General features: G+C 29.8%; 1 protein-coding gene across 7 annotated transcripts; it reads left to right on the plus strand.

Annotated features, from left to right (window-relative positions):
• The first annotated feature begins 12,615 nt into the window (after window positions 1-12,615).
• Window positions 12,616-58,587, plus strand: LOC107448783 (lactadherin). 7 transcript variants are annotated; one of them, XM_016064114.3, is made up of 11 exons: window positions 12,616-12,794; window positions 25,529-25,605; window positions 40,814-41,013; window positions 42,550-42,672; window positions 44,136-44,274; window positions 45,432-45,572; window positions 46,397-46,569; window positions 48,669-48,813; window positions 51,384-51,431; window positions 53,477-53,710; window positions 56,621-58,587. In XM_016064114.3, the coding sequence occupies exons 2-11, from the start codon at window positions 25,536-25,538 to the stop codon at window positions 56,881-56,883; spliced, it is 1,536 nt and encodes a 511-aa protein (XP_015919600.1). In that variant the 5' UTR covers window positions 12,616-12,794; window positions 25,529-25,535; the 3' UTR covers window positions 56,884-58,587. The 7 variants fall into 7 exon arrangements, with proteins under 7 accessions (XP_015919600.1, XP_015919598.1, XP_015919601.1 ...); XM_016064112.3 differs by having other exon boundaries at window positions 12,619-12,794; window positions 48,669-48,819; XM_016064115.3 differs by having other exon boundaries at window positions 12,619-12,794; window positions 48,669-48,819; window positions 53,477-53,704.
• The last annotated feature ends 13,502 nt before the right edge of the window (window positions 58,588-72,089 follow it).

The raw sequence follows: 72,089 nt of genomic DNA on the forward strand, positions 1-72,089 counted from the left end.
AGGCAGCCAACTTCTTCATTTTTTAAAAATATTGTTCAAAAGTTATATACATTTTTTTCTTCCTCTTCTTTTCGTTGAGCAATATTACGGAAATATATTGATACTTACACCCTAAAACCATTGAGTGATACGCGATGGGAAAATCGAGTCAACTCATTAAAAGCTCTGCGGTTTCAAATTAGTCCAATTCACGATGCTTTGTACAGCATATATGAAGATTCGGAAATCGATAATATGATCAGAGACAAGGCTAGCGGATTCTTAAATAATTTGAAGCAGTTCAAATTTATATGCTGTGTTGTGAACTGGTACAAAATTTTGAGTCATATTAACCCCATCAGCAAACTGTAAATTTTGATATGTCACAAGCTATTGATATGCTTAGCAACTTCAAACTCTTCTTTGAAAACCTGAGATCAGATGAAACTTTTGAAAGCATCATTTTAGAAGCAACCGAGCTTGCTTCAGAGATTGACGTGGAAGCTAATTTCGAAAGCACCACACCACGTCATTGTGTCAGAAGCAAAACAAGAACGTTTTTGTATGAGGGTCCGGTTGAACCCGTTCAAGACCTCAAACACAAATATAAAATAGATTTTTTTTCACACTATAGATCAAGTAATAAATGCCTTGGAAACGAGATATAATTTGCTAAATACTCACAGTAATTATTTCAGCTTTTTGTATAATATTTTTGATCTAAAAGACATGCCCAGAAATGAGCTACTGGCTCATTGCAAAGATTTGGAAATAGTTTTAACTGATGGAAATTCAAGCGCTCTTAACGCCCTGGAACTAGCCGATGAAATAAGCATTGTTTCGTCATTATTAACAAAAAAGGAAACCCCTGTTAAAGTTCTCAAGTTTATCCCTACACTTAAATTTGCACCAAACCTCAGCATAGCATTAAGAATCCTACTTACATTGCCAGTCACTGTGGCTTCAGGGAAAAGAAGCTTTTCAAAACAAAAAAATAATAAAAAATTATCTCAGAATTATGCAGACGCAAAATCGTCTCAATGGATTGGCAATGATAGCTATAGAACACCAAATTAGTGACAAATTAGACTTGAAATCACTGGTTCGTGAGTTTGCCGAAAGAAAAGTTAGAGAAAGGGAATTTTAATTACTTTGGTTAGTTAGAATTTATTTATAATATGGGATATTAGTTTAGTTCGCATTACTACACTTTAATTTTTGTTATTTTGCCTTAAGTGCTAAATTGCTTATCTTGTTATCTGATGATTGAGTTTTTAATAAAACGTTATTTTTTAATATTTTTTTTCAATGTTTTCTTGACTTTCTGATATGGTCGCATGAGATTTACTTAAAAAAAAACGGGGGGGGGGGCGCAAAATTAAGGTTTTGCGAGGAGTGCCAAAATGTCTAGGGCCGGCCCTGTCGATACTGAGAGGCTAGGCATCTTGGATTCTCAGACTATCGCTACAGTTGTTTCTCTTTGTTTTCCCACCTTTGTTTCTTCTCAATATAGTTCTTCGTATTTGTTGCTATAGTTGTCTTTTAATATTGCCATTAGAAATTAGAATAATCTTACCATTAGAATTGGAAATAAACCTAAAATCGATTCCATATTATCTGAGAAATGGAACATCAAAATTGGTCTTTTTCACATGGGTTGGAACAAGCCCTTCGTTTTAAAAATGTGTTTTCGTTTAACGACATTAGATTGCTTCATTTTTTTTTTTTTTTCAATTTAAAGAATAAAAGTGTAACGTGTTTTGCTCTGAAATTCATGAGAATATGTTCCGTGAAATTTATTTATTTGTTATGCATTAAATATTCTATATTCTAATGAAGAACAAATGTGGTATAAAAGTACATTCTTTATAAGTTCCATAAGCGCAGCTTTAAACTCAATTTCAAATATATTTTTATATAGTCGCACCATCATTCATAACAAAAAATTATTGCTCATACTACCGAGAGAAAAAAAGGTTGAAAAACCTACAGTATTATCCCTTTTTTCTTAAAATAAGTCAATTTTTTTTCTAAACCATAACTTTTCTTTTTTATTTGCTTGAAAATAAGGGGTGGAAAAACGAAAGCTAATAGCGCGAGACGTTAGATCAGGTCTCAAGAGGTTTTTCCCAGTCCCATCATTCTTCATATAAAAGATGAGCTTCCAGCGTCATCGATGGAGACATAAACACTGAATAAAAACCTAATCTCGGTTCTCAGCTTTGGAACAAGACCATAATGGGAGGGCACTTCTCAATTCAAGCAAGAAAAAAAAAACATTATCATTACACAAAAAAAAAACTATTAATTTTTCTTTTATGTACTGTTAATATTACTTAAGATTGTCTTTTTCTAATATTGAAATGTAGACAAAATTTGCATTTTCCATAAATATAAATCTGTATCGAAATTAATCTTTTTGCACTTATGAGCTATTGATGTAAAATTATTTCTGTTCCTAAAAGGGTGTTAATAGTGGTTTATGTCATGCATTTATATTATTTTAAGGAGACGAAAATAAGACAGCGGATTAAAGAAGTTATTGCCTTCATGTTTAAATTTTGCAGTCTTCAAAATTTTCAGTACTTACAAACGATTGCTGTTTGAGCAAAGTTTAGCTTAAATGTCTGCGTATGCATTATGTTATTCGATTCTGAAATTTTAAAACAGATAATTAATAAACTATTCGAATTGGCACCATTTTTGCAATCATTAGGTCAAAAAATATGTAATAAATTACATAATATATAATAAATTATTCGAAAAATGCACCACTTATACAATCATTAGATCAAAAACTGATGTTATTTTACCCATTATCAACCATAGAATTCCAACCTTTTTTGGATTGTAGGCATTAAAAATAGGTTATTTTTTAACTCCTTTTGAAAGTTCTGTTGAAAGTTCCTACTGACCTATAAGTTCATAATATGAAAGCGGCCCTTACGTAGAAGCACTGTTTGCGTATTATATAAAGCCAGCACTAAGCATTCGCGACCTCGCCAAATGCGATAAAATCGGAAATTTGGCTAATAAATTGTGTTATGGCGAAATTATTGTGGAATGATTTTTTCCACTGAAAAGAAATTAAAATTGCATCAAAAGTAACTTTTCTAAACAAATCAGTAGTTTTTATTCGATTACAGTTATTTTCGGTAAATGCGTCGCGCAACCAATTAGAATTAAGTCCAAATAATATTAGCTTGAAACAAACTACTGTAAAATAGTTTTCTATGGCAAAAAAATTAGTCATAAAAAATTGTTAAGATTTGCATTTGGCGAAGACTTTCAAAAATTGGTGAATACTTTTAATATTTGGCTAATTTACTGACTAATAATTTGAAATCCTTAGCGCGGGCCCTGTATATATATAGAGAGAAAAAGTGCAACGAATATTTGATGACGAAACTTAATTTGGATTTAATGAAAATGCGTATGCAAGGACTACATCAACTGTTTAAGTGAAATTAGATCTGAAGCCGAATATCGTACTCATAAGTCCTTTTTTGAAAATCTTTCTGGTTTTCCTCATCAGATTAAAATGATCAGGTAGTTTTCCTGATTAGATTTGACTCAGCATTTTTTTTTGTTAGTCTTTTGTTCCCTCGTTCTCCCTCTCTAGTTTGTTTTTATGTAAATGTAGTCCCATTCAGTTCTGTGGAGGGTGATGAGGATGAGGGCCCAGGCATCTAGCCATAGAAAGCATCCATTCCATTACCAAGACTATACTCAAGAGGTAGAAGAGAAGAGCCCAGTAAAATTCCCATACAAAAATATAGTGTTCAAAAAATTAGTATTTTAAAAGAAAATTGCAAATAATTTCTTTATATCTATAAAAAAAACTACAATTTCGCTTAAATGAGTCTTCAAAAATTCCACAAAATATGGAAAATAAGGCTTTTTGTACTTGGAGGAAGGAACCCACAATAAATTTTGTCCTAAGTCCCGTAAAACTTTTTTTTAGCTTTGTCGACGACTAAGGGTACAAAATCTTTATGCCTATATCACTGTAATTTTTATTACGAAATTGAAATTTTTAACATAAATTTGTAATAAATTTTGAATTTATACTTATTATATAGCATAGTTACAAGTCATTAAAATTATAAGTATCCCTTACATCCTAGAAAAAATTAATTACATTTTGTTGTAAATTATACATTCTCTATCATAGAATAGTTTCAGCTACCTATTAAATGAAAATAAATTTAAAATAAAAAAAAAAAAATTTCCCCATTAAATGATTTTACTCCACTTATCAGGAGCATCTGGCTAAAAATTTGCCCGGGCATCCGCACTCCTCTGCGTTTCGCTGATTCTGTTACCTCGTAAGCTTATTTTCAAATTTTTCACTTGTGTTTGGCGCAGTATAATCGCATTCGACTACTCTCATGCCTCCGACTTCTCTCATTCAACCTGATATGTTCGAGAAAATGTCAGTTTTATTACATTATTGTAATTCTATCAAAATCACCACAATTCTTTTAATCCAAAATGATGTAATATAAATAATAAATAAATAAACGAATAAAGAAATTTGTTTCTCAAATAATGAATTTTGAAAAAGTTATGAAGATTAGTGATGCGACAAAATATGTCGTTTAAGTATGACTTACCGTTTGACCAAAAGTTAAAACAGCAAATATGTATCTATAACTTGATTAAAAACTTCTTTCACTTCAAAAATATACAAATTGGAAATAACAGTCGACATCTTTCAAGCACTTAAAAACAGGCACCCGTTTTCAAGACTTAACGGACATGAATAAATTTTTGAAGCAAATGCCGTTTTCAATCAAGCAATGTCTTACCGCTTCAGTTTCTTCGAATTATTTATTTAAAACGTGTATTTAATTTTCATAAATACATCTAAATTTTGAAGGTACTTAGACTTCTTCGAGTTAAAAGTTTTTAATGGCTTAAAAATAATATGACCTTTTTCAAAAAAATTTTCCTCGGTTTTTCAATAAAATTTAAATTGATAGAAAATTTAAATTTCAGTCACGTTACAAAAAGAAAAGAAAAAAGCAATTAATCGCCACAAAAACATTCATAAGTAACTGCTGAATTAATGATTTTCAAACACTTAGGTTAGCAGCAAAAAGAAAGAGAAAACAAAATAAAGGAACAAAAATTGTACCGCTCCACCCTGAAATAGCGTTAAGTGCCGGAATTTCCGTTTCAGGACGTGAAACTGCAAAACAAATGAGATTATTATAAATCAGAAAATCCTATGATTGTAAGCTTTTTCTTACAAAAGTTTGTAAGAAAACGAAAGGAAGAAGAAAAAAAACTTACGCACGTTACATAAACGTGAGTTAATTTATTGCATTATTATAATTCCCTACTTCATTATAAGCATATAATTGTGAAAACAGTTGACAGAAGTTGAAATGTACGAAATTTAGGATAAGCTTTTTACGTTTGAATCACCGTTTAGGAAAATGTCGTTTGAATATCTTATTATGTTTCGAATATTTGTTTATTCAATGCTGGGAGTAAATTAAATGTGTGCTTAAAATTTTTATTAAAAAAGGGGGAATTTTTGGTTCTAGTTATTGAAAATTGTAATTATTTTTTAACTAATATTTTTAATTAATTTTAATAAGGAGATCCTAATGTTTTTCTGTCTTTCAAAGAAAAACAAAAATACTGGAAATTTTTTTTCAAAAAATACCTTTTATTTTAATATTTTTAATTTTATGTTGTTGTTTCAACTGATCAAAATAAAAAGGATCAACTTGGAAGACAAACAATTAAGATTTACTACAGCAATTTTCCTCATGAATCGTTGACTTAAATAATAATAATTAGATTTATAGAAACTTGTTTCTTAAGTGTAACCTGTGGTATAACTATAAAAAAAACAAAATCGTGATTTCATACAGCTTTCAAAATAAAAATTTGGTGTTGTAACCCAAACATACCATCCACGTTTATTTCACTTTTTTTAACCTGACATTGAGTGTTAACGATAAGGTATTATTTTCACAGAAGAGAAGAAAAAAAAATAAATAATTTAATTTCAGAGGGAAAAAAAGAGAATTAAAAGAATAAATATTTAAGTTATTTTCAAGAATATGAAAATATTTATCAATAAAAAATGGCGTTAGGAATAGAAACTCCGTATTTCTACATTGAGAGTTACAGTCACAAGAGAGTTACGATCACCAAAATGGCGGTGTGTCGCTACGTAATCTACGATCCTGATAGAAATGGTCCCGGAGTTTTTATTCAGAAACAATCTCACTGACAACTCTTCCTTTTATTGTTACAGATTTATCTAATTAAGCTAAAAGGTGATGGTTCTTTAATAAAAGTTAAAAACACCTAAAAGCTATTATGGTTTACAAAAAGATTATCTAAATGAAAGAGTGATTTTGTCTGTGAAAAATTTCTGATAATAAATCAAGCTGGTTTTGAAACCAAACGCCTAGTATAGCTAACTTATAAATATCATACCATTCAAAGTAAATAAATATTACTTCAGAATTTAGTCACTAGCAGAGGTTGTAAGCAAGCTTATCTGTACAGTCATAGAATCTATTTATGTAATAAGAATACATTCGCGTATTTATATAGGGACGCGTTTTCTAAAAAAGAGATCTTACAGCAACAACTCTTCAGTTTATAACTCAAGTTTATGTCCGCTGCAACATTTTCTTCTAACTTCCAACACAGAGAAGGCTCCTGGGGCCCACTCATAATCGAATGCAAGAGGCCTTTATGCACAGCCTAGGCCTACTTCTTTTCCGCCATAATCTACGATCCTTTTTTTCGAAGGTAAAAAAGAACATGGGTGAAAAGTAAAAGATAAAGTTCCTCAGCGACATGGAGATGTCAGGTAAATCTTCATTTTTGTCTTTGGGAATAGGGGAAGGCCGGAGAATGGAATTTTATGGATGCGCGTGTGAGACGGGGTTTTGAGGAGTGAATGGAGGGGTATAGAATAAGTTTTAAATAAAGAAGTGCACAGATTTTTTATTTTTTTGCGGGTTTTTGTTTTGACGGAAGTGGGGAAAATAGAAAAGTGCATACCCATTTTATTTTTAATTATAAGATGATGCTAATACTATAGACTGATTAATTCTAAGAAAATCAGTCATTAAGAGAATTAATCATGTAAAACCTTTTTTGAAGGTTATACTTATGATTTTGAATAGAATTTTTTTTCACATCAAACCTAATCCTAAAAAGACTGAATTTGGAATCATTTCATTCAATTGTTTCGAATGAAGAGGTTTAATGGTTCTCTAGATTGGAAACATTAAAAAAACGTATTTTCTTTACTGTTAAGCCAGAACATAGATATTTCTAACAGAATCGTTCCACTTCAAGCATTGAGAATCACCACCTAACTTTTAACAACTTTTTAATCGTAACTTCAATTTTAAAATCTTGATTGAATTTAATAGATGTTTCCAATGCCTGCCAAACTAAAATTTATAAAGTTTCAGTAATAGCGGGTAAAAGAATTATATTTGACAAAAAAATCGGAAAAACCAAATTTTAGACTTTGCAGCCTACAATAATTTTATTCTCAAATTTTATATGAATAACGTGTTGATATGTTATTGTACTGCAAAAATTTTAGTTTTTTTTTCTTTCAAGCATTATTAGAGTTATTGTTACTTGACGCTAAAATCGTAACGATAATTGTCTTGTTTTAAAGAACGCTTAAAAGAATATCTTAAAGTCGATTTCATACATTTTAAGCATCATTCAAATCGTTGAGTTAAAATTTACCATGTAAAAACTTGTTAACTCTTTTGTATTTTAATAGAATTTTTTTTTCGCATCAAGACTAAGAACACCCTTTTGAAAATGCGAGTTTTGTTTGTTAATTTACAGCTTGCTGATTTTAATGGTTGTTTAAGAGTCCCTTCCACTCCCTATCGAACTCGATTATAGAAGGGGTGGAGACGGAGAGAGAAAATTCTAAACATGCTTTTAATCCTTTGCATTTAATTTTCACAAATATCATGGATATTTGGCACTATCTTTCGATACATGTAAAATATAAAGCCGTCACCCAATCAGAATTTGAGATATAAAGCGTGCGGTATTTTAGATTCTCTATTAATTTTTCATCACTATTATTGCAATACAGTTCTGTAATCTTCAGTTTTTGAAAAATATTTAAAATACTAAACAATTATTGTTTTCAAATTTTTAATAAATATCTTTATTTTAATGCAATTAAAGCGAAAGGAAATTTTTAGTGTCATCCAAATCTATTTTCATCAATTAAAAACTGCAATAAGACTAGATTTTTAAAAAAATCTAAGAACTGCGAAAAATATAGTTTTAAATTGCCTACCCAAAGCTACAAATCGCATCATTTTATTGCTTTAAAGTTTTGATTAAAAACGCATTGAAGTTCTAAAAATTATCAAGCGCTATTTTTCATAATCTAATAAAGCTACCCCTTTATTTCTTACCTTTTTGAAAGGTATTGTGCTGTCTAATAAAACTATATCAACAAAAGTTAGTTAAGTACAAAAAATATCCAAAAAACACAAATTAAACATTCAACCTAGAATCCAAGATGGCGAAGTTAGAAGCCTCTTAAGCAATGGAACTTGATTTAGACCAAAAAAGATATGGAGCTCCAAAAATAAACAAAGGTAAGTTTCCTTTTTATTACATTGCTTTTCTTTTAAAATGCACTGATATTGAAATATACAGTCATCAAAAAAATTAAAATTTATCTGCCCAAGCATGCTATCATAAAGCTGGGCAACTTTCTCACTTTTCTAAAATATGGTTTTCAGAGCCCTGATAAGTTCCTCAATCAAACAGTTGAGAGAATATTAGTTAATTTTTCTCTATTGTTTCGTTCAGGAACTTGTAAAGATATGAAGAAAGGTTTAGGAAACTGGAACTTTTTAAAAAATAAAAAAAAAATCGAGGAGCAAAATATTTGAACTTGATTTTTAGCTTTTGAACTTGAGCAGAAAACTTTTTTTGAACTTGACTTTGTAGTTTTGAACTTGCCAATGCATCATGCAACCTTCGTAGGTAAGAACTTAAACATTCTTTTCGAAAAACCTATCGTCAACATTTGATAGAGAAATATATAAAGCAAAAGTGACATTATGAATATTCATAAAAATTTCTGCCACATGCGATTTATTACCAATTACTATTTTCCTTTTAATTTCTGAGATAGTTTTTTTTTCTTTTTATGAGAACGAGAAAAAAAATTATTTGAGCTTAATAAGGCGTAGGGCTGCCATATAATCACATATATTAATACTTCATCTTTTCTCTTCTTAATGAATTATAGGCTTTTAAGTGGCCAACAGCTAATTAAATGTAACTTCCTGAGGCTTAACTTCATTAATTCTACACTGTTTCCCAATATGTATGATAAATTACATTTTAATGTTAATCTTTGTACTTTCATAATGAGCTTTGGTACAGAAATTTGGTCGATACCGTTGTTAAAAATAAGACAGCAAAATACTTTTTTCCTATCAATATGTTTAGAACTACAAAGAATTTTTTTAAGGAAATTTATTTAATGTAGTTAAATACTCATATAAATCAAGAAATTTATATAAAAATTATGAATTGTATCATCATTTTCTTTTCCATCATCGTTTTTTGTGATACATAAATTATATTTCTAATTTCTGCTCTGACTTGCAAAAATCAAAATTTTTAAAAAAAGATAATGATTTGGGTCACCTTAATTTAGAAAAATAGTTATTAATTATTACTGATAATAATTATAAAATAAATCAATTAAATTATATATTCATTTTAGCTTATTATTTAAAAATAGTTAATATTATAGTTATTATAATTTATATAATTCTTAATTAGATTTAATGATAATTATCTCTATACTATTAATTAAAATGAATGATTTTGATTATTAATTCATTCTAATTTATATTTATTCTTTTATCCCCATAGTTATTCTATTATTTACTAAGTTAAATAATTATTATTATCAAGAAATATCTTTTAATATATCAAGCATAACAATTATTTCATTAATTTTTTATTCTAACTTTTAGTGAGATATTTTCTCTTAATATTTTTTTAATACCTTTGTAGAGTGTGTCGAGCCGGGATAGCCTGGTCGGTAGGGCGCTGGGCCCATGTCCGAGAGTTCATGTGTTCGAACCCAGCCGGCTGAAGACTCCCCGCGGAGTAAAGTGACTGACGCACGTTAAATCTGTCGAGTCGCAAAAGTCCCCCATGTTCCCATAACAAATCAATACCTCTGGGGGTACTGGATTGGAGATCGATCGTTCTCTGATTAAGATCAAAATTACGATCTTTGGATGTATGAATGGGTCCACCCTATAAACGGGTGCGACGTATGGTGTGGCAGAAGTCGAATTCTCGGACGTAGATGGCGCCACTGAAAAACGAGAAACGCACACTCTGCCTTAAATTTGCTCGGTTTCACCAAGTTGCATTAGAAACAACAGCAGAGTGTGTCGAACCAGTTTAGCTGCTGAATCGTGGTATAAACAAGCGCCACTATTCACCCACGCATGATGTTGCTTGCAGATATCAAATTGAAAATAATTCTCACTGAAATGCCATTTAGATAATATACTGACAAGGCTTTTGACTTCCAAATTTAAAATGTAGAAAAATTCTGTATTAAATTGAGTTCATGCAACTGGAGAAGAAAAATATCGTTGAAATCACCTGGTTGTGACTAATCACGTGGTTGTGCGTGGCGTGTTAACGTTACCTATGAGGCTCAGTTTATTACCATGCTGACTCAGTTTTTGTATAGGATTTAATTAGATACCTGCTAGCAACGCCATAATACAACGCGTGTGTGTCGAACCTGATTGGCTGCTGAATCGTGGCGTTGAAAAATGCCACAATTTACCGTGGCATAAAGAAATGCTTGTAATTTTACAGTTGTTCTGTAGAAATTATTTAAAATTTTTAATCAGTTTAAAATTATTTATTGCTCCAAAATAATTTGTTTATCGGAACAAAAAAAAGTCCAGAGGTTTCATGCATCATTAAAAAAAATTCATTTAAAAACAACTTCTGATCTGGAAAGTGGATAAAGGAATAATTTTAAAAAGGTAAAGCTGACAATTGGGTATAATATAGCCTACGTCACAGGTTGTGTTGTTCCTACTAAATTTAACCCATGAACGGCATTTTCTGCGAGCCTAACTTCAAGCCACAAATAAACAAACGAAGTGTTCGATCGTTTAAATAGCTGCACGCCAGATTTTATTGCATTATAAAGAAAAGTTATTGAAACTAAATAAACAACAACAACTAAAACAAATAACAACAACTACTAATAACAATAACTAAATAAACAACAACTAAATTCCATTCGTTTAGCATTGCGTCATATGTTGTTCCTACTAAATCGAAGTAGTTGTGTTTTTTTCATATTATACCCAATTCAGTGAATGGCACATTCTCATTCGTTTTCTAATTTTCAATCCCCAACATGTAGCTGATTGAATTGAATATTTGAAACTCGAGGTGAAGAATAAGAACGCTGAAACGTGCCTTATAACGTGTTTGTCCTTGGCGTGTTAATGTTACAACGATTAATCCTGGTTTATTAATATGCTGAATCCATTTTCGAATGAGATATAATTGGATATTGATATCCAGGTATCCAATTAAGCGTATGGATTTTTTTTCTCTTTCAAATGAAGTGCTAGCAAAGTATTTTCCCCGCTTTTTATTAAATATATCTTAATTTATTTCTTTTTAAAGAATATACAGTGATATTTTAAAGAGGAAACTGAAAATTATAGATTTTCCATCATTTTATAAATTATTTAAAATAAAACGCATTAAAAATTCAAAAGTGGTTTATATGGGCTAGTTAATACTAATTACATTTAAAAGTGAAAAAAAAAACTTTTTTTAACCAACAATTCGATAGAATACTTTTTTTTTTCAATCCTTCTCTGTATTTCAATTTTAATCTTTCATTGCTGAATCGAGTCTATTCTTGTATTTTTTTTTATTTCAAGTAAAATTTTAATAATTTATTTTATTATTATTTTAATTATTAATATTTTTTAATATTCTTTTTTTAAAATTATAATATAATCTTTTTTATAATAATTATAACAATATTTAAAATTGGAAAAAACACGTTTTAAAAAAAAGAAGGAAAAAAACGATTTATAATCGTTTTCTATTTTTCAATCGTTTTTTATTTTCCAATTAACTTTTTTCGCTGAAAAAATAAAACTTTTGAGGACTATTTTTTTCTAGTTATTTTATTATAATTTTACTGTATTTCACAATATAATTAATTATGATTACTATATAATTAATTATAGAGTAAAATAACAATAAAATTATTGAAAAAATAAAACATTTTTAAGCAAAAGATTCTGTAAAATATGCATTTTCTTAATCGTTTTCCATTTTAAACATTAGTTTCTGCTTAAAATGGAACACATTTTGTCCAATTTACCTTACTACAAGTTTCTCAAATGTATAAAATTTGAAATCTTATAGAAACTAGTAAGGCCAAGTTTTCCTGCACATAGCCTTAACAATTCAACCATGTGTACAAAAAATATTTTTTTGTTTCGCTAGTATATTTTGTTTATCTTGGCGCTTCAAGCATTTGATGCGCCTATTGGCGGCGAAGTTACCTACCTTTTCTTCAAAACACACCGGTAGAATGTAGGCATCGGTTGAGGATGATCGGGCTCTCAAATAATTGAATGATTTAGAAAATGTGACAATTTAGGTGATTTTTTGCGGAATATCCGCAACATAAAAATGAAACTAATTTACAGCTTTATTTAGTTTTTTCCGAAAGTTCGGATTTAAAAACGTAGGTAAGTTTACTTTTTCTGTAATTTTGTTGATAAGTTATGTTTTGTTAAAGAGTTCAATATTGAGTCAAATGCTTGTTATACATTTTTTTTTCAGTTATTTTAACGATATATGATTGCTTATTCTTTGAATTTTTTTAATGGGATTTTCTTTTCAAAGATTATAATTGAAAGATTATAACTGAATTTTCAAAGATTATGCTTTTTATTTTTTTTAAATAATAATAATACTAGAGAATAATAATAATTTAAATTTATTTCACAATTGTATATTTTATATATACAGTATTTATTTCTTTTTCTTCTTAATCGTATAATAATCAAATATTTTTTCATGCTTAATCCGTTTCATTTTTGTATACTTTAGTTTTCCAAACTTTTTAATTAAAGTTGCAGGATTTTTATTACTTTAAAATATACAATATTATAAGAAAATTTTACTTTCATATGAATGTTCTTATTTCCGAAAATGTTGTGAAAAAACTATTCTGCGATTTTTCTTATAGTTGTTTTTATAATATCTTAGATGTTAAGAATATCCCATTTGTAATAGTAAAAAAGTATGCTTTTTCAATACTACAATAGACATGACTTCTTTTAACTCCTTGATAATTTTAATTATTTTTCTCCTTCAATAACATGTGAACTAATTTGTAATACCTAATTGAATAAATTACTAATTTGGTTATTCAAATGTGTGAAGAATATAATTTGTAATTATTTAACACTAATTAATTTATGTAATTCATGTTACATAAATTAGTTTTCAAGGCATGATTTTTCCCATTAGTTTAGATTGTTTGGTGTATCCAAATTTTTACAAAGTAAATCTGTTAACAGTAAAAATAATTGTTTTAACAAATAGATAATTTTTTAATTTTAAAAAAGTTACTGCCAAAGATATTGCGATGTATAATTCAGGTAAGATACATGTGATTCGGATAAGATAAATTAATTGAAATACTTTTTTAAGTTGTAAATAATTTATGCTTAATGTTCGAAATTCGATCTTCGATTTAAAATTAAAAAGAGAGAGAAAGCGACTTTTTAAATTACATTATATTGCTCAAATAGTAGTTACCGAGTAACACTGATTTTTGTAAACTTGTTACAATATTCACTATCCAAAATTGGCGAAACAGCCATACCTAAAAAAGTGTTGAGTTAAAAAAACATGTTAAGATTTTGACACTCAAAATCACTGAAATGAAGTTAAATATGTAAAAAACTTTTGTTATTTCTGGTTTAGTTTTTTATTATTATTCAATTGCAGTATTAGAAGTTTTTATTATTGTATAGATATTGTTTTGTCATTTTTGTTTTGTTGTCATTTTGCATATATTCTTCGTGTTGTATATATTTTTTCTACTCTACACGTTATTTTATTTGTAAATTTATATAGTATATGTTTTTGTGTTCTGTATAACTTTGTTATAAAAGGGATATTATAATTTTATGTTAATGCGAAATTTATAAAAAAAAATGCATATATGTTTACGAAATTGTAAGCAAAATTGTTTTAATTGAGAAATATATAAATATTTACGTAATTTTAGACTTGTCTAATTTAACTAACAAAACAAAATTAAACGGTATCCTCTGAATAGTTCTTGAAAAACTGAAATTTAAAAATGCAACTTATTTTTTTAAATGCCATTTTCAATTATTTTTCTTAAAACTTTGACATTTAAGATTATGTAATTTACTATGAAGTCCAAATTTATGCACCTTTTAATTCAAAAATTCTTCGACCGTTTTAAGTAAAACAATAAAAAATAATAAATTATTGAGAGTTATATTTTAAAAAAATTTTTTATGTAAACAAGTTTTATAATTATCACTTAATAGAGTCACTTAAATAGTTCCAAATATGTGGCGAAGTACTAAAAAATTGCAATTAAAATTTATGGGCCCAAACTTTTCGACCTCTCTCCTACCTAAACTATTATTTTTATTAAGTGAAGAATCAAACACACTGAAAGAAATGTGCTTATATTTTTTAATCATTGATTTATTTTAGACAGAAAGTATGTTTTTGTATCTAATTTCGTAACTTAAAATATCGTCTACGAGTAATTAAGTCTTAATATGTGGGTACCGATAATTAGACCATAAAATATTTAGGCTTTCCTTGCTTTTTTACGTACTGTACACAGTAAATTTAAAAATGCAAGATTTTTAAAAGCAAAAAAATTACTTTTCTGCGCCAACTTTGGATATTCTGCCTCAAAATTGGAACGCTGAAACAATTAGGAAAAAGAGATAACCGTTATGCAATTGTTACAAGTTTTGGATTTAAAGTTTATAAAAGTTTTGAAATAGACAGAGAAACAATGACGTGAAAATAAAAATTATAAGTACTTCAATGAAAATATTTTGCAGCGATATTTCTGTGATGCACGAATTGGCTTGATTGTTGTTATTAACTTTTTTGGTCATGATGAATTCAAATTGGGCCAATAGTTTTGCCATGTAAAACCTTCCAAAATATTTTTGAACCAAAATGTAAAGACCTACCTCAAATCGAATTTGAGTATTTTTTGTTAAATTTTATCTCTCTCAGATTAAGATTTTGAAGTTGGCTACCGCTCCAAGGGCTTGATACCACTCCAGAGCTGGTACCAAAACTTGGTACCAGTAAATCCCTCTTTTGAAAACATTTCAATTTATACAGGAGATTGAAAATTAAGTTTCCCCTTTCGGACAGAGGTATGGTGTATGAAAGACAAAATATATAAAAGTATAATGAGGCATTGTTTTATTCACCTAATTTCCAAGTACTTTAACATATTTATCATACGGCTTTGTAAGCTTTAAAAAGCCCTCTGCAAGAAGATGAGGGCTTTGCATATGGAAGAAGGTTTGAATAGCCTGCCAGGTATAGCTTGCGCAACTTCAGCATTGCTACCAAAGCAACTTTTGTCAAGATTCTTATTCAATGCCGTAAACTGTCACTGGGTACAAGATTATGACTGTATTAAGAATGGTCAAGACGCTCCTAACCCGGTTGCAACCTGCAAAATGATTTTGCTTTGTCGTTGCTGAGTGTGATCTCACAATGACAGACCTGCTACATGAGAGAAAGCAATGTTTCTTTTTCCGAATAGCCTCGATCAATTTCGATGGTGTGTAACAGTGCCGCGTAACATTGACGGTTACCACTGATAGGCTTGGCTCTGCTTTGCGCAGGGGCTGCAGAAGTATGGAGTCTTGATCACAGTCTAACAATATCTAATGTTGTAAATGATTGTTATCCATCTATATTTATATATAGAAGCTCCTTCGGAGTGCATTATATTCATAGTATCAAACATATATCAAAAATAATATATAAAAATATTATTATTTTTTAAAATATAAAATTTTATTTACAGTTTAATAACCGCAAACAGTTAATACGTTATCATAAATTGTAAAATTTAAACATGCATATCATAAATGTTATAACGTAAGATTTATTTATAATGAACATCGTTCTATTGAGCCTTTAATTTAGAATTAATAATTAAATTTAATAATAGCAGAGAAAAATACTGAGGGTGGTAAATAAATATAATAGTTAAATATCTTTTAATTAGAAACAAATAAATTTTTTACGAGTTGACAATAATCTTTATAACTATCATTGATTTTTATGCTAATGATAACCAAAGAAATATATGTCTTCCTGCGAAAAAAATTTTTATATCATGCGATTTATCTGTCCAATAAGAATGCATGGACCAGTCATCATTTTCATCTGATTTTTATTTATATAAAATTTTATATAATTTATTTCATTTATTTAAAAAACAGATCATTTTAAAAATAGTTTATAATTCAAAATATTTTCTTAAATTACGGATAGACAAATTACGGTTTTATCATTTTAGGATATTTTATATTTTCGCTTGTGTTCTTTTACGAAAAAACTGCAGCGGTATATTCTTAAAATCGCGACACATTAAAAAAGGTCTTATTTCATTTGACAGCCATTCTCTGATGACGTTATGAAACTTCCAGCAATGGGCCCTGCTTGAAATTCAAAACCACTACCGATATGCAGGGGACATATTGAAGACGTATAACATTTTTGTCGAGTAATAAATAAGACATAAAAAACTTTTATGTTTCGATTTTGACGCCCGCATAGGGGACACTTTTTTCTTTTATATTTTCATTTATTTATCGAAGCGAGGACGCATAACGTAAAATGATAGGAATTTATTGCTTTTTATTGCATTATTATGTCCAATTTTGAGCCATCATCCCGATGTGGGATTTGATTTGGTTCCACCACCTTTTCCCAAGTAGGGATGGAAAATTTTTCCCTCTTCTTCTTTTTTTTTTTTTTTTTTTTTTTTTTTTTTTTTTTTTTTTTNTTTTTTTTTTTTTTTTTTTTTTTTTTTTTTTTTTTTTTTTTGGCGTTATTCCAGTCAATACATAAACATAATATGTTTTTAAGATATTTAACCCAGACGTTCAATAATTGGGTGAGTTGAGCAGTTATTGGTATAAAACAAAAAGTACGAGTAAATTTAACTCCACCTTAACTTAATCACCACCTTTGATATATATTCTTAAAATTTTGGCCAAAAATAAAATCCAGAATAGCAAGCGAGGAAAAGAAATAAAAGTTTTTTTAAAGTCTGACAAATCATCATTGAGAAATGAGTAATTAAAAAGTTTAAAACTAATTTAATTCTCGAATGAAACGTCAATGCGTTTCTGTAAAATCACCTTTGCACTATAAACCCTTCCATTGATTATTATCGTTGTCTCTAAATCAGCTCCTGGAAATATATGTCGTATTAATAATCATATGAGGACCGAGATAGCCTGGTTAAAAGGTGGTTGGGCCCTTGTCCAAGAGGTCGGAAGTTCGATCCCCGTCGGCCGAAGACAGTGTAGTAAATGGTGACAGATGCAAGTTAAATCTATCGGGTCGCAAAGTCCTCCATTTTCATATAACAAATCAAAACTTTGGGGGTACTGAATTGGAGATTAATCTTTCTCTGGTTCAGATCAAAATTACGACCTGTGGAGAAATGAATGAATTTGCTCTATAAACGGGTTGGTTGTGACGCATATGTGTGGAAATTCTTGGCCATAGATGGCGCCACTGTAAGACAAGAAGCTCATCCCTTTTGCCTTAAAGGTATACGACAACAACAACTTTTCTTAATGTATGTCTTTCAGAATACTTGTTAAAAATCAAGTAAAAAAATGTTCTAATAAAAGATTATGAATTAATATGTAAGCGAGGCTGAAGAAAAACTCAATAAAAATTTAATGTATCATTAATGAGAGAAGTGGGAATGAATTAAACAAAACCAGTTTGATTGCCGAAGGAAGCGAGAAAGACATGAAAAACGATAATTGGAAACCCATCCAAGTTTCACAAGGCAATGAAATTGATTTCCGTGTTTTTCATCCAGCCTTTCTCATTATTTTTTTTTTTTTTTNTTATCATTTTTTTTTTTTTTTTGTAGCCGATAATCAATAACTTTTATGTTTGTTACTCGCTAAAGCAATAATTTGTTACTTCAAATGTGCATGCATATACTATCTTGACTTTAGGACAAAGAATCTAAAAATATATATTAAGGGCAGAGGTTATGGAACACTCAGTATATATAATGTTTAAAGTAAAATAAAATCCCACCAAAGCTAAAAATATGATCTCTCAACTTATTAAAATGAAGTTGCAAGTTTATTTGCCATTTTACTACAAAAATCCTAAATATCACTACTGTTAAACAAGAATTAGCCCACCAAAAATTTGCACAGAGAAACTTCGATATTTTAAAGCTGTATCTTAAGTCGAATAAACCTTAAGTTACTGAAAATTAACTAATGAAAGACTGAATTATTTACGCCTTATATCGTTAAAAGTAAATAACGGTAAACAATTTTTATGAGAAGAAGCAATTTCAAAATATTTCGTGAAATACGAAGAAAAGAGATAACAAATTTAGTGCTAAGTACAGTTTTTTGATTATTGCTCGTACTTATAACATCTGAAACAAAGGTAACTTCTAGTTTAAACTTTTTGAAAAAAAGTTTAACTCTTTTAATTTCATATTTTCTAGTTCTTTCTTATTCAGTAAATTATCCAAAATGTTTAAGTACACTAAATACTTGATTTTCTACAGAAAATGGTCTTTAATACTGAAACAGATAACTTTAATTCCTTTATGACGAAAGACTTTTATTTATTAATGACTTATATTCGAATTATCTTAGTTCTAAATGGAAATATATTCAATATAGAAATTTAAACTGTAAACTATATTATAGCCGAACACACTGTATTTGTATTTTTATGCCTCATTGTCGTATTTTTTATTTTTTCAACCGCATGTTAATCATATAGCTACATTATTATCCTTGTTTTGTGTTTAGGTTGAAACCAGTTTAAATGACGAACACTGTGTATGTTTTTTTTTTTCCTTCCTAACTTTTCTAAATTTTTGTGCTTTGAAGCTCTGGGTTTTAATGACTTGGAGATTTAGAAAAAAAAGTTAATGAAGCCAAATTTACTATGAAGTTTATTGTGTATTGTTTTAGGATGCGTTAGTGAACAGGTATAAAATTAAAACTGAGAAACTGGGGACACAAAAAATGGTCGTACTGATACGAGCAATCAGAGGACAAGGTAGGCTTCCAAACGAGCAATCAGATTAACTGACAATTAAATATCGGGCTTATTGCCCGATATTTAAATACAGTTGTGCTGCGCATGTATGTAAAGTAATATGCTGTATAAAATATTTTTTGACGATGACAAAACTGTTCGCCAAAGCGGTGTGCATAAAATTAACTGAGATTATATATGCACTCGCATCTTATAAGTTACACCTAATATTGTATTTCTTCCATAGAAAATCTGTTGTTTTATTAATTGCTTTAATTTGTATTACATTATTTTTTACGTAGTTTTCTGTTATATATAATTAAGTCTTGAAAACAAAATACAAAAACTTCTTATGTATTTACTGTAAAGAGTCTTATTTAAAAGATATGAGGTAAGTTTAAAAAAGTTAACTTTTTGTACCTAAAAATATGGTCCGAGTAGAAATTTGATACAATTAAGTAACTTGGGACGACATTATGCAAAGTCACATTTTTAAAAAGTACAAAAACGTATTTTTGGTTAAAAACAAACACATGATTTATTTCAAGTTAAGGAGATGATTTTAATCTGTGTGTTGCACTGTTATATAGAAGAAATTCAGAAAACTTGTAAAATACTTCTCTGGGTGTACAAACTTAGGAAAAGTTTATTATTAAAAATTCCACCTCTTCGAAAAGTGTGGCTTATTGCCCAAGTGCAGTAAATTTGAAAGGGAGCGGGAAAAGCTTAGCAGAAAAAATGCAATTGACATTTTTTTAAAAAAAGATTAAGATTTCGCTGGGCAAGTTCTTATTTAGCTATGCAAATTTAATTTATTATCATTATTATTACACAATAACTGTGAATACTAAAGCGCGAATAGTTCAAATAAGTATGCACAGGCCGGGATAGCCTGGTTAGTAGGGCACTGAACCTATCTCCAAGAGTTCGTGGGTTCGATTTCAGCCGGCCGAAGACTCCCCGTGTAGTAAATGGTGACTGATGCACGTTAAGTCTGTCGAGTCACATAGTCCTCCATGTTCCCAGAAAAAAACGTACCTCTGGGGGTACTGATCCAGGAGTTTCCTTGTCTTCTGGATCGGTTCAAAATTACAAGGCTACGGAGTTGAACATTAGTTGTCGCGAGCTAAAAATTGGGTCGGCTGTTCAACGATGAATATAAAATAAAATAAGTATGCACGCAAAAAAAAATTAATTTTCTTAATTTCACTAAAATATCAGTTTGAACCTAAATTCTCTCAGAAAAATATTTTTTTAAACAATGTTCCTTTTGAACTATTAATATTAAAACATTACTTTCTGCCTCCATGATTTTTCATTTAATTCAACTATATCCTTATTTCAGGGTTTCTTAAGAAATCTCATGTCAATAATAATTTTTTAAAAAAAAAATCTTATTCCGATAAAGGTCAATTTGATTCTACATGAAGAAAATTAACGAATCTTTTCCTTCCTTCGGGTCTTTTATATGACAGGTATTTAATTCTTGCTGTCAGTAAGCTGTTGCCGCTTTCTTCGATTACAATCAACTATAACAGAAGAATCGATATTTTAAAGTCCTGTTTCCTGTCATTATTTAGAGATCTGTGAGTCGATGTAAGAAGGTAGTCACGGTTTAATCGTATCACATCACTTGCCCTGATGATAAAACGATTGGGAAACGCCCCTCAAGGGTACCAAATGCCAGATATGTCTGCACCCTCAAGCACCCATATGATTAATGGTTGATGTCAATTAACAACAATTTGAAGTTCACAATACAATGATTTATAAGAAAATGGATACTCCAATTCAAAATTAATAACATTTGGAACGTTTTAAAATGCAAGCAAATAAAAAGAATAAAATGCTTGATAAATATACTCGGGGGGAAAATTATGGATAGAAACCAGGAATAAAAACTAAGTTATTTTCGGTTCATTCTAATTGACTGTGATGCCTGTATTTTTTAATTGAGACTATGTGACATTTTGTTTTCGATATTTTTCTCTATTAAACAGGTATTGGATGTAAATAACAGGGGTCGAATGCAATAATGGAAACATTTCCACGCTAACACATTTTTGATCTTTCTCAAAAATGCTTGAAGAATCATTTTATAAATTTGTACGTGTTCAGGTTATGCGATTTATTATACTTATCAATGAAGTTTAAAGCTTTTAAAGACCGACAATAAATTACAAACGGAAAATAGTGTTTTTCAACACCATATGCCAAAAATGCAGCAATACATTTGTAACTTATAGCAATTAGATTGGTTATTATATGCAATAATTGCACAGAATTTCGTAAACCTAGTTTCAAAATTTATGAAGATGTGAACATTTTTATATAAAAAAAATTTCTTTTTTATAACTTTACAAATTTTTAATAATATAAAACAAAATTCTTAGAGCAATTTAAATCTAATTACAAAATTTTTGCTTGAAAGTTTGAGAAAAACTCGTTAAAAACTGCTCAAGATATGAGTAAAGTAGTTCTTTTATATTAAGTATGCAAAGGAAAAATTAAAAATTGTTTTTTCTTAATTTTTTAATGACTCGTATTTGGCAACTAATAAAAAAAATCTGATTTGAATATCTTAAAAATTTGAAATGTTTCATGAAATTTTCTTAAGTAGTTTTCGTACTTTTTAGAAGAAGTTCAAAATAATATGGGGGTTTTCCCCAAATTTTATTTTGTACTATTAAACAAGATTTATTAGAAATGACATCGGCATTATTGGGGATCATCTCCCATAAAAGTATCTTTTCTTTCGCATTTTTTCTTTTCTTACACAATCATATCTCGGTGTATGAACGTTTATTGTTACGTATTATCATTTATTATTTCATTTTGTCTTATGATGCAAAATAATATTTATAGGAAACCCCTTATCGTTATTAGTTTCTTTTAAAAAGTATAAAAACTACTTAAAATTGCTTGGAACTTCCTAAATTTTTAAGGTATTCAAATCGGACTTTTTTCATTAGTTGTCAAATATAATTCACGCTTATGCGCAGTGTAAAAGAACTAATTTAATTACTTATATATTGCACAGTTTTCAGCGAATTTTTTTTTTTTCAAATTTGAAAGCAAAAATTTTTTAATTAATTTTAAATTGCTCAAAAAATTGTTTCAATTTATTGAATACTTTTAAAGTTATAGCAAAAAACCGTGAAACAAAAAAATTTGTTTTTTATAAAAATGTCCTTAGTTTCCTTAATAATTAAGATAGGCTTCCAAAATCTTGTGCAATTATTGCATATAATTACCAAAATACTTGTTACAAGTTTTAATTTTTTTGCTATATTTTTTAGCATAGGGTGTTAAAAAACACTATTTTCCTTTTGCAATTTATTGTCGGTCCCTCAATCCTCTAAAAGCTTTAAACTTCATTGATAAGTATGAGAAATCGCATGATGTAAGGTTTTTTGAATTTATAACATTATTATTTAAGTATTTCTTGCGAAATATGAAAAAATGTTTTAGTATAGAAGTGTTTCCATTATTTTGTCCACCCCTGTACTTATTAACATCTATCAAACTGTTTGTTATATAATGGTTAATATTAGAACTATTACTTGAACTCCCTGGTACTACAGTCCATGTTGGACCATGATCTCCCTGAGAATTTGACTTTAAAGTAGTCTGTCTCGAGCCGCCTCCCCTCTCTAATTTCTTATTTTTAAGCTCTTGAAGTCTCCCTCAACCTCATCTAATATTGATAGTCCTCTTGGTTTTTTTCCTGCCAATGGTTTCTAAACAATAGTTCTTTTCCAAGTAGGGATTTTGGCCTCTCGCCCACCCCCCACCCCCAAACTAAAGAACCAGAGTGGTAATATCCATAATTAATTATTCATATCTTTTTTTAAAGAATATAATACAAGAATTAGGAAATCAAAATACAATGTGATATACTGCATACAAATATTGTAATTCTTAATTTCGCCGTCGACTGGATACACACATAATTCGAAACGTAAATTCTCATGACATACTAAGATGGGCTCAACGGTCAGGTTCTGGTTTCTTTTAAACCATAAGGGTTACTATCAGGTTCTGGTTTTTATATTTAAAACAATAAGGGTAAACCAGTACCAGACCGTTGCGTCCTAAGGTATTTTTATTTAAAATTTATTTCAAAATAAATATCCACGAATCGATTATATATGAAAAATATTGCAAACATTCATTTTTTTAATAAAAATGTGTAAATTCAAATGTTTTCATAATTTGCATTTGGGCCTCATGCGGCCCGTGGGTCACACTTCAGACACGCATGCCCTAGATCAGAGGTCGCCAAAGTGGTCTATATAGACCCCCAGGGGTCTATTTAACAAAAGCGGGGGTCGATCTAAGACAGGGGGGGCGAATGGGGGTCGATCCGAATCGGAAGGGTCGATTGTGGGAACAACAGTTCTCAATACGCAAACCACACATACGCATTTTTTTTATAATTGACTCAATATCAGCTTCTTTATAAAACATGTATTAATAAAAGTATATTTACCGGGGTGAAACAAGTATTTACGTACCACCGCGCAGTGGCACGAACTCAGCGCAGTTTATAAGTCATATGCATATGTGCGCTTGTCCAAATGTCACGTGTGACGAGCATTGACGTTACAAATGCAAATATCATACGCAGTTTCAGCTATCTTTGCAAACTGTGTTGAATATTTGCAGTGTCATTATTAAAACTTTTATAGTTTTGGATAATTAGTTATTGTTTCGATAAAACCATTCGTTTAGTTTAGATATCAATTTTAATTATCAATGCACAAAAAAGAAGGTAAGCATTAATAATATGGATTAGTACTGTCCGCGACAAAACTATAGAACACTTTGTATTTTTTACGAAGATTACAAAATTGACCAATTTTGAACCCAATATAGCGAACCTTGCAAAAAAGCATCAGGCACACCCTTCTCATTGATCAAGAAGCAGTAAATCTTCAGTTTCTTTACTTAGTATATCTACTTATGCATAATTACTTATTATTTAATAATAAGGTATTTGAATTTCAATGTTAATATATTTTTCATAATACTGTTGTTACACAATGTACTATTACTTTAATAAATGTTCAAAATCATAAAATAAATGTACAAACTCAGTATCTAATAGAGTTTTATTTTAATTAACAGAAAATTACTTTTATGGGGGTAGATGGAGATTTCGAAAAATTATGTAGGGGTCGACGATCAAAAAAGTTTGGCGACCCCTGCCCTAGATATATAACTTGAAAGAATCATTTTCTTTAAAATATAACGGTGTAAAAAATTTCTTTCTTTTGAACCGCCTTTCAAGTACCACCTTTCGAGTACAAGAGCCACCTAATTTAAATCTCACATTTCACAGGTACTGTAAAATAATATTGATAAATTTTCAAAAATGCAGAAGATAAACTAATAAGTTTTTTTTATAGCGAAAAGCGTCAATAATCATTAAGGTTAAAGATCAAAAAAAAAAAGGATCTAAGTTGCAGCAGGTCTATAAAAAAAACAAGATTGCATCAAAAGTCTGCGTTGGATGGATCTTTTCGAAAGTTCAGTCGAGTAGCAGCATTAAAATTTCCTCTTGCATCAGTAATTATCAAAAGTCGATTCAAATTCTAAAATTTGGGAACTATCACGTTATTTGAAAGCCATATGAGGATTCGAATACCGCAACAAAATCAGCCATGAATAAAACACAGGGACCATATTGACATTTGAGCATTGTTTTCAAAACAAGCCCCATTTTCTTCGGATACTAACATTCTGTGAAATTCAAACTAAAAACAATTTATTTATAAACAGTTAATGAATGAATAAAGGAAATAAAGCATTTTCTTTACACTCACTTTCTATTTTTCTTTTCTACTAATTAACGAAGACTACTTGTTTTTAAACAAATATAAAAAATTTTACTTTCAACAAAAAATATAATGAAATAAGAACTATTATGGCAATGTGAAAAATATTACAGAAATACTAAAGACTTTTTTCCTACTTTTATAGAAATAAATAATCAAATAAAACTAGCAATTTTTTTCTCCAAAATTTACGAGATTTTTGTGCCTTCTACTAAGATTTCGAATTTAATAAATTTGGTTCAATCTAATGTCTAATTTCCTGTCTCTATTTTAATTTTTAGGAGCAGAATGTTGGAAGAAGTGTTTTGGATAATACTTCAGTCTTCCCTGAGTTCCATATCCTTTGGATTAGTTACAGGTACAGAATATACATTTTATTTTACACTTCTATTGATTATTTGCGGAAATTATCAGGTGGTTATTAGATATAAATGATTGCATCTAGAAAAAAACTGATGGATTGAAATAGCTTTATTTTTGTCTACTTTCCTAAACAATTTGCCTTTATATCCAGTTGCTTCAGGCTTTTAATCCAAAAACTAACATAATATCTCACGATAAGATAATTTTTAATTATGATTTTTTAGATCACCAGGAAAGATAAAAACACTTCTGAAAGACGTGTGAGACAAAATATGTATTTCGCTCCATATATTACGGTGATTGTAGGGAAGTTGAATAAAGATAATTTTCTAAAAATATAATGAAATGAAATTAAAAAAGACCAAAGAATTAGCCCAATTCTACACATTTTACGTTTATTTCGAATGGTAAATAAATTTATTTAATTTATACTCCAAACAATCTGAGGCGTAGAGGTTTTTTTATAGGTTTACAATTTGCCCACCATTTGCCACCAAACTGGGAAGAGTAGCATGTTGTATAAAGAAGATAAGCAGGGCACCCGTGCAATTACTCATTTGAATCACAAGCAAATATTGTTTGCACTACATTGGGCTCCAACACACAATGTCTGGAACTATTACTTGGAACTTGGAACAGACTTGGTTGATTATCTCTTGAATTACTAGACAGATTTTAATAAAATTTTGAATGACTTAATACAATAAAATAACCATCCAATGTTTGTAATAAGTGCTCATGATCTTGTGTTACTCTCATCTGTGCCTTTAGATATGAAACAGTGATCATAGAATCGAACAAAAATATGGGTTGATAGGTGGTACTATCCTCTCTTACGTTACATACGGATCTTGCAATGTGATTTTATATTGGAAATAAGTTAGTTAAGAAGTTCTTGTTACAATTGTTCCTGTCGCAGCGCTATTTCTGGCTCCTGATGATTTTTGGAGAGGTAATGTGGTTTCCGGTTGCCCTCCTCAGAGCCCCTTAAGCAAACTGTGTATAGGGCTGAAGTCTGAGGACTTGACAAGTTAATCCATCTACTGAATATTCTTTTCAAAAAATCGTCAATGAGATGAACTGTATGTAGCTCCTCGTTATTATCCATTTAAATGAAATCTAGATCACTTTTAAAGAGCAAAGACTGAGTATCCATGACTTTAAACCTTCGCCTCAAACCAGGCAAAGTATTTTTCTGAAAAACATAGAAGGATGTTCCCTAGAGTTTACCGAATTTTTTTTTTTTAGTTTCAGTTTACTTTAGTGTAGAAAAGTTGCTTATTGTAATGCAAACAAAAACTGTTTATAATCTATTAATATCTTCCGTTCACGCGTGATTAAAATTAAGGAAAACTTGAAAAAAATCCAGACTTTTTTTTTAAAAAAAAAATAACAAGTTTGGTTTGCATAACCTAATACTTGTTTGATGATTTAAATAACCTAACAATAAATAAATTAAATTCTGATCAAAAAAAAATTTTTTTAAGTTCGCGCAACCAATTTTTGAAACTAATTTTACCTATTTTGCGTAATTTCCTAATTTTTGACGATTTTTCAATATTTACCAAGTGAAGGTAGTTCCATCGCTAGTTTCATATCTACCGACTGTATTCGAATCCTCTCACGAATGTGACATACGGTTCCACATCTTGGGAGTTACAGGGAAACTTGGGTACTTCTGTAATTGCCTTAGTATCAGCATTGATGAGTGATTTAATATCATGTTCAATAGAAGATGGTAAAATTGGAAGATATACCACGCAAGAATTCAAATTAACACAGCATTCCGAAACTTTGAAGTTTATTCTCTGCAGTACGAAATTAATCTTCGTTTCACAAATTCGAGCAGGCCAACAATATCTGTTAAACATTTTAAATACAAACACCTTTTTGCATTGCCCAAAGGACTTGGCAAAACAGAGCCCTGTCCTTTTGTCCAATTCAAGTTGAATAACTGGTGCCAACCGAGTCCTTAAGATGCATATAAGAATCTTAAAAGCAGAACAAACCGTCTCAAAGAAAAAAAACTGTTAGAAGTTATAAATTTTGTAATACCAAAGATAATATTTCCAACTTCGGATTTTTTTCAAATTATTAATTGGAATTCTTCAGTGGTATATATCCTCTTCCACGATCGAGAAATACCTAAGTTTCCCTATCAATTCCAGGCTGTAGCAAGGTGTGTCGAATTTGTAACACAGGCTTCGAATAAAGCTAGCATAAAGCTAGAAATGGATATATTCGAGCAAATCTTAAGCCTAGATCAGTTAGATCTAATTTTACAAAAAAATCATAATTTAAATGAGCAATAGATGTTAAAAGCAACCTTAACAATACAGTAAACCAATGCATCCTACTTGATTGAAAATCTTTGTAAATAGTTCGAAATATACTCCAAATAACACTAAAAAAAATTGGATGTTAGGTTGATAACTTGTAGGTGAAAACTCGACGTGCAACTTCTTTACAGGATGAATTCTGGGTCTCTCTGGTCAAATATATAAAAAGAAAAGGTAAAAAGTGAAAATTATGAAACCTTGGTAAACTTCTACTTTTTTTTCTGAAACGTTGCGTAAACTCAAAAAATTACATTGTGATCAGAAATTAATTTATTTAGGATATTCGAACCATAAAACAAGCGTAAAGCATGTTTGTTTTGAAAGTTTTAATCAACTTTAAGAAAAAATGGAAAATTTAAAAAGGCGTGATTTTTTTCAAGATTTCATTAATTTTAAATACAATACGCAAAAGGAAGATATTATCTGTCTTTAAAATTTCTTATAAAAATTTTTAAATTATTTTTTTTTTTTGTCTCTCTCTAACGAGAACCCATACTACGAAGACTTTTTCCAAACTATCAAACCTCCTCTGTCATAAAATGATCGCTTACTTGCATTCACCATCATCTATATTAGTCCCTGACCATCATAAATCCTTAAAAAAAATTTATAAACGTTACAGGAAGTTTGCTCCACTCCTCTATAAGACCTAAATCTTCAAATTTCTTATGTCTAATATTATTCTTATTACAATAGGCAATAGGCACGGCGTTTCGAAAGAAAAAAATAATTTTTTTTCGTCCCTCTTCAATGAGCACCCATTTGATTTCGTTTTTAAAACTGACTAATATTGATATGATGTCAAAGCTATCTGAGCTTTAAATATAAATAACTATAGCTGAATACTCCGTTCTCCTTACCCGGTGAAAAATATAAATAAGCAATCAGTACCGAACAACGCTACAATAAAACTGAATGAACAAACAAAACAATTAATAAAGCTAGAATAATTTCAATTTTTTTTAATCAACTATTATTAGTTTTTTTTAGTTATTGTTCTTACCGGTGACTTAGTGTTATTAGGTGATATAAAACGTGGTAGTAATTCAGCCCATCAAAATGAAGATAAACTGTATTCAGTCTCATTTGGCATGATGTTGTTGCTCAGAGCGTATTCCAGATAGTCAAATTTTATCGCAATCCCGAGATTTTCTCTGATACTAATCCATTAGAGATCCCGAAAAAGAAAAAAAACTCTTTCCACGGTATCTTTATTAAAACTGCACAGTTTTGATGCAGTTTTAATAGCAAGCAATAAAACACAACAGCTTGCGGCAAATAAATTTTTATCCTGAAAAATATGTTTGCAAAAGGCAGAAACTTTGGAATTTATTATAAAAAATTTCAAAGAATAATAAAGTTTTAATAATAGAGTTTTATTCTTGAAATAGAGTTTTATTCTAATTTTTTTGAATTTAATATTTTAGTTTTAACCTTTTGAAACGCTCACAGCCAACATATCGCTCTATTTCTGCGGGAAGAAAAGAAATTGCTGGCGTATTTGAGGCAAAAAATTTTAGTTTTTGAAGATTTATAACTTTGTAAATTCCTTGACATAGACAAAATTAACTTTATATATGATTTCTGAATATAAAAAATACTATCAGTTGAAAAAAAATGTGTCCGACTTCGGAGAAAGAAGCGGGTACCTTCCCGTAAGCCTTAAGAATAATTCTCTGACGTCATTACGAAAGTTACCATTTTCAAGTAAATGGTCCATCACATATTGCCATGTATTCCATGAATACATGACAATGTATGAATATTATATGATCTTTTCGTATAATCTGTAAATCAGCTTTCGTATATAATAATTTCACAGCACCGTAAACTCATTGGGATACGCTGGTATTAGAGTTATTCAGATAGTACTTCATACCATTTCTTTCTGGTTGTTCTCCCACCCAGAAGAAAGCTATTTCTTCTTCCTGAAGATCTAATCTGCTTTTCGCTATCACGTTTTTGCAGAAGGTTTTTCTCTTAGGAAATTAATCTTTCCGCCAAAGAATGCTGTCGTTATTAATCGCATAATAGCTTCTGTTATTATGTGTTATGCTTTCTACTTCATGAATGGGCCATGTCCGTGAAATAGTTTACCCTCTTGAATAAGGAAATTACTTCTTGGGTTAATTTAAAGTTTTGCCATGATACTTATTGTCAAATTAAGGAACAGGTGGCATTCATTTATTTGATTTAATTGTTGCTACAAAAAAATTGTTAAAAGTTTTTACAGTTTTAGGTTTTAATTTTACATTACATTATTTTAGAACTTTTCTTTTCTTTTTCTGCCATTTTTCGCTCGCTTTTTCACAAAAAAACCTAAAAATCAAATTGTTCTAAGTATTTTTCTTTCTATATAAATTTATGTCTGCAAAATTCAGGATACTTAGTTTTCTAAAATATTGATTTCACTTGAATTTGAAGATGTGATGAATTTAGAGAGAAAAATGTAGAGATATCGTTAAGTTTTGAAATGACATATAGGTTTTGAGAGCAGATTAAAATCTATTCGATAATTTAACCATGTGCTCAAACCAACTTCCCAGACAGTGAAGTACAACGAAGATGGCTTATAAATAGCATTAAAGATATTTTGTTAACTATTCCAGAAACTAAAATTATCTACTTTTCTATGCATGTTTCTTTGATTAACTGGTCTTCAAAACAAGATCCATAATTCACACTTATTTTTTGAGTATGTCATCTAAGTCAAAAGCCCATATACTTTATAGGCTGAATATAATATAGCATTTATGAGAAATATTTTATTTATTTATAATTTTTTTTTAAATGTTTTGTTGAAAATTTAAAAATTTTTTTAAGCATTGCAAAAAGAATTTTTTAAAAAAAAGGCTAAAATTCATTCTTTAAAGGGTTTGATCATTGAAAATATTGTTACTTGAAAGGTAAATTAATAGTTTAAAGTGGTCTACTCAAAGTTTTATGACCTAAAAATTATCTAAGAACTCGAATGTTGAATTATTGCGCAACTTTTCACTATTCCAGAAAACTTCATTTCCCGAAGCTACACTTTTCAAATTGATCGAATTTATAACTCCAACTCCAACAATCTTCCACTATTGTCTTTAAATTTAAACTCTATATTAAAAACTACATTATTTGCTATAAAAAATTGTTTAGTGATTTCACATTTTTTTACGTGCTATTTCTGCTAAGAGTGGGTAATTTGATTTGATTTTATAACCGTCGTTGAACAGCTGACCAAATTTTGGATTTACGACTACCAATGTTCAACTCCGTAGCCTTGTAGTTCTGAACCCAATCCAAAAGACAAGGGAACTCCTGGATCAACTATTGGGAGAAATTTGCCTTCATAGAGGACTTTTTGATGGAACTAACCCAGATTTGCGTTACATGGAGAGGAAAACAGCGAAACCCTCCCATGGTTATCTAGACGGCAAGGGGACTCCAAGTCATGATTCGTCTACTACCGTGGATATTTTATGTCAGCATTGTGGTCGGTGTGAGCAGGGTGCTGAATTCGTATCGACATGTCATGGCTGGGATTCGAACCCGGTTCACCTCATTGGAAGGCAAACGCTTTATCTTCTGAGCCACCACGACTCAAAATTGGGTAATTTTAACTAATCACATGGTTGTATCTAATCACGCGGCTGTGCATGGTGATTTAACGTTACAACTTTAAGGCTTGGGTTTATTAACACACTGAATCAATTTTCGGATGAGCTTTAATTGAATACCCGTAAGCGGCATCACGCGCCTGTGTCCAATCTGATTGGCTGTCTTACGCGTGACGTCGCTTGCAGACATCCAATTGATCTACTTATCTACTTGTGATCTAAAATCCACTTGGAATAGACAAAACTTTTGAAAACGAGTCTCTAACTTCCTAAAATTTGTCCACAATAGTCCAATCGGTACCTAAATTTGCAACTGAATAATAGCAATAATTTAAAAAATTAAGATAACCCTTTTTCTAAGGGTCATCATGAAAAAAACAAAAAATCTACGGTTTATTTGGTGTTATTATTATTATTCAAAAACCATAGACTTTTTATCTGCTTTCTTTAAAAATTTGATGAGAAATTTTTGAAACACATTTTAAATAAACTTAAAATAAACATAATACCTTGGAAAATTATAGCCGAGACCGTATAAACTCGATTTTTATACGTTACACGCAATATTTCATTTATTACTTTGTCATGCAGACCCACAGAAAATTTGTTTTTTTTTTCTTCTTTTAATTATTTAAATTATTTTATTTCTTACTTTTTTGTCTAATTTCACTAAGTCATTGAAAGTCTTGAACTCATTATGTCTTTGAAAAAAAGTGTACTTTATTTTTCTCTGAAACATGTTTTAAAAGCACGACTATAAATAAAATAGACGCGTAATTTTGGATAACTTTAGGAATGCTAACTCAGTGACGTAGCACCGATCCAAGTGCCATTCACGTTGATCTTGAACTTGTAAAAAATAATTAAACATTAAAGAACATATATATGATAAGTTCTTAAACAGAATCATTTAGAATTTTATTTTTAACTATGCAAAATGTTGAATTAATGCTAAAAAATGATTTTTCAAACCTTTCTCCCAAATGAAAGAATTAAAATTTTTAAACGATATTTCGGATTGGGAGTTAAAATTGGTCCTCGTAGTCGATACCCAAATTTCAGAACCCTAGGAGTTATAATGGAGTTATGGTTTTGGAGTTATAATGGATTCAAAAAAGCATTCTGCGTCAAGGACAGACAGAATATTGCCAGTAAACACAAGAGAAAAGTTGAAAAAAATAGTGAACTTAATTTAATTTCCATTTCTTCGTCTAGAAATGAAATTGAAACGAAGTTTTTTGTTTATATTTTTGCGTACTGGGAAATCTAGAACTGAATCATTTTCCAACTGAAGGCTCTAAGATTATCAAAAAAATTCGTTTTATGTTTCGTTTGATCAAAAATCCTTATTTTTTCTATAAGTTAATGCAAATTATTATTCAGTCCTAAACACATACCGACAAGTAAAAGTAATATATTTTGGAAGTCTATTTTTTTATAATAGTTTATTTATAAAAATTGTGTTATTCGTAACTTTGAAGCATTATCTATACACGGGACTCGTAAATTATATTCACCCAGTCGTTTAGTAGTGACTATATTTTCAGACTAAAATCTGAATTTTTTAAAAATATATTTTAATATGTATGTAAAAAAAAATTGGTTTGAAAATACGATATATTTCTCCAACGATTTTTTTTTCTGTTTTTCACCAGTTTTTTCTTCTTTTTTTTTTCTTTATCTTCCCACTGTCACGCATTCTTTTAATTTTCCCAGTTTTGTAATAATACAGTGTTTAAAAAAATCCGACCAGCCTGTGTAGGGAGCAGTCCTTGCATCAGAAAGGTTCTGGGTTCGAATGTTTTTTCCTTCTCTGTACTATCTGTCCTCACTGTGGGAGCGACTAATACGGTGCCCCTGAAAGAGAGGCCAACAAAATCGCCCTGTAAATGCCTGAATTGACGGATGTTAACGCAGATGGGCATTGGAGAAAGAAGAGAAAAAAGTCTTAAAAAAATAGGAATTTAAAAAAAATAATGCAGCAATTTATAATCATAACTGTGGAATAATGTTTAAAAACCACGTGGATTTACGATGAAATCGGTGGAAAATGGAACCAGCGTGGTTCCATTTTCGTGGTTTCATTTTCAAACCAATCGTAATTCGATTGATCATTTCTCATGCCTCCGATATGAGATTCCTGAGTCGTAGAAGTTTCGCATTGAAAATATCAGAATTTTAAAAAATTATGTAGAAAAACAGTGGGTACGAAGGTTGCTATTTATATTTCTGGCCTAATAATGAAAAAACAAATATGTAGGATCGAAATTGGTTTTATTGTTTTTCAAAATATTCTCCATGATGATCAATACACTTTTGCATGCGTTTGAACCAATTTTCAAAGCACTTTTTCCAGTCCGATTGAGGTAACTCCAAAACATGCGTTTTGAATGCATCAACCGCTTCTTCGGGGGTCGAAAATCGTTGTCCACGTAATTTATTTTTGATGTGTGGGAATAAGAAGAAGTCATTGGGTGCCAAATCAGGGCTGTACGGCGGATGACCCATCAGTTCGATCTTTCGCTCCGTCAGAAATGCCTTTGTTTGAGTCGATGTGTGAGAGCTCGCATTGTCATGATGAAGAATGATTCGCCTGTTCTTCTGCTTTTTTCGAATTTCTCCGATGACTTCTGGCAAACAAATGGTCGTGTACCATTCAGAATTGACCGTCCTGCGTTGCTCTAACGCCACTGTTGCCACATGACCGTTAATGCCGAAGAAACAGGCAATCATTTGTTTCGATGTGCTTCTTCCTCGAACAACTTTTGTTGGTTTTGCCTCGTCTTGGAAGACCCATACAGTTGATTGCTGTTTTGTTTCCGGCTCATATGCATAGATCCATGATTCGTCACCTGTGTAGATGTTATACACAGCCTTTGATGTACCTTGAACGTATTTTTCCAACATTTCCTTGCACCAATCGACACGAGCCTTTTTTTGAGCGTTTGTCAGATTATGCGGGATCCAACGCGAACAAATTTTTTTTACGCTCAAATGTTCATGCAATATTTTATTGATGCTAGTCATACTAATGTCCAAAGACGCCTCTATCTCACGGTATGTCACATGACGATCTTGCTTTATCAGTTCACGCACAGCATCGATCTTTTCTGGCACAACAACGAATTTTGGATGACCTGCACGGGATTCGACCTGGATCGAACATCGACCACGATTAAATTCGTTATACCAATTTTTTACAGTGCTGTAGGATGGCGCTTTATCGCTGAAGAAAGAAATAAGGTCATCGAAGCACTCTTGTCTCGACAATCCACGTCAAAAGTTATGAAAAATAATGGCACGAAAATGTTCACGATTCAATTCCATTTTTTGAAAGAGAAGAACTTTTCAATTTACTGTGAACAACACAAATGAAGCTATAATGGTAAATCGTCTGCTGAATTTATGTTTAAAAATATCAAACTTTCGATTAAAATCGTCTGCGGTCGCCTAGCAACACTTACTGTTGCCAAGGCCAGAAATATAAATAGCAACCCTCGTATAACCGCCGAAAATATGGTTTAAAAACCAAAATTAATTCACGTGCAAATCGACGCAAATCAAACGTGTGCATCAAAAAGTTATCCAAATGCACAAATGGAAATTCACTTATATTCTGTAAAAAATATAAGGACTTCAGAAAACCATGTTAAAATATATAACAATCGAAAGCTGAAAGACCCCACTGGATTTACGATGAAATCGGCGCAAAAAAAGAAGATCCATAAAATATAATAAAAGATAATCGCTTAATTACGTGATTCGAAATTCCCGTAACGTATTAATTTCGCATTAAAAAAATGGAAAAAAAGCATTCGATTCAATTTTATTACTAATATTCAATTTTATTAATAATAAGAAACATTCGTTTTTACTCACAGCGATTGCGTAACTTTTGTAGGAGGTCCGGAATTTTCTTCGAAATTTTTCGATATCTATCATTTTTATGATAGGTACTGTGGAAATAGGATTCTTAGGGCCACTCGACGATATAAATACCGAAAAGAGTTGCTTGATTGTGACAAATTTTAAATATTCTGAGTTTCCTTGAGCAACAGCATCATGCCAGATGATGCCAAAATCATTTAATCTTTATTTTGATGGGATGAACTACTAAATACCTGTTTTGCTTAATTTAATATAGTAAAACCACAGGAAAAAGTAACAAAAAAAACATAGGAACTATTTTAGTTTTATTATTTGTGTCGGTATTTGTCTTTCAGTTTTGTGCATGATTTTTTAGTGTTTTTCAGTACAGTCAGTACAAAAAGTAATTTCACACATTTTTACAAGTTACAAATAATTTTTTAAAAATAATTCGTAATTTTTACAAAATTTGAGAACCAAAAATATATGTAGATTCAAGCGCATTTAAAATATTTGTGATAGTTCTTTCTGATGATAGCTGAAAGAGATTGACGACTTCATGTTACAGTCAAAGAGCGCTAAAGACGTTGCTATCAGTGATTTACTTTTAGAATTAAAAGTTAAATTAGAGAAAAAAAAGTTTTTTTAAAAAAAAAACTAAGCATCTCAAACAAACAAACCTCCTTTTTAAGGAAAACTAATTTTTACAATATAAAATTAAATGCAAACTTACACAAAAAAAACATAATTGTTTATTCATTTTAAATAGTTCTGTCATTCATAATTGGTAATTTTTTTTTACACATCAGTAGGGTTCATTTTTACTGACGCTAAATTTATTCATTGATCCCTTTTCATGACCCCAACACAACTGGCTTTTCCGCACTAAGAAAATGACAGTGAGTAAAACTAAAATCACTCGCGAAAAATCATGTACCTTCGATAACGATTTGAAGTAAATGGAAGTAACCCCTAAAAACGACCAATCTCCTTTAACCTCCTGTGGAACAGAGTTGGACGTTCCCAAGAGGTTTCACTGTACTACATGCATCAGATGTAGCACTAAACTGCTTCCATATCAACTTGTATAAAGCTAGCAAAAATGTGAGTCGCCGCTCAAATCTCCAACATATCGACATCTTGATTGACAAATGTAGTTAATTAAGATTGTTTATACAGTGTTAATCACCTCCCTTTCTAAGAGTCTATTATTTTCATGAAAAGAATCTGCAGATTACAGGCATAAAGCGAAATAAACGAACAGGTTCTAAATTTTGAGAAACGCTTCAAAAGAAAATTAATATCAACAGTTTTTCTAATCGTTTCGAATTTTGATTTTTTTTTAAAGGACCACTTGGCGGTAATAATTTTAATTTTGTCACATAATTTACAGATCTTACATTGGAAGAGGAGAAATAAAAAGAGGCAATGTTAACAAAATTTAGCGAATCATTATCAAGGGGGTTAAAATTATGTGTCAAAAAAATCAAAATCACTTTGTTTACGAAAGGAAGCTATTAAAAGGAGGGAGAAATTTATTATTGGAAACGACTTCCAGCTTATAATGATTGGTCAGATTTTGATCACGTGGTTTTGTATTTATTTATCACTTAAACGCGGTTGGAGAGTGCGGGGCGGAGGCCTCGTAATTAATACCACTATATATTCTCTGATCTAAATTGTGGTAATTTAGTGTGCAGTTTTTTCTTTAGGTTATCAAGGAGATAGAATCCCAAACCGTCGCCGATAGCCCATTAGTATAACTATTGTGTTAAGTTGACAACGAAACCTCACACAAACATTAATTTGAGAAACTTGTCTTGATTTGCTGTTTAAGTTTATTTTCAAGGGATTTTCAAAATCTATATTAATGGTGTTGATTACAAAACACTATGTATATTTCAAATAGAAAATATTTATGCTAAGTTTCTTATAGTTTTTACATTGAAAACAGTATAATATTATAAAAACATTAAAATATTTTTAAAAAAAACATTAAGAAAACATTAAAAATTATCATTTAAAAATATAATTTAAATGCATTAAGAAATGACGTTATTAAAAAGAGTGTTGTACTCTTTTAAGGCATAAAAAACGACTGTAAGGTATTTTTAGGTATAACCAATTATAAATGTACTTTAAGAGATATAATAAAAATCTTAAATTGATTTAATTGTTGATTATGATAAGTTAGAACAAATTTATCTTATTAAATATACGTATAGTATTAATTATAGTATTAAGTAACTTTTCCCCCTATTTATCGTATTAAATTTATTAGTATCAAAATATCATTGCATCAAATCCCTTGTGTCAAAAACTGTATAAAAACACAAAGTACTTATTAAAGTTATTTTTGACAAGATAAAAAAGATTTTAAAAAATATTGAAGAACATAGTTGTTTGTTTATTAAAGAACATTTCAAAAAATCAATAAAATCGGAAAATAAATGCTGTATTATATATCATACTTTATCTCGTTTTTGAGCAAAAGGTATGTCTTATTTTTATTAACATCGCCTGAAATTAGTTCTATACAATCGTGAATATATCGCAAACCAACCTTATCAAGATTGTAAGTCTTCGAATCTAGCGCACCCTCGTGAATTTTGACATATTTATAATATATCACTGCCATGAAGGACGGCAGAAAATCGGTCACACCCTATTTTAGACGAGAAAGATTCGAATAATCTCTGCTGGGCCTCTAATCAAGTTTTCCAGCACATAACCTTCCACGGAAAATGTTCCATTCGAATCTCCCTCCAGAAAATGGCTGCAGCAGACGATTCACAAATTGGACAAGACCGTGAAATGGACTTTGCTTGTTCCTTTACTTCTAATAGCTCTCTGTAGAATAATTAAATAACTGACTGCTGTTTCGGTTTTCCCTTTTTTACGAGGCAATAAATCGAAAAGGGTAAAAAGAATTCGTAATATTCATTTTGTCGTCCTATTACAATAAAAGATTGTTTTTTCGAACTGGTACAAACATTGAAGTAATAAAAACTATTGATTTTCAACTAATTGCTACGGTTCGTAACTTTAGGTGGGAAACTATTATTTCATTCAGATTTAAAACAATACTGGAGAATTAAAATAAAACTTGGTGAAGTAAAAGAATTGAAACTGCTATAAAATATATAAGGGAGAGTCGAGTAGCCCCGCCCGCTTAAGGATTATTGTTTATATTTCCGTATAATATTGAGTAATAATCAATATTTTTATATGTTTCTATTGTTTTATCATCTAATTAAATAATGCAAAAAGAATAGTTTAACTTAAAAAAATAGGAATTTAAAAAAACATGTTTTTCAGGTCTTTTCAAAATGTGTCGGGTAGCCCCGCCCAGTTACAAAAATTATGTTTTTTGACTGTTTTTTCAGGTGTAAATGAAAATGACCAATGTATTGACAATAGATAAACCTCATTTATCATTTTTATCACAAAATTATTTTATTTATTACATATTTTGTACTTTTAGTGAATTCTATCATTAAATAGCAATCATTTAATAACAGCAATATTTGTTGTTAAAAATGCATATAACATTCAAATTTGAAACAATAAAATAATAATCTTTGCAATCGTACATTTACCGACGAAATAAAATTGGGCGGTGATACCCGACATTCATGTGAGCGGGGCTACCCGAAATCCAATTTTTTTGTAAATTCGTAATTACTCGAACAATTTTTCACACATAGACTTCTTTCTTTGTGCAAATTAAGCTTAAGACTACATACTTTAATGCTGTGTAGAAAAAATTATTTTTTTAGTATTAAAATGAAGTTTAATCGAAACAATCAACCAATTTTTCTTAATTTCATGACTACTGTATTCAACATATTTTCAAAACTATTGTTTACCATGTTAACAGCTGCATAAATGCTTGAAACTTTGAAAATAATATTTTTTTAATATAACAATTAATGTCCGATGGCCCATTGACTTGAAAAAGTATTCTATACATATGAAATTGACAGTGGGCGGGGGTACCCGACTCTCCCCTACTGCCGTTAAATATTAGAATATCATTGCACGTCTCTGTTATTGCTGTTTTAAGAACAGGAGTAATATCAAAATGTTAAAATAAAGCAACAAAAAAAAAATTTTTTTTAAATTTGCTGGTTTTTGATATAAGTATAGTCTTTGTCCCATTGCATAGAAAAATGGCCAAAGGATCTGAGAAATGATTCTTATTTCTAAGATCTCGTGCCCTGCTGTTTCAAAACATAAATGTTTAAAAAATGTAATATGGCCGTAATATGTACTATGCAAAATAAACAAGTGCACATTTTTTCTGTGTAACATTCTCATAAAAAAAATATTCACAACGAGCATATAGCATTGCAAGGTTAAGAAGACGACATTGTCTCTAAAATAAGGCTAGTTTAATTTTGAAACTAGTTTAATTAATTTATCTCAGATTGTTTACTTCAAGTAGGAAATTGCAAGTATCCTATCCCCTTCATTAATGGCTTGTTAGGTCATTCATTAATAATTTTAATTTTTAGATTTAATTATTATTATAATATTAATTGTAGGCTTAATTAATTTATTTCAGATCGTTTACTTCAAGTAGGAAATTGCAAGTATCAATAATCGCTTGTTAGGTCATTCATTAATAATTTTAATTTTTAGGTTTAATTATTATTATAATATTAATTATAGGCTTAATTAATTTATTTCAGATCGTTTACTTCAAGTAGCAAGTATCATTAATCGCTTGTTAGGTCATTCATTAATAATTTTAATTTTTAGGTTTAATTATTATTATAATTTTAATTGTCCTATCCCCTTCATTAATCGCTTGTTAGGTCATTCATTAATAATTTTACCTTTAAAATTAGTTACCATGGTTGAAATTGTGTCAATTCCGTGCAAATTTAAAGATTCTTTATCTGTAGTTCCCGTCACAATGTCTCGAGTTTAGATATGTCTTCGCTTACTAACCGTAGCAGCTTGCATTTGCAAGCCGGAGCACTAACTCCAGACCATGTTTTTGACTGCCAGGCCATTATCGGCTCCCTCTTTAAACTTGGAGCACCTCCCATCGAAATTCTCCATGGCCATCGGGCTCCAGAACTTGCAAACCTTGTTATCAAGACTTTTGGAGGACTCTAATCTTTGCACTAGCATAGACACGACAACAACAACAACAGCACTTTGTTTCAAGTTTCAAAATTATGTTTTTTCTGATCAATTTTTCATCGCTACATACTTAATAATTTTTGAGAAAAATTAACTAATAGGAGTTCAAAACGTATGCTGCATATCAATTTAACGAAACCTCCTTACTCTGGAAATAAAGGTGACTAATTTTTTTCAGGCAGTGAGCTTATATTACAAAGATAAATTTATTTAATAACCACAATTTCCATTTTTTTTTCAGGCTGTAGCACTCCCTTGGGATTGATGACAGGTGCAGTTCAGGATTGGCAAATAAGCGTCAGCTCAATGGCTGATCACCGGAAAGATCCCGGATGTCACATGCGATATGCCAGGATATATCAGCCACCCGGAAGAGCTTGGTGTGCCGGAAGAAAAGCGGCCATGGAATGGATTCAAGTGGATCTTGGAGTATCTGCCATAGTAGGATTATTATTTATTAATAGAAGTACTATTCTTTAAGGGCAAAACAACGAGGGGGGGACCTCAGATATTTGTTTTTTGTATCGAGGTTGATGCATAGGTTGTATCCTTTATCCCTCCCTGCATTTCAATCATTTACACGAGTATCAAAATTAATGTTCTGTACAACCATAAGCACTATCAAGCCTGAACTGTTTCCAATAAAATCTGAAAAAGATGCTGGCTTATTTGCTAGTGGTAGGCTGGCATTCAGGTTCTTATCCCATTGAAATCTCCTCTGGAAAGTCTGGCATTGGCATCCCATTTGGCAACTCTGGTTAATTGACATTGACCACTCATTTGGCAACTCTGGATAGTTTATATCGCTATCTCATATGGCAACTCTGGTTAATGGACAATGTTTATATGATGCATTATACATCATAGTATTAGCGTGATATAATTAATGAACGAGGTAGATTCAGTCCAAAATAATATTTTTGTGTTGCTATTTTTCGTTACTTTGCGAAGCAGTAGAATATTTTGTGGTGTTTCGAAAATGTCTTAAAAATAAAAGCATTCAAATGCTAGTATATTTTGTTCTGCAAAAGAATGAAATGGCAAAATTCTGTAGAGCCGAATACATCCTGTTCTCCAGTTGTGCCATAAAATTTCTCGAAAAAGTTCATATTACCACATTTTGGATGCTATGTGCCACATTGCCAATAATTATTAACTCAGATTTTGTTGTTACTGAATAAGAGAAAATGTATGGAAAGTAAAGAACCTGTATTTTTAAATTCTATCTCAACTTTATGTTACGTTGGTTGTGCTTATGTTACGCTCCAAAGTATATGCCAATTTACTTAATCTTGGATAAGCTTGTATGTTACATATTTGTCTGTTAAATGCTAACAAGTGGGTAGAACAATTTTTATTAAAAAAGATATTGTAGAAAAAATCAAAAAGTAACTTCATATCACCTTATTTCAGCATTTCCTGTCTTTCCTTTTTTGGGCAATTCTACGGTTTTGTCCTACCCGCAACACATGGAACTAAGTATTAAAAAAATATTTTGTAAATATGTAACTATGTCTAAAATATGTTCGAACCAAATGTAAATGCTTAAAAATAATTTTATTCACTTTCAGAAAAGAAAAAAAAAACTACGTAAAATTATGATTTCTGATTATCCCACCACCCTTGTAATTTTTCGATAATTCTTCAAATTATTCCATGTTTTATGGTCAGTTAAGAATGTAAACAAATGTACAAAAGAAAAATAATTAATTAAACTTCAGAAATGGGCATCAGTCGAAATTTAAAATATGTGAGAAGAGTCATGCTCACATGAACATTCGTTATTCAAAATAAATACTAACGCATACTGTACAATATTAATATATAAAATATAAAAATTTCAATAGTTTCTTAAAATTACTATTCTTTTAATGTTTTTGAAATTTAAAAATATTTTCACAGTTGGTAGAAGGAAAAAAAATTTATATAAGAATCATGAAATGCTAAGATCATTATTACATTATTTCTTACCCACAGATAACAGGGATGATGACACAAGGGCGTGGTGATGGTCATCAGTGGGTCACTTCGTACTTGCTATCTTACAGCTTAGATGCTTATCATTGGAAATACTGTACTGACGTCTACAGTAACAGAAAGGTACAGTAACATGGCATAAATACATTCAAAGTCTTCCTATTTCAAAGTAGCCATTTTATTTGTTTGTTTATTTTAATGCAGGGTGTTTCATTATGTCGCCTTTAATGTGCAGAACAAAGTGCTTATAAAATAACTTATGGTTAAATGGAGAGCATATTCTTTGAGAAAACGGTATTTGTTCCCCTTTTTTCATACTGAAAGAATAATTCAAACACTATGTGAAATATGTTTTACTGTGCAGATCATACTTTGATAAAAAGAATAATAATAAATAAATAAATAAAAAAGATGTTGTAATTTGAAAATTTTTAACTTTAGTTGGAGTAAATATAACCATGTAAACCGGATACTTGCTTCACTTCATTACTTTTTTTCACTTCACTTTGATTTACTTCACTTTCACTTCAATTTTACTTCACTTTCACTTCAATTTTACTTCACTTGAACATATACCTAATAACTTTTAACAAAATTTTATTCCGTTTTTTCAGATGATATACTCGCCAAGGTTTTGATTGGTGATGTTTTTAGATAATTGATTCACGGGGGGAAAAAAGGAAGAGGAAAAAAAAAACACTTATGAGAGAAAAATTTCTCTAACTCTGACAAATGACGATTGCCGAATCAAAACTTTAAAAAATCCAAATTAATAAAGTTTTGTCTGAGATAAAAGCATATCACTTAATAACAGAATTTTTATAACAAGTTATTTGAATACTGGATTATCTAAACCAGTAAAATCAAGTTCAACTTTTTCAGAAGAGTTAAATGTTTTGCTTGAATTACTTTTCCTAGCAGCCTTTACTAACATAATTCTGAAAACTGGCAATCTCTATTTTGGTATGCTGTTAAAAATCAAACACCACAGAAATGGATTATTTTCTTTTTAGCGAACTAAAGTATTGTTTCTAAAGAATAAAATTTTGGAATTGAGTGATTTCGTGAAAATCATTTTGCAATTCTTAGTTTGTTATTAACCGATTTCCGATATTCAAATCAGGAAAAAGTTATCTACAATAATAAAAATGTTGGTAATGAAATAACAAATAAATAACCAAATGTGTTTGAAATCTCCAATAATTTAATTGAAACGTTATGGGAAAAAATGTAAAAAAACTATTTAATTGTAATGAAAAATTATAAAATGTGTCATTATTTTAAATGTTTGAGAAAAAATTTCGACTGAAACCGGAAAAGTTGGCAGGTCTGTAATTGATTGTCTTATTTTACTGAAAATGATTGTATATATGCCATAGAAGAAAAACATAGAGCAAGAAAAGAAATAAAGCTATGTTTTTTACTCCAAAGCCTATTTCATTTTCTAATTTTAATTTATAAAGTTTTCTTTCCTGTTTCAATTTTGCCTAAAATCTAATCCGTATAGCAATTAACAATGCATTTAAGGAAATTTCATTATTAAAATTATAATTGAACAAAAATAAAACAATGACTTTGTTTTTTAGACATTTAAAGGTAATATCGATTCGCACTCTACTCACACTAGCTATTTGGAGCAGAATGTGACGGCCCGTTTCTTAAGATTGCATGTCCTCCAATGGCATGAACATCCAAGCATGAGAATAGAACTACTAGGATGCCAAGGTACTTTTTATTTCCAACGATCTCATTTTTTCATATTTTAGCGTAGGAAATCATCTGTGTATGCAAAAAAAAATTTAATGTGGTTAACTGTTAGTAAAGTTGCATCAATAATCAGTTCTTAAGAAAAAAAAATTATACACTCAGGTATAAGTATGAGATACCACTACTCTGAGTTGGACAAAAATGTAATCAATTACATTTTTGATTACAGTAATCAATTGCTTGTAATCATGACTACGAGATAACTTAATTTTGATTACAACTGTTATCGTGATTACAACAAACAATAACAGTAATCAATTACTTGTAATCGTGATTACAACTTTCAAAAATTTTTATTACAGCTGTAATCATGATTACAATATTGATTACAACTACTTGTAATCAGGATTACAAGTAATTGATTATAATAATTAGTTATGTAATCACGATTACAGTTGTAATCAAAATTATGAATGTTTGTAATCATGATTACAAGTAATTGATTACTGTAATTGAGTATTGTAATCATGATTACAGTTGTAATCAAAATTTCTAATCATGATTACAGTTGTAATCAAAATTTGTAATCATGATTACAAGTAATTGATTACTGTAAGTGAAAAATGTTATCGATTGCATTTTGCTCTACTCTGATGTAATCAAAAATTATGATTACTTGTAATCATGATTACATGTAATCGTGATTACAAGTAATTGATTACATAGCAGTAATTATCTGTAATCAATTACAGTTGTAATTAATACAGTTGTAATCAATTACAGTTGTTTTTAAAAGTTTAGTCATACGCGTCGCTTTTCGTTTCCGTCAGTAGTTGCACAAATTTCGAGCATGGTCTACTTTGTTGTCCTCTTTCCAGCTTTAAAAAAAGTGTCTTGAGCCATAGGTGAAGTTGCCGTTCCGATAAACAATCACAACCGTTTTTATCACGCTTGCATAAAATAGGAATAGTCGGGTAGAACTGAGCGGCCACTCATACATGAATTGGCCACACCCAACAATCTTAAACGAGAACGCTGTAACGTTTTACAGTAAAATCGCTTGTGTATAGCTTTAATATCTAGATTTAATGAACTTATTAACAATAACTTGAGTAACATCCCAAAGAGCAACTATTATTTTTATAATCGTAGTAATTTTTTGTGTATACATTTAGATTGCAACTCCATTATTAGTGTTCCACCTCAAGCTCAACTGACGGCCTCATCATCCAGACCCTGGAGCAAGCAGGGCACCTGCACGCCAGAAGATGCTCACATATTTAGCTTTGGCGGCTGGTGTGCTAAGCACAGTGACAGTAAGTTTCGTCTTATCTTAAATTAAAAGCATTAACAAACTATGAATTTAATTGTTTGAATAAATTTCTGAAAAAAATGCATCATTTAAAATTTCGTTACACTCTTTTTTAATATACATGATGATATCATCAACAAACTTTCATCAAACTTTGCCTATCGCTATGTCATATGTAGGCCTTCATAATAACCAAATAAAAGCAGAACTTTAAAAGGTTTTTGGTGTTTCATATAAATTTCGTGTCCTTCGGAAACATTTTGAAAAAAGAGAAATTCCATTTTATTTTGTAGCACATGTAAGTTTTCAGTGGCTTCTGAAATTATCTATCACCATTTATTTATTCAAAAATAAAGAAATATAATAATAGTAAATAAATAAGATATGTGACCAAGTAGGAAAAAAATAGTTCAACGTGAAACATATAATTCCCAAATCATTCTTTAATCATTTAGGGCATATATGTATATCTATTTTCAAAAGCAATCTGATATTTTAAAACAATTTTTATGTTTTTATAAATAATTTCCAATTGTTTTTTTTTAAGCAGTTTGTCACTGATTATAGAAATACTTTGCATCTGTTTTTATGAAGAAAAAAATTGCAATTGTTTTTAGAAACAGTTCGCTATGGTTTTTAGAAATAATTTGCATCTGTATTTAAGAGAAAATTAGCTACTATTTTTCATAACATTTTCGAATCTACTTTTTGACTGTTCTGATGACCAGTCAAAAGAGTATCTAAAAACAGATTTTATTTTTCAACGTCTTCTTACAAAATGGCATAATTTAGTTCAATAATGTACTTAATTTATTATTGTGCACACAGTACGACAGTGGCTTCAGATAGACTTAGGTCCACCAACAAGAGTGACTGGAGTAGTTACTAAGGGAAGAGGAGACAGCAGAAGGAAACAGTGGGTCACTTCGTTTGCCCTCTCATACTCCAATACTACGAGCCACTGGCAATACTACAAAGACGATAACCTCGTTAGTCCCAAAGTAAGTAAAATATTCAAACTCTACTCTAATGGATCAATCTAACATTAGTTTTGTCATCGAAAAACAAAATATTTGAGATAACGCTACGTAACAAAATCGATGTATTTTTGGAATTGCTAAAAAAATAACATGTTATTGAATAATTCAGTAACATTAATTATATTATAATTAATTATGATATAATTATTCATGATTAATTATATTAATGGCTAATTATATTAATGATTAATTATATTAATGATTAATTAATTATAATTATATAGTAATTATATCATAATTATGTGAGCCGGGATAGCCTGGTCGGTAGGGTGCTGGGCCCATGTCCGAGAGTTCGTGGGTTCGAACCCCAACGGCCGAAGTAGTAAAGAGACTGATGCACGTTAAATCTGTAGAGTAGCAAAAGTCCCTATGTTCCCATAACAAATCAAAACCTCTGGGGGTACTGAATTGGAGATCGATCGTTCTCTGATTCAGGTCAAAATTACGATCTGTGGATGAATGAATAGGTTCGCCCTATAAATGGGTGTGACGTATGGTGTTGCAGAAGTCAAATTCTTGGCCATAGATGGCGCAACTGAAAAACAAGAACAATCGCCCCCCCCCTCTGCCTAAACAGGCATACGTCAACAACAACATTATAATTATGTTATGTAATTATATCATGTATATGGAACTATACGATTTTATTCATTTGGAAAAAAACTTTTTTCTTTATGTTTAAAATGTGTCTTTTTCCAATTTCGTACCTGTTACATTCGTAACCTTTTTTTTCTAATTCTTTAATAATAATGACGATGGGGAAAATATGGTAAGTCGTGTATTCTAAGTACCATTGAACATAATTTTACTATAGTACGTTGAGTACGTTTAGTATTTAGTTCTTATTTTTAGTTAATATTTAGTCCTTCTCCCTCTGAACCAATATTCATTTTACCGTTTTATATTGTTATTTCTTGACTGAAACAGACTGTCCGAAATGTAATCGACAACTTAAATAACCAATTAAAGAGGAATGAAATATGATTAGAAATATACAGCTTGCTGCCCTCCTCTCGGAATTTCAAAAGAAGTTACAAAAATTATCAACTACGGACTGAAAAAATATCAATGAATGTTTTTGGCTGCATGTCAAATCATTTTAATTGAAGCTGCTGCAGATAGTGGAATGTTTTGAAAACGTTATTTTACAGTTTCTCTCAGCAACGAAATCTTTTGGCGAACTTTGTAGGCATTTCGAAACTTTAGTTAATTGAAAATATACCGAAGAGCCATTACATTATGACCACCCTCCATCTATAACAATGGGCTCTCCCAGATTTTCATGATTTCTCGCCCAGGAACAATGTTTTCATTGGGCACATTAGGACCCATAATCCTCATAGAACAATCCCTGACGTCTGTAAGTTACATGAACATAACATAGTTGCAGACCAGGTTCACCCATTCATGGCAACAGTTTTTCCTGGGGGGAATGGTGTTTACCAACAGGATAATGCACCATGTCATAAGGGTCGAATCATCGAGGAACATTCCAGTGACTTTCAAATCATGTCTTGGCCCCCAAATTCACCTAACCTTAATCCCATAAAGCATTTGTGGTCCTACTTGGAAAATCAAATTCGTGCTGCCACACTACCCCCTCGCAATGTGAGGGAATTGCAGGACCAATTGGAAAGCGCTTGGTACCAGATACCCCAGACTACCGATCAGCACCTTGTGTCATCAATGTCACGGCGAGTGCTAGCAGTTTTGAGGGCTAAAGGTGGTCCTACATGTTATTAGCAGGGTGGTCATAATGTGATGGCTCTTCGGTGTAGGTTTCCAAAGAAAGACTCTGAAAACCGTACATTTTTTTAAAAATCTTTTTACCTTTTGTTTTAAATGTTTTTTCAAATCATTGATAATTTTTGGCACACTCGGTAGTTGCTCAACAAAATGAAGATGCCCCGGTCTTTTAATTTTTACTCCACAAAATAGGGTGTTTGCATATAAATAACTTACAGTACATAATTATATTTAAAGTGTATATTTTTAACTTACATATAAGCTATCTTTATAACTTATTGTAAGCGTTACATTTTTATGGGTTTTTAAACCAGGAATTCGGTGGAAACATGGATAAGAATACGGAACGTCGGCATTACTTCAACCTACCATTTACAGCTCGCTATGTAAGAGTCCACCCAATGACATGGAGAGGTAGAGTTAGCATGAGGTTGGGTCTAATAGGATGTCAACTTCAAGGTAAATGTATGTTTTATGCTATTTTAGATAAATCTGATTCATAGTAAAAAATATTATTTGTACAGATTCGTTAGATTTCTATAGCGTTTTTGTTATCACTTTTTTAAAAAAAAAAATTTCATAATATTTGCAGCCGTTATGAATCTTTTTGCAAATTTAAACAAGCTTATTTTTTACTAAAGGCACGTCTAATTTAATTCTAACTAAATATCTTAGAATTCCTATCTGAACTTTTAGGGTCGCTTACTGTTCAAGTGAGAAACAAACAGAAACATTATTAAAATTTATTGAATCATTACAAAACAAAGCTAGATTCCAAACCAGTTTGATTGCCTGAGAAACCCAAAGGCATTTTTATTTAAGCGGCATTCTTCTTAGTCATTAAAATTAGCACCGCACATTTTAATCCCACCTTAGTTCAATAAGGATTCTTTAGATTTTGATTATAAAGTTTTTGTTTAATCCACCCTTAATATAACCCAAACGTGTACAATTTTTAACTTCCAAAAATTGACAAGGATTAATAAAAATATAATATATAAAGAGCGATTAGAGAGCAGAAAATAGTCATGCATCTTCAGAAGCTGCCGAATCTTCTTAAGTAGTCCGAAACTGTAGCCAGAAATTTTCCCTTCGAAATTTGTTAGGAAAGAAAATATGAACATGGATCTAAATGTGAATCTTCATATGAAGATCTTCATGAAAGAAGAATTATTTGGTTGTGATCAGCATAAAAATTAATTCTAACGTAAAATACCTGTAAAATATTTTTTTAATTCCGAACCAAGACTGAACTTTATTGTAACCGCCTATACAAGCACGTTCATCTGTAGTAAAATCTTATCTCTAGTGATCCAGATGGTTCTATCTAGCGCCCCTGAATTAGATTATAGTAGCCTAGTTCTAGAGTATAGAAGCCTGGTATAGGAGCCTTAGTTCTATCTAGATAACTTATCGTTACATATCATATAATCTCGACATTAAGAAGTATTCCAGGTGATGTCATTGCAAGCAAAGAATATTTCGGTAACCTTCAGATACGGGGTTTCAGCAAAACCCCATATATGGAAAATTGTCACCAAGCCAAGGATCCTCCGATTCTATACCTTAACCACAATCAATAATTATATTTAAATGAAACAATATTCGCTTCGTGTTTCATTTATTATTTTAGTATTTTCATTGATTTTATTATTATAACAGAGAAGAAAGGATGCATAGGTGTTTATTAAGAACATCTTTACTCATGAAAATTTCTAGTTTAGGTTTTCAATTCTCTTATAATTAAGTTATAATTATGTTATAACTAAATTGAAAGACGTTAATTTTTAAACATGATAAATCATGTTATTATTAAAATTTTTTAAATTGGCTTTGTTCAAATATAACAAGTAATATTGACTTATTAGCATACAGACAGCTCAACCAATGTGTCGCAACTGGATACCTGCAAGTGACGTCATCGTAGAGAAATCTAGAGTCACTGAATTGGGTATACTATAGCCTACGTCACAGATCGTGTTATTCCTACTAAATTTAACTAGTAAACAGCATTTTCTGCGAACTTGATTTCTAGCAACAAGTAAAAGCATCAAACGAAGTGTCTTGTTATAAGTCGCTACTCGCCAGGTTGGAATTGTATTAGTCTAGTTCCTTTGGAAATAATTTATATTGTTGTTTTACTGAAGTTTATGAATTTAGTAAGCATATTTAAAACTCAGTTTATTAATTAAACTAAAAGGTAAATGTTATTCCTAGTAAGTGGAAGTAGTTGTGCTTTTTTCATATTATACCCAATTGGAGTGGCCGACTTATCCGCCATCTCGGAGCAAAAGCGGAACCAATGCAGAAGAGCTGCAAGATTTGGCAACTTATAGCTGCAAACGACGCTAACCTCAACTAAGATAATCCGTTAACAAAAAAAAAAATAAAAATTTAGAAAAAAAAAAAACGTGTTTGCTTGTGATTTAATTATTTTTAGAAATGATAAATATTTTTAGAAATGATAAATGATAAATAAAAAACGTGATTTAATTATTTTTAGAAATTTTTTTTTTTATGCTTGCACAAATTCATTTCAAAATTTATCATTATTATTTAAAATGAAAATATTATTCATTACTAGATAGAAACAGTTTATCACATTTTTGGTTCTTCAATAATAATAAATTAAGAAAAGAAACAAGCAAATGGAGGAGAATCAGTAAATTTATAATTACTTTAGATATAAGCTCATCTAAAATTGATCGTAGTTTTGGACAACCACTTCCTTTTCAGTCTTTTTGGAAAAGGTCGATTTTTACTAGAAATAGTTTAGAGATGTTTTAAAAATTATTCCCAATTCGATGAAAAATAATCTGTAGTTGTTGCAATAATCTACAGCGCCCACTGACAGTTCATAGGTAAAACAATTTATTTTTAAATTTTAAAAGTCAATATTTATACTTTAAAGCAAGTGCTGCTGCCATTGAGGAAAAGTTGGACTGTACAAGTTGGCAGGTAATGTATCATTCTCAAAATAAAGATGCCTTCAAATATTATAAAGTGGAATCTTCTCTTTTATTTTACAGGGGAATGTGGCCAAGGATTTTTTAGAGTTCACACTGATTCAGAATGTGGTAAGTAGATCCTAAATCACTTTAATAATTTTTAAAAAAAAACATTCAACGAATAATATGAGTTATATTCATACAATAAGGCTGTTTTTCGACTGATAATGCAGACATCAAAATATTAGCTTGATTATTTATATGCACTAGTCTATGGTGCACCTAAATTATTTTGTTACCTAATTATATAACTAGATGGTGCACTATATAGTTATATAATCATTTAAAATTGCTCACACGTATTGGCAATAAGGGCAGATTTAGATATAGTCTTTATGTCGCTCAGGGATCCACCCCCTTGGTGAACAAAATTAAATTTTAAAAAATGGAAAAACGGACATTTTTAAAAGATTTTAAAATAAAAAACTTTTAAAAATGTTTGTTTTGTTTAGAATTTTAAGATTATTATTTTTTCCTTAAAAAAACTGTATTTTTTAACAATTACATTATACTAAAAAATGTCAGAAAACGTGTCTATTATTTGAATGGTACAACTCATGAACATTAGATTATAAAAAACAACAAAAAGTCTTCAGATTGGTCTAACCAATCTAATATTAACGAAAATATTTTGTAAACACAAAATATTCGTCAAACAATCCAAAAATAATGGAAGCTCTTTATTTTAATGATATGCCACATTTTTTAATTGTTCAGAAGTACATTTTAACTGATAAACATTGCTTATATGCGACAGAATTTAATACAGTTTATATAGGCAATGAGATGTTAACCTTAGGAAGAACAGTGAAGAAATAAATATGACACATATGCACTGCCAAAACTCAATATTTTGGAACTTATTATTTTCTATGACGCATTGATTTAAGTAGTGTCATTTACTTTTTAATTGATTGTGCACTTCGCACTGAAAATTGCAGTAAAAATTTCCTGCTTTTGATAAATAAAAAAAGTGAATTTTAACGTTATTAAAGACATTTGAGAAATGAATTTGCACTGCGAGACCTAATTTTGTTTGGACATCAATATTTTCAACGTAAGTCATTCTTCAAAATGATGTCTTCTTACTGCAACTTCCTCTAATATTGACACTAGAAAACTAATGTTTTGAGTGAAAGGGGGACAGTTGTCTTTTGAAATGTTCCGTGAAAGTCTGCAAGAATTTAAATCTATCAAAATCACCTAAAGATGTATTCTTAGTATTTATATAAAGACTAGCATTTTTTCTTTTTCTTTACCCAAATTAGATTTGGAAACTTAGCAAGAGTTTTGGAATCTCTTAAATCATATGACGTTTAATCTATCCAACCCAAGCGTCGTGTTCATCCTGAAGTCCCCTTCCTCCATTTTTTTATCACGTTTATATCAACTTGCCTTCGTGTATGTCTGTTCGGGTGGAATTTTGCAATCGATTTTAAACTAACTTCCCGACTAGCTACAGACTTCAAATTTGGCACATAGTTCAGAATTCGATGACAATGCATGAAAATGAAAAAAGACATACAAAGTAAAATAAAGTTAAAGAAAAATTAATATTTATTGCGATTGTCTTTTGTTGTGGATTCGATTATTTCAAATTAGTGTCACATGTCAGTTGAAAAGTTTTGTGTACAGTGAGTGAAATAATTGAGATTTTAGAAGTGAATGCAAAAAAAAAATAATAATATTTTCAAAAACCACGTTTTTGTAGTGGAGAATAATAATTAAAAAACAAAAATTTGAAAAACGGCAAACGTGGGGCGCGTGAAATACATAACAGTGCAGATACACATACACACGCACAACCACGTACACATCCACATACACAAACATATTCCACATTCAGATACAATTACAGGTATACATACACATATTCTCATGAGCACACATACTGTTGTGTATTTCATGTGTCCCACGTTTTTCAAATTTTTGTTTTTTAATTATTATTCTCCACTACAAAAACGTGCTTTTTAAAAACATTTTTATTTTGATTTTTTATTATTGGATATTGAAATTCCATGAAAATTCGAATTTGTCAAATCATATGACAAATATTCTAGCCTAACCCGAGTGTCGCATTCATAATAATAATATTCACTTTATTTTCCTATTAGTCGAGAACCTTGCTTACAAAAAGGACACTTGGGTGAATGACAAGCGTCACTCTTGGATGGGATGGAAAGATGGCCACTCATCATATGCTGTCGATGGCGATGAAGACACTCATCTGCGTCGATGCGCAATTCTCGACAACTATTACGTGGATTATCCAGTCTGGATGGTGGACTTGGGACAGAGGAGGACAGTCCGAGGCGTTGTCATCATTACCTGGCAAGGAAGAGGTGAAGGTAGCTGATTTATTAATGTAGCTAGTCATAAAGCAATTAAGAGTAAATAAAGAGAGCACTTCTGTTCAGTTCGTTACCCCAAAAATGTTACCGAGAAGATTTTATTGAGAAAATTAACAAAGTACAGTATTAAAAATCATTTGTTTTGACTTACCATTTTATTGATTATGAGAAGTCAGATCTTATTTGTAAATTGCTGAATATATATTGGTTTAAAAATAACTTCTTTAAATACTAAAAGTGATGTGCTCTTGCCGATTGTCCAGATAAATTAAATGACTATTTAAAAAATGAAAGAAAAACGAAAAGAGATACAAATGTACGATTTGCTGTGTTTTCACTTAAGAAACGACGTCGTTTATTCTCACCAAATTTTAAATTTAGTCAAAAAGTTCATCACAGATGGCGCTGTTCATTGATAAAACTAGTAAACAATTTTCTCTGTTGCTTGTCTAGTCTAAGCACCTTAATTGGACTATTAGCATAGGAATATGCTACATCTGTCCTTAGACTGTGCTGTGACACTTGTTGCGGTAAAAATTAGCTATCTTGAAAACATAGTTTTTCTTTGTTAGCTGCGTTATTTACGGACAAGCTTTATAACTAAATATGAAACTTGGGAAGAATAAACACTTCGTTTCCTAAGCCAAACTCAGAAAACCATGCAACATCTTCCATTTTTATTTAATTCATCTATCGAATTGTCAGTTATTTTCGGGACACCCGGTATTATATTTACTTTAAAAAAAACTCTTTGGCACAACGAACACAGCAAATAACCACACTATTCATACTTAGAAACCAGGGGAACATCCGGTTCCTCAACAAAACATAGAAAGTCACTAGTACGAGTACTAAAATGAAAACCTCTAGACATAATTGCAAAACTTTTCTCATTATTGCCTTTTTTCAAATATAAACTTTTAGTGACTTCTTCGACACGAAGCAATTAAATGGACAGTGACCCACAGTGTTAGCTTTGGAAAACAGATCGCCATCTTTGAACCATAAAACTGGTTAAATGACCTGTGTAGAATGGTACCTAAGTTTCTCCCTGTTAAATGTACTGTTGTCAGGCAGAAGAGAATGCTGCAGGCTGTTTCGTTCCCCATTTGAAACTCATACGTATTTAACATATTACTCATATCTAAATCCCTAGAATAATCCCGAATGTATATAATTCTTCATAAAAGTAATGAAAAATAATTACATTTTTCAATTACAGAAAAAGAAACTACTTCGTTTATCAATCAGCAAGTTTTATCAAACACATCACTATAATTATAATAGATGCCATAGAATAACAATGAAAATATTAAATTCAAGAGTTTTCTCCCATAAATTCCGTTACTAAACCATTTACCATATTTTTTTATAAATATTAACTATATTATTCCATGAAGCTGTTTGTCTCATGCATCATTTTAAATATTAGAACCATTAGCTAATGAGAACACTACGCCTATCCTATCGTTATGAAGATCTTAAAACAATATAGTAATGATAAGCCACATATTTAAATCGTTCATAACAGCGCCTTTAGTAAAAATAACCCTGATTTTCATACTGGTAATAAGAGTATTGTGCTGTTATTAAGTGGAAATTTGTAACGTACTGTTACGTAGAAAGGCAGATATTTTAAATTGGTTGTGGTTTCGTTAAAATATTAACTACTCGTTTTTTTTAAAAAAAAACTATTTACATTTAATTTCATTTTGATTATTATACATAAGAAATTTTCGAATAACATGCTATGGGAAACAGAAAGACCGACTCTTCCACCTATAAGTTAACGATTGAAACAAAACATAATTAGTAGTTCAACTTGCAATTTCTAATAGTTGGTTCAATTTAACATTAATTGTTAGTTCTCGTTGCCGGGGTAGTCAAACTGTTTATATTGTCAAAAGTCAACGAAGTCATTGGTAAGGGAATGTGCAGTTTCAGTTAGTCCAAGGACCGGAGCACCAGTAGGTAGAAGTCTGTCTTGGCTCCTTCGCCTACTGATATTTAGCTGGGCATAATAGAATGCCCTTCACGCCTTGGGTGGCTCTACCAGGAGTAAACTCCCGACGTACTTCACCCATTCCGCCCAGCGTCACCCTCCCGCCGCGATGAGGCAAACAGTAGGACTTAAGGAGGGTATGGCCGATATTCTTGCTAAGGAGGGTTGCAGGATTACAACTCCCTCTTCCACACTTACTTTTTAGGAGTTATACTCTCTGGAAAAATCTCGAAGGAGTGGAAAACACCCCAACCCATAATTAGTACAAGGGATCAAAACCGGGTTTGTCCCTTGACCTCCCGTGTGACAGACGTACCTGGACTGTTCTATCAAGGCTTGCTAGTGGTCACATCAAGTGCCTCACTTTCAACGAGGGCAGGAAAACCTTCGTCACCTGCACCAAGTGCCAAATTCATCAGGCTTCTTCTGAGCACCTCTTGGATTGCATGGGACTCTCAAAGGAGGATCTCTTTAGCAATCCTCTCCTAGTCTTCGACTTCCTTTCAGTCAACGAACTCGTGGATCTTGTCTGACGCCATCAGACAGAGAAGATAAGCAACAACAACAGTAGTTCAACTTACACAGGTTTCACTGTATATATACAAAATATCATATCTTAAATGTACCTATCTGGAAACAATAAACTCTTTGATGCCAAAATGTCACCTTTAGAAACGTGTGGCTCACTACCCTTCTAATGGCCGCCAGACCATTACACGGATATAGATTGTTACAATTTTAAGAGAGCATCATGAATTTTAATTTTTCAACGCATTTCGGATTATAAAAAGCGTAGTCTTAGTAATTTTTCAAGGCAAACTTGAAATAATAGGTGATGCACACAGTCATTTTTTTCCAAATGTATTAATTTTGATGTACTTAACATAGTTTTATTCCCATTCCAGATCGAACTAACGTGTACAGAGAATACATATACAACCTAGAAAAACTGACAGTTTTCGTAGAAGACAAAGCAAGACTTGAAATAAGTTCAAGCGGAGCTAAATGTGCTTCAATATCTCGCCTCAACAACGCCCTCTTCAGAAGAACTTTGCATTTCGAATGCCCTAATGATCTAATCGGACGATACGTGTATGTCAAAGCATATGGTGTGCCAAGATGGAATAGGCTTTATTCGGCCATTCTTTGTGAAGTCAGGGTTTACTGAGAATGCTTTACTTAAAAGAATCATCAACAGTATTAACTACAGCTTCTTGAGTAATGTTCAACTTATCGACATTGCTGACTAAAAGATTTGTTATGAGAAGCCATATTCTGCCATAAAACACACTAATCAACTCTTTACTCAAATAGGGTATTTTACAAAGAGACTCCTAATTTTTAAATGAAACTACGTGACAACAACGAGCAATATTAATATTAAAGAAGCGGTATTTTAATGAGGTAAGCCATAAAAATGTAATATAGACATTTCAAAAACTAATTACAAATTGCCAAAAATGTTTAGTTGCACTACAGTGCATAAAAAAAATAAACGAACCACCAAGAATAACTTTTGATCTAATAATGGGATCTTTAAGTTCTAGGTCCGAAGGGGTGATCTCAAATATGATAATTAATTAGTGCAGACATTTTAAGTTACGAAATCAGACACAAAAATGTATTTCTATGTATAAACATGTATTTTTTTGCAACGGATTCTGACAGTAGCCGCAATCTGGAAAATATAGTCTCAATAGTTAGGTCAGGAGAGCGGTATATTAAGTTTAGACCCCTTAATGTTAATTTTACTTTTTGCGTATTTCCCCATATTTCGAGAACTATTTAAGCAAATTAAAAAAAAATTCACACAATTATAAAATTCGTTTTTCAAAATATAATTTCATGCAAAAAATAACTTTCAGCATTTATTTATTTTATTTAAGGACAGTTCAAATTTTGTATTTTTGACATGTAAAATTAAATTCTTTAAAATGATGTAAAAAATTGTGTAAAAAATGTTTCAAAATCACATCAATCCTTATTCAAATTTTTTTCGACTAATATTAAATAAAATAATAAATAATTCCTAAAAGTAATTTTTTGCATGGAATTATCTTAGGATAAACGAATTTTATAATTGTGTGCAAAATTTTTGTTAATTCGCTTAAGCAATTCTGGAGATATAGAAAAATACGCAGAAAGTAAAATTAACAGTAAGGGGTCCAAACTATGGGGACACTATTTCCCAGATTACGGCTACAGCCTATATTTTGGGTGTCAGAAATCCAAATCCGTTGATAAAAAATGTATCTTTATTCAGATTAAGTACGTTTTTGTGTCTGATTACGTAACTTGCAATATCGTCTGCACTAATTAATTATCATATTTGAAGTCACCCCCTCGAATCATTAAGATTGAGTTTTAGAACGGGAAAATCAGATTATTAGGATCAAAAGTTATTCAAGGTGGTCCGTTTTGTGCACTGTATATATTTGAAAGGTGCGAGTGCATGCAATCTGATTTACATACCAGAACTTAATCACATCATAACCTTTCTCAATTATAGACAATCTGTTCCGTTATTTTATGAACAGCAACTTAAATTGTTTAATTTTAAAATTAGTTGAGAGATCTTTGTGAAACATCCTTTACCTTGAACGTAGTGGAAGAGTTATATTTAAAGGAAAAGCTACATTGAAAAACAGCTGCTGGAAGCAATCCCTAATACATCCAAAACTTTATGGGACAGCAAATGTGACTTTTAAAAAAGAAGTTGCTGACACAATGAATCGTTTTATTCTTGCTGCATATGTATTTAAAAAGCAGTCTTTAAAAAAAGACTAGTAACTGAGAAGTAGATGATTTGCTGCTCAAAAATATAATAAATTATACGAGCAAATAAAATATATTATTAGAACGTATTAAAAAATTGATTTACATACTATGAATAATTATAATATCTTTTTTTCCTATTACGAAATTTGTTGACATATTGAGATGAAAGTACAGAAACAACAGTTCATAAATATTATTAAACGATACAAATTAATTTATTTAATAATAAATATCATTAAACTCAATCAATTAACTTGTTAAGAGCAAAAAAGTTGATAATTATTGATTCATTATAAAAGTGTTAGCTTTATATAATAATCTTCTTAGGCGCTATAACCTAGAATAGAAGGTGGCAGTTCCCGTTCAGCATCCGCCATTGCTGCTTGTCCACCCCACAGAATATAATATAGCTCAATCAAATATTTCTTTATAACGTAATTACATAGATTTGGTGTATTTTTTCTTATTTAAATACATTATAATGTACAGGGTTATTCATAATTCCCTCTGTTTAATACAACTGGCTTCAGTGATACATGTTACTGCCATTTACCGGCAACTGCTTAAATTAAAACTTGAATACTTTGGAATAATTTCATATGTTCTTTTTTGCCATATTCGTCTCCGTTTTTTTACTATAACATTTCGAAACCCCGGAGGGAATTATGAATAATCCTGTATTTTAAAAGGAAAAAAATGCTCTCTTCATCAGTGGAAAAGAAAATTAAGCGAGATATATCAATTAAAAATAAATATTGAAATGCAAACTAACTTCCACAAAATACTTAATATGGTGAAAAATGTCTATGAAGTGTGATATATTTGAGGGGTGGTACAAGCTAACTAAAACATGAAAAAAATTTATAAATAAAAACATTATGCAGTGCAAGGACAGATTTTCTGTTCATGCCTACACTTATTTTATGACCATAAAATTACCCAGCACTTAGTTAAATTTTACAGTTTAAATCAACGAACTCGTAAGTTAATGGGGTTTATAATAAAAAATTAATAAGTCAAAATTTAGGGATGGGGGGAGAAAAACTAGACAACAACAGATAAGAATATACCCAAAAATTTATTTCAACTATTTACAAACAGTCAACAATAAAACTGTATGATACAAATTTGCAAGAATGAATTTCCATTTATCCCTGATGCTAATAAATGAAGATATGCGATTGCATCTAAAAGCTGAAATAATGTCCATTTAACAGAATAACAAAGAAAATTTTTAAAAAAACTACAATATATTCAACAATGATTTTTTTTTAAATCTGAGTACATGAGAAGGAATGAAAATTCATTATAGCCAGTAGTGTGAAAAAGAGATACTATTAAGTAACAATATAAATTAATAGGATTAAAAAATTTTATCCAAAATTGATGACTTAATTTGAACGTATAAAAGCGACTGAAGTTATTTTTCGTTAAAAAGTTTGACTACAGATAGTGCTAACTCAGAAAGTAACTAAGTGTCTATGTATATATGTTTGCCCTATTTGAAATGACAACTAAGTGCCTTTAAAAAACACAATAGCAGAAATCAGTACATATATTTCATATTTTAGTTTTAACAACACAACGTTGATTTATTTTGCCAAATCATTAAATTTCGAAAAACTCAGTGGATGAAGTTAATAAGTGACAGTCTGCTGTTGAAGTGAAAGAAGGTTCCAAGATCATTTGGTACCAAACAGCTGATTCGGGTTGGAAAATGTCCTATGGTAGCAAATTTAAACGCCTAGAGTATGAACGCTATGATGTGACCTGTTAAAATAAGTGCAACTAGGTATTTATAGATTTTGATAACCTGGCAAACAAGAAATAAAAGCAAGACAATCTTCATTTTCAATACATTAACTTTAAAGCTAATTTACTGAAAACCTTCATTCACTTAGATCTTTTCTTTCACGCTTTGGTGAATAATAACACTTTATATAATTATTATATATATTTCATGCTACTTGCTTTCAAGAATTGATGCTCTTCAGCAATCTGGGACCAGAAACTTTAAACTATCGAAGTTCAGTAAACAAAAAGAAATAAGAAAAAGCTCGTAGCTTTCTAATAATTCTTAAGTGTGCTGGAAATATCCCAAGCAGAATTGAACAATAATTTCAGTTTTTTTTATATATATATTTATAAATAAATAGTTAATAAAAATTTAGATTTACTTCCGGGACATGTTCAAGCAACATAACTTAGCATATTTATTTCACACGTTTTAGCGTTGCACGACAGAGTTGGAAAGACGATTTAAACAGGTACACAATTTCAAATAAAAGCATTGAAAAAAAAATTAAATTTGATTTTTACGTAATACACGCCTTTGAAAACCAACGATGCATGAAACTAAAATTAATTTATTATGAAATTTTAACTTTTTAGAAATAAATTTTAAAGTTTATTGCTTCTTAATTTAAGAAATATTGCTTAAACATACTGGCAATATTTAACGTAATATATGGGGTATTATGCTAATTTCCATTAATTTTCTGATGAATTCCACATTTTACCCACTTTTTTTCAATGACAATAGCGTTTTTAACAATTCTTGATACATATTTCCATATAGTTTATAAAATCTAAATTATTTAATAAAATTTTGTCGCGTACCACGAATCGCGCATTTGAATAATCACTTTTTATTTGGACCCACTCGATGAGCGAAGATTCAGCCATAAATTCCCGTGGTTTGCCTTATCGCTATTTTGATATTTCTACAGATTTCCATTGTTTTTAAAATCTTGATATGCATTTGAGCAATCACTTCACGACTCACTCGATTAACGACGATTCCAGTGAATTAGCGTGGTTGCGTCGATCGTTAAGTAGTTTTTAATATTTCAGTGTTTTATTACAATATTATTTCGTTCGGCGAACTTCCAAACGCGTCTTTGCAGAATCACTTTTTTACGCACTCAATTATTGACAATCAATCGGTAAACTCATGTGGTTTTATCATTCGCACTTTCGTCAGTCATGGACAACTAGTCAAATGTTCATTTAGTGACGTTAGTAGTTAACCGAGCCTAAAGCAAAGACGTCAATATTTCGAATATTTTTATACATACGTTACGTAATTGAACCTTTATCCTTGCTTCGGAGATCGCCTTACTTAAGAGACAGTCAATCGCTTTTTCATTAGTTATTATTCCCACCGATCTCTTACTTTTCACATGGTTTTTAAAATCCTTTTTTTTTTTCTTCAATGCTGCATTGATTTGAACGAGAAATTTTAAATCGCGCATTTGCAGAAACCCTTTCTGATATACAACTTAATTTGCGACGATTTTATTGTCCACATGGTTCTGATGATTGCATTTTAAATAGCCATCACTACGGTTTTTTAAATTGTAATTTTTTTTTGTTGGACGTACACTATTACGATTTGCGAATTTCGTTTTTGAATGACCATTTCATCTCTAATATGAATAATCTGAAATGTACTGCAGCCATAATCGCAAAACTTTGTTTCCGTAGTATCAAAATGTTTTGATAATTATTTTTCGAACGGAAAAAGTAATCATCGAAATAAAAATAATGCGGAGGATTATTTTTATTCCTGTTTTAAGAAATCCCTATATCGATAAAATTGGAAAGAGTAAATATATATAATAAAGGTGTTACAGTTTGATTTTAATTTTCTAAGTTATCATATGAAAATGATTTTTTCTATTAACTCATTAGTTTCTATATTTAAAAAGAAAAAAAGATATTTGCAATAAATAAATGTAGGAATTATTTTAAAAGCAAGTTTTTAAAAAAAAAGAATCTGAGAAACTGGTTTGATCAGTAGAAAAGACATGCATAAAATATGTTTTTCCATGTCCTGAATTGTCAGTGGGTTAATAATATTTGAGAACTAATAAAGTAAAAAGGTTAAATAAATAAACAACTGTCATAAATCCCCACCTGTTAATAGGGAAAAGGAAAAATTTAAACTCGGGGAAATTTTTGCAGCATTTATATTTAATTCCTTTTCACACATCTGGCTTATGAAAAGAGAATTTTGTAATTAATTCAAAATTAGTTTAACTAACCTACAAATATGCATATTTAAGGAAGTGCTAAATATTAGACAGACAATAACAACAAATGCAATTCGATGTTTTACTTGAATACTATGAAAGATTCAAGTAGCATTGACAAATAATATAAGAGAACAAGACTTATTTGAAGAAAAAAAAATGTAAAGTAATGTATACTGCATTATAGCCATCACAAACTGAACAATATTTTAGCAGTTTATGCTAATAACAATTTATGCAATTCAACTTTATTTCTTCTAAAAGAGGACAAGTCTACAAAAAAAAAAATTCAAGAATGCCAATTTGTAGCATTTAGTCTCTCACAAATCTTTTTTTCTTTTTTTTTGTGATATGACTGAAGTGCAAAATTAAATATTTTTTATTCAGGAAGGCACATTTCTCCCAAATTTTAAAATAAACATAACTTTGGTAACATTTCAAACTATCAAACAAATAAAAAATTTGTCCCAAGTGAAAAAAAAAAAGACCCACAAATTGCAAAATTGTTATTTACTGGCGAGAATGGAAAAAGAACAAAAAGTCTGAAAATATTTAACTCAATAAATAAAGAAATAAATTAAGCTAGTTAACTATTTTGCTTAAAAAGAAAACATTGAAATTTATGCACTTTTTTAAAATATGTTCTACATGTAAACATTGAGCGATTAAGTTTTATATATAAATCATGATTAAGGAGAATAAAAAAATAATTTAACGTTTAGAAAGTCAGAAATACCGCCAAAAGTCTGAAGAATTTCATTTTAGTACTTGAACTAAAAGGTTGTTCGCGGTTGATCAAAAAAATAAGTGTGAAAATTAGAATAAAAAGTTTAGAAATAGGTATTTCCAATTATTTTAAAAGCTTCTTGTTATCAGAACACAAATTAGTAGAAATTAAAAAATTATTTTTAGCTAACATTCCTAAATGTGCTACATTTTTCTAATCTAATCGTTTAGCTATCCAGTAGATAAAACATAATTCATTGTAGCTTTCTTGTTTCTGTTAACTATTCATGCCACAACTTTTAATATTTGTCATCATATGAGTCATAGATGAGATATTTCCATATGTACTTCATACATAGTAAATATAATTCTAGATACAGCTCAGTCAAGGACTTACCACATTTAAAGCCTTTTTAAAAAAAATTATTGCATCAAATTACATTAAATATCACAAATATTTATACAAGATAAATATAAGCTTAAGATTAAAAACATGGATGGTGTTTTCAATATAAATGTAAACCACAATCTTGAGCTCTTTTGCTCTACTTCCAATTAGAAAGTATACAACTGCTTACTACAGCTTATTCAGTGAGGCGATATGGCACATGGTAACCCAATTTAGAATGATCTCGCTTTTTTGGCAGACCCGATTTGGCCTCTTGTTTATTACTTTTTGTTTGCAAGCCGTGTACCATCATACGTTAGGTGTTAACATAGCATATTGTTCGAGCAGTGAGATTAAGTTTATTTTACAAATTATCATTTAGGTTTAAATTTCGAAGTTGGTATATTGTTGACAAACTAAGAAGTGCTTCCTAACGATTTTTTTTTTCTTCATATGACGATTCTTACGTTTTGAAATGTCAGGTATTCAAATGACGATTCTTAAAGCACTTCTTTTTTTTACACAAATAATAAATCAATATACACGTATATATAAGAAATATAGGGTATCTGTTGCATTTTAGACTTTCAAATTCATGACTAATTCCAAGAATTTTTCATGATTTAACGAAGTAACTATTTTCTCCGACAATAACGCAACAATAAATTTAAAAAAGCAATATAATAACATTAATTGAAATGATATGTATAACCAAAACTGTTATACTCTGTATCCTCATATACATAGATTTTAAAATTAAAAAACAGAGTAAAGAAAAGGTTGCAATAAAATAGCTGAAAAATAATTAGCAAATAATTTTTTTCTGCAGAATTACATTCTAAAGGACAATTCCATGAAAGTGTCAACTTTCAAGCGAAATTTTTTTTTTTTTATGAATTGCATATTTTGATTTTAAAAATATGTTCAGAAATAGCCAAAGTCTACTTATTCATGTTTCATTTTTGATAATTTTAAGTTTTTTTTAATCTAGCAGTATTCTAAAGTAATCACATGGCTGACAAGTGAATTGTTCACATTTGTGCTGAAATTGTTTTCTTGAAAAACACTTATAAAATAAAATAAATGTATCTTTTTTTTGCAATATTTTGATAAAATTATGCATATAGTACAAAATTTAAACATTTAAAACATAGTCTTTAAGTCATTTTAAGTTTAATATATAAAATAAAAGTAACTTTTTTTGTGTAATTCCGTCACATGTTTTAGTATTTTTTTTAAAACTGCAACTAAATTTCAAAATGAAGATGTGTATATTTTGGAACATAAAGCAGATATGGCATAAGAATCAATGAGAGATTATAAAATTTTATGTACTTGATTATTAACTTACGATAATTAATGTAACGGAATGACACATCCTCGGCGATAGAATGACAAAACGAGTCCTTGAAAAGCCTATTCAAAAATTAGAGAATTATTTATTTTTCAATTAACCTAATGGCTAAAACAACAGTTGAAAGACAGATAGAATATTGAAAAGGAACAAGATCCCCATAATACGATGGGAAAAAAAAGCCAGAGACAGAAAAGCAGATAAGAAGGCTTCCGCCACAAAAGCTGAACTTAAAAGCTTAGATGTTGTGCAAAGATAGTGTAAACAAAGAAAAAATCTAATTCTACCAACCTCTTCACATACAAATAATTTAAATTCCCCCTACAAATCTTGGTAAAGCCGTAAAAAAAAGTTGTTCACTCACTTCCAAAATCAACAATAAAGTTAAAAAAATGAATTCAGTCTTAATGTGAGAAGTATTTAACATTCAACTCAAAAGAAACTAAATTAAGTGAATGTCGATAAGCTGTTTATTTTGGTTAAAAAATTTAACTGTCAAGATGTTAGTTACAAGCCCTCAGGTGGTATGAAGGATTCAGTCATAATACAAACTCTGACAGAGTAACGAAGAGTGCACTAAAAGAGGCTTTTCATTTGTTTAAAGAAGCAGATAATGATGTAAAGTGTGTTTCATTTTTGTTCAGTGTATTTCATCAATACCTCACAACACATGCACCTATAAATACCACGTAAATGTGAGGTTGTTTTAAAAAGCCAAACAAGGCGTTAGATGCTTTAAAACGGCACCTAATATGCAAAAGAATTTTATGATTTCATTAAGTCAAATCAACAAATTGTTGAAGTTTTGTTTTTGTCCAGCTATTCTATTTAACCCTTTCGCGCTGACTGTCACAAATACGTGCCAGTATAAAACCGTATCGATCAGGGCAAAAGGATAAAACTGGTAATCAAAGTAATTCTTTAGCAGTTTATTTGTGGGCGGAGTTATAATTGTTTGATTTATTTAATTCACCATTACTTTGTTCAAAATAAAACTATTTAGTTATACCTTGAATTAACATTGATTATATAAGTGATTAAACTGACAATAATTAAAGTAAAAGCAAAGTAAGTCTGTCAAATTAGAAACGACTACATTTAAGTTACCGTTTTTTATTTAATTACATCCTGATTCTGATTTTGTACGAATGCTTTTCTGAATCACCCGTCCCCAAGGGGTTAAGAGAGGGCAAAAAAGAGAATGACTTCAGCTGGTCACTTGTTACAGCAGCATTGCCAGAGACAAGAGACGTGCACTAGACGTTCATGTAGTTGAGAAGTGAATCATCAAAATTAGAATGTTTTCTAATTTTAACCAAAACCAAGTATATGATTTGAAAGAAGGCCACTGTTTTGAAGAGGAAAACATGACTGAGGAGACTCTTTAATCACTGTCCCATATTTCAGAAAAGGAACATTTATATGGGGCTCAAATTACTTTGATAGACCATTTAGATGTTAAAGTTCTAAAAAGAAGATGGGACAAAAATTTATTTATGCATAAATTTCCTGAGAAAGAAGATAAGATGTGTAATTGGCAAGTTAGATATAAAACCTCTTCAGAGACAAGCTAATTTTCAAATTGTTGAAATTTTTACTAATTCTGTTTATCGGTTACATACACATTAATCCTGTTTATCTGTCACATTCTTTTTATCATTTAAATATCAATAAAAAAAAATTTTAATGAAAACTTTCTTCCACTAAACCTTTTGTCATTCATTCACGGTCATTCCGTCACAGCAAATAGATGCTAATAACTGCTAGCCAACCTGAGGTTAATTTTCCAAATTCAGATTTTACATTGCTTACACATTTTACTAAAAGTAAAAAACAGTTCAGAAAAATAATAGCTGCAAAATTCGCAGAAACTACCAGTTTTAAGCAGCATGCCAAAAGCTTGGTTGCCAAAATGTCATTCCGTCACACAAATAAAAAGATCGTAAAATTAAAAATAAAAAAGATAGAAAATCCTTTCTTTTTTTAGTTTATGAATCGCATTATGCCAATAATAATGATATGCATGAGAAAAAACAATGTTTACTGGAAATTAAATGCATAGAAACTTAAATGAAATGTTATTTTTCAAGTCAAAATGTCATTCCGTCACATATGGAATTGCCCGAAAGATACTTTTCTTGTTCATCAGAAAGAAAAGAAATACTCCTGATTTTTCTGTTCTCATTTCGGAATAAAAAAATTCGCCAATGATTGGCTTGCTTCAGCTAGAATTTTAAATTGATAAAATAAAAATAAAATTAATAACAAAAATTCTGAAATCTCAGATGTTTAAAAGATAATTCGCTCTAGAAATTATGTTTTTTCTTTCATTTTTTTGAAAGAACACGATCAAAACATTTTATATTTTACTATGACTGTGAGTGGAGATTTTGTTACAAATTCAGATATTCGGAACACCATGAAATGGGGGGAGAGAGTAAATTCGAATTTAAAAATTAGATTTTTCGGAGACCTAAATCCATGACTTTTTATGATTTTTTTTTTTTAAAAATAGTTAAAATCATGACATTTCCTGACAAATTTTGTTCAATACCGAAATCTATAAATTTTGTTCAATACCGAAATCTATAACTTTCCAGGCGCGCGGAAACCCTGGAAATACTACTCAAGACAGTCTCAAAAACAATGACCACGTTGTGATCCAAACAGCTTCAAAATACACCAGAAACAGAAACCCAGAAGTATAGGCAGCAAAGAGTTTGCAGTGCACCATAGTGTAGAAAACACCATTCATAAACATTTTCATAAAAATTTTCTTAAGGAAAAAAACTCATATAACTGCAAGTTTTTAATTAATTTATGCAAATTTTAAAATAATTTTATTTAAAAAAAAATAAGAGAATTGACTAAGGAAATCATTAATAAGTTTGCGATGCATTAAATATAACCTTATACATTTTAAAACAATTTTTAAAAAAACAATAATCAGGCTCCCGCAGTACCCTTCAGAAAGTTAGATACACAAATGAACTTAACCCTTAAGTATTAGAGCAAAATACTTTAAACACCAGAACCAAACTTGACAAGCAAAGCCAAATTGTCAACAAATAAATGAAAAATTCTTAGTGTTGTAGTATCACCACAACTTAGTGATTGCATTTTAGTTAAACATTTTGCATGTATGCATATGCATAATTTGTAACACCCATTACCAAAAACTTCATAAATTTTCCATTCAGTATTATTTTTGATTAATTTGATTTAAAGAGTAGAAATAAACCTTAATATTATTTAATATCTTGATAAAAAAAAATTATTTGAGGGTCTAAAATAGAATGCTCAGATTGTATAGGTTAAAGAAATTGTATAGCTAAAATTATTTAAGCAGGCACATTTAGGAAGAAACAATGATATTTTCAATCTATGAACTGATATTCTCTTAATTCTATTGATGCTTTAATACTTTTTCAATGAAAAATTGTAATTATAGATTACAAAATTATAAAACGTAGGAATTTTTTGTAATAAAAAGATAAAATACGAAAATTATATTAGATTACAATAACTACTAATTTAAATTGGCTGCAATATTTTACCGTTGTGATGTACATCAAAATACTTGAATGTAAATATTTACTATAGCAGTAAGAAATTCATATATTTGAAACAGTTAAATAATATTAAGTATAATTTTTAATATTACTTTATTTTTTTAAATAGTTGTAACTGGCTTAAATATTATAGGAATTAACAAAAATTTATAATACAGTTTTTGTAATTAATTTTAAAATAAAATATTCTAAAAAAAAGAAAAGAAAAATTATGAAATTTTCCTAGTTCTTTTCATTAAATAAAAATAAAAAAAAAATGCAAGATGCACAGGATTTTTACAGTCATCAAACTTATAATTTTGAATACGTATTTAATTCATTAAATAAAGATAGTTAAAAGATTTCCTACTTTAAAAAGAGAGTTCTGAATAAAAATAAACTGAAAATTTTAAAACAAAAGAAAATTTAAAACTGATTTTTGTACGAGGCTCGCTTCATTATGTATTAGTAATACTTATTTCAATATTTAAGCAAGCAATAATAATCTGTCCCAAAATTCCATTTCAATGGGGATTTTTTAAAGGAAACTTACTCAATTTTAGGGAATTTTTTAAAATGTACAAAAACCAGGAGAATTTTTTATTAAACCAGTAGACTAGGAGAAACTGGCAAAATCCAGAAGTCTACTGGAAAATCCAGTAGAGTTGGTAACTATGAATTTGTTATAATCTGGAAAATAATTTTGAACTGGCAAAATTTAATTTATGCCTCCACAGAATGGTCAAAAAATTAAATGAAAAACAATAATTAGCTATAAGCACCAACAAGCATAAAAGAAAAGCACTAAAGAAATGTGCTTAAAAGAAAAGCACTAAAGAAAAATCAAATGTAATATTTAAAGCACTAAAATTATTCCAGAATATATTATGTAAACATTAAATTATAAATGGCTTAATAAATTCTATCATGATATTAAGTACAAATATACTTGTTTTTCTAACATTAAAGCTGAAAATAAAATACGTACTTTAATATAAGCATAAAATATCAGAGATTTTCATCTTTTAAATACCAATCTCTTTAATTTCTGGTGAGTTTTATTAATTTTTTTTTTTTTTTACAAGACTGCAATATACAATCAACTTATCTGAGTAACTATATAATCAATCATTAACCTGGCTTTACAATTAAAGAAAAAACAAATATATAATAAAAACATTAATTTAGATAACATGAAGCAATTCAGAAAATAAATTTTCACTAACATACATTTCAAAAAGCATGAAAAAAAATATTTAAAAGGATCGCTTTTCTACTTTTTTTCGTACAAATTGGGGAGGAAAAAAAACATTTACTATAAGATATTTAAAGAAAAAAGATGCTTTAAAATACAAAACTTACGGGTGCTTGAAATTTTTTTTTTTAAACATTCTCAAAACAACTAAGGTGTGTGAGCATATAGAATAGAGAGAGACTAGGGTAAGATGAATTTTTAGTCTTGGAAAAATATGTATTACATTCTTGCAGTGACAATAATGTAATATTTTTAGAATATTTAAGAGCACAATAACAGAAAACCCAATAATTCAGGTTTTCCCAAATCTCAAATTGGAATCCAAACATCCCAGACAGATTAATGATTCCTAATGGAATAATATACTTTCATAAAGAATGCAGCAGAATATTTAGAATTGTAATATAACATTACTAGTTTCTGATCTTGGTAATTTAAACCCTCCTAGCAAAACTTAAAATGCAACTTAAGATAACTCAATTTAAAAATGAACACTTCCTGACCCCTTTTCTATCTGAATTATATGCTACAGTTGGCATTCTGAGCAAAATTTTAGAGAGAAAAATAAAAGCAATCAGTACTTTAATACTTAAATAAATTTGAATTGTATCATATAAATAAAAGTTAAAACATAATCAAGTATTACAAAAATAATTTATTCAGGGTTCCTCTATTTAACATTAATGAAATTGATGAAAAATATTTAAATTTACAGCTAACTCAATGAGACAAATATATTGTTTTTACAATAATTAAGGAAAGAAAATTTGGAGGAGATAAACATGCTTATGACCTACAAAACAATTAATACTCCCTATTGAGCAAAAGAAAAAAAAAAAGTAGCTTAATTATTTTTGCATAACCATATCTGATCAAATTTTTATGCTGAAATAAAGCAAAAACATTTTTTTTCGCATTATTTTACATAACTAGACTAACACATAATTATGATCAACAGCAAAGTTCCAATCTAAAGGAATGCTCAAGAAATATATATGCAACACTAGCACATGAAGAATTGGACCCAAAATTTATAAGTATATAAAAACACAAACTTTAGAGCATTAAGAGATTCTAACAGGTGAACATACCAATAGAACATAAATATTAATCCAGTAATGGATATTATAATTCAATACAAAGAACAACTTTATTAAAATGGAAAAATAACTACTAGTTAACACTAACCATACATTCAAATGGTCAATTGACAAGTTTTTATTTCAATTGTACATGATATATAGTTCTGGCACTAACCATACTGTAACTGACATTTTTTAGCGGCAGTTTTATTTGGAATATATTACTACTATGGTTAGTTTACTGACCATACCATCAACTGGTCAAATGACCATTTTTCATAGCAGTTGTAACACATCTAGAATAAATGGGGATGGTTAGTGTTTAAAATGATTTTATAACAATAATTAACATCAAATATTTTTAAATTAATAGAAAAAACAGTTTTTTAAAAAAAACAATTGTGTACATAGTATCTAAATATTACATTTTCTAGTCAAAGGAATATCATTACTATTAGCATTAAGAATGATTCCATTTTAGTGTCAAACATGCCAAATTATATTTACATATAAAAAAAAAAATTTTTAGAAAAATTAGTTATTTTAATATTGCATAAAAAAAACTTTTACAGTTGAATAATATTAAAACAACAAAAATTTTAACGAGTTTTTTTGATAAAAGCAGTCCAATGTATCTTCTAGAAATAATTAGTAATTTGCACGAAATCATATTCTTATCTTTATTCTTATCTTTATAAAAGTATATTTTCTCTTTGAAGAAAAATTTAATAGCTAGCATAGAATCAGTATCTCCAATTTTTAATTAACATAGATTCAGTACATCTGATTTTTAAATTACATAGAATCCTTTTCTGATTTTTAATTTGCAAAGAAACAGTTTATTTTTGATTTTAGATTCATATAGAATTAACACATACTTGCTTTTATTTTAAACCTATCTATACATCCTTAAACTAAGCTTGCAGTAACATTTCTCTTCATATACAAAATTTAAACTTTTTGATTTTGCATTCAAATGATTTAAACTTTTAAGTAAATAGCAAAATACAAGTTAGCGGTCAATAAAAGTGATTTAACTAGTAATAAGAGCCTATAAATAATAAAATGCATAGCTTTGCATAACATTGTTAAAAGTAAACAAGATGTTAACACATTCAATGTCACAGAAACTTGTGGAAAAAAGTGCAATTCTGTGGTCACTGATGCAATTTTGAGAAATGAGGCGCTTTTAAAGCATAGAACACT

The sequence above is a fragment of the Parasteatoda tepidariorum genome, chromosome 7 (genome assembly GCF_043381705.1).
Source record: "Parasteatoda tepidariorum isolate YZ-2023 chromosome 7, CAS_Ptep_4.0, whole genome shotgun sequence".
Classification (NCBI taxonomy): Eukaryota; Metazoa; Arthropoda; class Arachnida; order Araneae; family Theridiidae; genus Parasteatoda; species Parasteatoda tepidariorum.

Excerpts from the sequence above, each read along its gene's own strand:
- LOC107448783 (XM_016064112.3), top strand. The coding sequence starts at position 25,536 with ATGTTGGAAGAAGTGTTTTGGATAATACTTCAGTCTTCCCTGAGTTCC. Across the intron at positions 48,820-51,383 it reads ATGTCAACTTCAAGGTAAAT|GGGAATGTGGCCAAGGATTT; the intron begins GTATGTTTTATG and ends TTTATTTTACAG. Across the intron at positions 53,711-56,620 it reads CTGGCAAGGAAGAGGTGAAG|ATCGAACTAACGTGTACAGA; the intron begins GTAGCTGATTTA and ends TTCCCATTCCAG.